Raw genomic sequence first — 72,089 nt, forward strand, 5'->3', positions numbered from 1 at the left:
AGTATACTAAAAGGCACACTATTTTAATAACTAGTAATAATTATAATTAGTATAATAATATGATAATTTCAGATGCTTAGTTTTAGTCTCACTGCTCTCTCAGAAGATTTTTTGGCCTGTACATCCACTGAATTACTCAGCTTTAGAAAGCTGCAAAAATTAACGCATTATCTTACTTGGTGAGCTCAGGCCAGGCTTAACAGAAAGCCTCTAGGGAGAGACCTTAGGTTCCCACCCTTTTGTACACAGTATCAAAGAAATGCTGAGTCTGTGAGCTTCAGGAAGTTTATTATCACTCTGTTTCACATATGTACAACACAGACCACACAACACACTTATAACCTTCCACACTGATACCCCAAATAACGTGTGTTACAAAGATTTTGTAACATTAATTGGCAAAGATCCCTAAGAGGAAAAAAAGCAAAGATTTATGGCTACTTAAGAATAAAGTAGAATAAAAAATAACTGTTTCCCTGGTGGCTCAGACAGTAAAGAATCCGCCTTCAATCCCCGGTGGGGGACATCCCCTGGAGAAGGAAATTGCACCCCACTCCAATATCCTTGCCTGGAAAATCCCATGGACAGAGGAGCCTGGAGCGCTAGAGTCCTTGGGGGTCACAGCTGGACATGACTAAGCAACTAAAAACAATGTAAAAATAAGGTTTAATAAAACACTGACCACCTGTAAAGAAAGAAACAATGAGAAATTAAAGAATTTTATGATTTAAAAAGTCAATCAATGTAAGAAGAGGTGGTAGCTAAAGAAAGTAAATTTTGAGTTAAAAATTTTTTCTGATCAATGGATTTATTTAGAAATTCTGGCATTCAAATGTATAGGTAAAACTTGAACAAGAGATCAAAATTTCTACATTGCATCTAAATTTCACTTTTGTTGAAACATTTGGGACACAGTATTTCTATGTCAGGCAACAGGTACAGTGAGGCTGTTAAGTATCTTTTCAGGCACAGTTTTTATTCATGGATGGATTTACAAGGAACAGAAGATGTGGATTAAATCACGGTAGCAAGAGTAGAGTAAGCCTGCCTATTTTCCTAAACTAAACACATGTGAAAGAAAAAATTTGGGTTTTTTTTTTTTGGTTCAAAAGTTACAGTTGCCAAAGAGAAAAAGGAATGTATCTGAACTTATAAATGGAGATATATTTAAGTTCTTGGGCTCAATATATTAATAATATACTTTTATATATTCTTAACAGACATCTCCAGATGCTCCCGGTTTTCCCTCAGATGAATTTTTTAAAAAGGCCTCTAACCTCTCATACTTCCGATTAGTCACTTTTTTTAAACTTTAAAATTCTGCTTGCAGGTATTTTGACCCAACATTTTGAACAAACCAGTCTTGCTGATCAAGATTAAAACTGGTCCCTAGGCAAAGTTAAAACAGTGAATGCTAAAGCTTCAAATATTTGTAGTTGATTCTTTCCATTCAAGAACAGAAATTGACCAACATAATCCATGTGATCCATCACATTATCTCAGTTATCTAGTGTGTTCAGTGACTTTGAATGTCATGACATTTAGAATAAAGATAAATTTGAATATAGAAAATCATTAAAATTCAGAGAGGAAAAATGACATAAATTAATGACAGGGAAGAACAATAGAAATTAGTGACGCTAGAATTTTAAATACTCTTCTCCTAAGAAACAAAGTTTTATTTATTTCAAGTAACAGTGTTACCAAGCAAGTATCTGTAATGAACACAGTATATGAAAAGAGGCTGTTAAAAGTGGTTTGAAGACTGAATAATTTTAAAATGTGATAAATTTTCATTCTTCAAATGCCATGACCAATATTAATTTGCTTAATTAGTGACTATTCAGTATTAACCTGACTAAATTATTGTAAAAAGTCAGTATACAGGATTCAAATTAATGTGTTTTGACTAATACTAAAATTAATAAAAGACTGCCCTGTTTTCTCCCAAAGGCTTATTTTCTAGACCCCACACTGTGACTACCAACAGTACATCTAAAATTCTATTAAAAATTGTTGTTCAACTTACTCTTCAGTTGGAAAGATATTTAAATCACATTAGATAAAAGCCTGTTTGACCTAATATATCATAAGCAGTATATGAACAATTTTTAAAAAGAACCAATTCAGCATAAAAGATATCAAAAATCTATTTGAATAAAATGTGTTTAAATGTTTCACTGTAAAGGAAAAAAAAGGACTAAAATAACCAGTCAGGCTTCATATCAATTAGACAACTTTTACTAATGAGAAAACTACATTTAAAATGTGCTTTAAAACAAAATGGAATTAGAAAAAAAAAAAGACATATGCATTTGATAGAACTTTGCACTGTGCTGAAAATCAAATCTCCTGCAGTAATACAATATGCCAATTCTTAAGATGTAAGTTAATAGAATTCTCAATTTACATTTTCAAGACGATATTAAGGTCAAGAATTTCACATGTATGGTAGCATTTATAGGAGGGCATTTATAAATATGATGTCCATCCCTATGAAGCTTACAAATTTGACAATGCTCAATAATAGCTTTTAGAATCACATCCAAAAGTGTTGCACCCAAAGAATTACAAATCAGTATCCTGTAAGTTCTCCTAAAATCTTTATGTTGACTTTTCTACTCCTGTCATTTGTTAATACTACCCTTAAAAAAAAAGAGAACAGGAAAAGAAATGCTGCAATAAACCCTTGATCATGTACAGAAATTATTGCTACTATAGTTCACTACAAAGCATGTCTATACAATATATGAATTTTGATCATGAAAAATCAGAATAAAAATCTTTAGTGACATAAGCCTTACAATCGTATACAACATTCACATGGCAATATTAGACAGTCAAGCACCCAATACCCATGGTTGACAAATGTCCCACTGACCAGCATTCATATAAATACATCCTTCGTACAGAGGGAGAAAAAATAGTGTCAGCTTTCCAAGGCTTGTCAAAAAAGGATTCTCATGTTCTGTGGATCTAAAAAAAAAACAACAAGAACAAAAAAAACCCCAAAAAACAAAACCAATGCAGGTGAGGGTGTTACCAGAAAGTTAAGCATGCCAAAAAGGTGTTTCGTGCGAATTAAAACCTAAAGCCAAGATACCACATAATCACATTACCAACTAGTTGGGTATACTAAATGAGCCTTATCTTAAAGTTAAATGAAATGCTACTGCACAATAGAGCATCAATAAGTTAAAATTAGAGTGCACAAACTCAAATCAGTGGCAATTTCTGTATGAAGCAAAATATTCACTATCAGCTGTAACGGTTGCCCAAACTGATTAAATCACTCAATTGGACAGTTTGCATATTTTTAAAAATATCTCTAAATTCCTTTTTACTGTAATGAGGCATAAGTTTTCTTAGTAAGATCAAACAGGTACATAAGTAAATAAGCAATGGAAAATTAATAGTTGATGAATGTCTTCAAAAATCTTCCCACATTGCACTTTTTAAAATGTTTGGGGAAAAAATTTAAAGAATTTGCCATTATTTCAGCAAAAACAAACAAACAAAAACAAAACAAGCCCAAAATAATTAAACAACCAAGCAACACTAAAACCACATTACACAGATGGATCATCATGCTTTCATCTGGTTTAACTATCACATCTAGTTTAACTGGGATGCTTTTCAGCTTTAAAAACTGTGATACGTGAAGATGTAACTTTAATGGGTAATTCTGAATTTGGATTTAACTTTGTTGAATATTATAACAGAGTATACTTATTACAATACAGTGTAGCACATCTTTCTATTAGAAAAAAATTTAAGATCCTTTACCCGTCTCCTTAAGTTAAAGGTGTGACATCATAAAGGGTGTCAAATGGCTGGATGGTTTTACAGTGCACACTTAAAGATCATGAAGTATGTCCTTAACAAATCTGATGGTTTCTTTACAGAGTTCCTTTCTTCACCTTTTCTTCGGTGGATTAGCTGTTCGAGGTGGAGTGACAGGACGTCCTGAATTCAGTCCACCATATTGGTACTTAGCTTTCTTTTCAGATGGTTTCAATATCTTAAAGTGAATAATTTAATAACAATGTTACCTTTTTCAAGTACAATAAGTTTAAGGAAATTATTGTTACATAGTAGGCTTCTCGATAAATTACATCAATCGTAAAATTGTAGGAAAAAAATAGCAAAGTTTTACAATCATTTCTCACATTTAAAAAGTATCAAAATATAAATAAAAAGTACAAATGTCTGAATATCTGAGTATTACTGTTATTGGTCATTTCACTGACAATTTAGTGACAAAAGCTCAAGTACACAAAACCCATCAAGTATTCAATCCTTAGATCTAAGTATAAAAATTTTCAAACTAGTGTATCTCTGTGATGAGGAAAAAACGCTAAGTCAAAAGACCCAGGTTCTCATCATAATTCTCCTATTTATATAGAGGGTAATTAGTCACACATTCTTCAGTCTTCATTTATTATGTGTATACAGATCTTTCATTTTTAAAAAGCTATATTTATTATGTGTCATAAAGTTCACCATTTAAAATGCAGAAAGACAACAATTTTTAACATATTTACAACTATGAAACCACTGGTATAATCTAACACTAGAACATGTTTGTCACTCCAAGAAGAAACCTTGTTCCCCAAAGCACTCACTCACTCTTTATTTTCATTATTGACTGCCCTAACCCCCTTCAACTCTAAGCAATCACTACTTTACTTTCCTCTATTGAACTGTCTTTTCTGGCTATTTTAAATAAATGAAACCAGACAATTTGTGCTATTGTGACTGGCTTCTTTCACTGAGATAATGATTTTAATGTAGCATGTATAAGTACTTTATTACTTTTAATTGCCAAACAATATGCCATTTTACAGATACTCCACATTTTGTTTATTCATTCTTTAGCTGATGAACATTTGGGTTGTTTCTACCTTTGGTTATTATAAATAATGTTCCTATTAATATGTATATATACATGTATTTGAGTACTGTTTTCAATTCTTTCAGGTATATACCTAGGAGTGGAAATGCTGGGTCATATAGAAACTTTATGTTTAACTTTTTCAGGAACTGACAAACTATTTTCCAAAGTGGCTGCATCATTTTCCATTCCCACTATCAATATATAAGGTTCCAACTTCTCCACATCCCCAGCAATACTTTGGTTATATGGGGAAAACACACACACACACACACACACACACACACACACACACACACACACACACACAAAGAAACAAACTATTAATACAATTCCATTATGGCAAATGTTGAAGGATATGGCTTGGTTACTACATTTAAATTCTAAATGAGAAATCAAACATTTGGCATTCAATTGTACTAGCTGATAGTAATGGAAACCCCTCTTATATTTTTAAGGAGAAATATAGTGTGTTAAGGACAAAAAATGAAGTTATTTTAGTCCATGAAATAAGAATGATTAAGTAGCATGCTAAAGCTGGTCTCTTTTTAAAATGTAAATGTTTCTATAGTCACAAATGGATAGTTTAAGATTCGGAAGGTTTTTCTAGGTAAATATTCTACATCATTTTCATCAGAGTTCATAAACTCTTTCTACTCAACAACTGTCCCATCCATTCATCTTGCAAAAGAAAACAAAATCTGAATTCACATTCTTTTAGTAGCGAAGCCACTACCCAAGGATTCATACTGGAACTTACCAATTTAAACACATGCCATCAAGAATGACTGACATGACTTAGGTTTCCTAAGACTCTGAGATATATACCTGAAAGACTGAAGTATTTGTGAAGGAAAATAGAAATCTATAGGGAGTCCAAGAGTGATAATTACTTCTGAATAAAACTGTTTTCCTATACTTGCTCAAGGAAAGAACACAAATCTGAAAGAAAATTCTTCTGAATTTTAAATTCGATTTCTATATGTTAACTTATAGTTACCAAAGGGGAAAAAGAGTAGGGGAGGGATAAATTAGGAGTTTGGGATACAAACTACTATATATAAATTAAACAAATAACAAGGTCCTACTGTACAGCACAAGGAACTATATTCAATATACTGTAACAAATCACAATGGAAAAGAATATAAAAAAGAATATGTATGTAACATTTTGCTGTACACCAGAAACTAATTCAATATTCTAAATCAACTATACTTCAATTAAAAAGATTTCCAGTTGTTAAAAATTTATATTTAAAAAGAGAAAAAGAAGAAACAAACCAAATCACACATATAGCATACCTGAAACGAACACATCAAAGTTTCATCCACACTCATCATTCCACCAGCATTATCAAACTCGCCACAGTAATTTGGGGCTGAAAACAGGGTTACCAATTGTCGCTTAGCAAAGAATTCATATCCATCTTCCACAACCTGGCAGAGAAAAAGTCAAAAGGAAAAAACATTTATGTATCTTTTAAAATTTTCAGCCATCAGTACTAATTAAGATGAATGTGACAAAGACCTGAAAAATACAAACCCTTATTTGGTTTGGGAAGCCTGATTTTTATTCTTAAACTTACCCTGAGAACATTAAAATTGGCTTTCTTTTTCTATAAAGGCAAGACTTTAGCTTAGATGAAATAAAATTTATGATTACTGAAGTTTAAAAATACCATTTCAAGTGTTCTACTACCATTCTCCATATGCTAATAGGAACAGTGTCTAAAGGGAGTTGAGATACCAAATACTTCTTAGATGATGGCATTATGGTCCAAATATAAAATCCTTAATTCAATGAACAATAATCAGATAATAAAAGATTATGTTATGAACATTTTTCTTCATCTACTTTCTAATTTCCTATCAGTACTACAAACATTGAAAACTTTACTAAGCTGAGTTTAATTTACACAGATCGTGCTACTACAAATTAGCTGCCTATAGATTTTTATGTGTGTAACTCTTTCCCTTAATGATTTAAGATGATTTCTAGAATCTGTTGTCAATTCCTCAGTGAATTAAACAATTTATGTTTCTCAGATCTACAACTTTGAGAGGTAGGCAATGACATGTAAATATTTTCTATTTATTTACAGAACAGGTAAAAATATATTTTGAAGTCTTTTATGTATTCTATGATTAAGCAAAATTATCCTATAATACTTGGAGAAAGCACTTCCACACTACCATCTACATTTTTATATAATTCCTACCTAGGTATCAGGCACACGTTCCTGTTGTTATTACTTCATGGTGAAATTTAGGTATTAACCTTTTCTGTTAAGCCCTTGGCCATCGTATCGACTCCAGCTCAGCATACTGCCTGGCATTCAATACGTCCTTTTAGTTCTTAGTTTGCTTGTTCATATGTTTATTTATTCACATATTAACCAAAAGAACAGGTTTTTTTTTTTTTTTTAAAGGAAACTTTGTGTTGTTTCCCATCATAAGTCTCTTAATTTCAGAGGTAACAGGCTTGAAAATAAGCAGAACAGGAGTTGCAGGTGTCTAGAAAACGACCATGGCATCCATCACTGCATGGGAAATAGGAGGGGAAAAAGTAGAAGCAGTGACAGATTTTATTTTCTCCAAAATCACTGCAGCCATGAAGTTAAGACACTTGCTCCTTGGAAGGGAAGTGATGACAAACCTAGATAGAATATTAAAAAGCAGAGAAGGCTGAGCGCTGCAGAATTGATGCTTTGGAATTGTGGTACTAGAGAAGACTCTTGAGTCCCCTGACTGGAAGATCAAACCAGTCAATCTTAAAGGAATCAGCCCTGAATATTCCTTGGAAGCTCCTTTACTGGAGCTTCAGCATCCAATACTTTGGCCACTTGATTCAAGGAGCTGACTCACTGGAAAAGACTTATGCTGGGAAGATTGAAGGCAAAAGAGAGAAGCAAAGGATTGAGATGGTTAGACAGCATCACCGACTAAATGGACATGAATCTGAGCAAACTCTGGGAGACAGCGGAGGACAGAGGAGTCTGGTGTGCTGCAGTCTGCAGGGTCAGAGTTGGACACAATTCAGCGACTGAACAACACAACAAGAAATCTCATATAAACACAATGCTCACTGATTAAAAGACAACTTTGCCAAAAGCAAAGAATTTGGGGATATGACTTCATTCAATTGAACTAGAAAATTTTAACAGAATAAAGGGTATGTGATATACAACATGTATAGAAAATGAGAAGCCTGTCATCTGTGTTATCACATAGGATCACACAAAGAGACGTGTGAAGCAGTCAAGGTTTATGGGGCACAAAGCTGCAGAAAAAAACTATTTAAGTATATACAGCATATAAATAACTCAATGAAGTTTACCTTAATAAACAAGGAATCTTTAAATATTTACAAATTTAAAATATGTAAGCAGCTAAAAAAGATTTTTAAAAATGCTTTTCAGTGTATTTCAAATCAGTTATGTTCTAGAGAGCATGAGGACTGGATATTTACTTACCACCCTGATTCAATAATTACCAAGACTTTTCTACATTTACTTCATCTATCTCCTGCTCCTTTTTCTGATGTATTTTAAAACAAAACATCTTATCACTACATACTTGAGCATGCATTTCCGAAAAATATGGACATCGTTCTTATATAACAATACAATTCATCGCAGCTAAAACAATTAACAATGACTCCTTGGTATCTAACACACAGTCTATAATCAAATCTTACCAATGATTTAAAAAATGTCTTTTTAGAGTGTGGTTTGTTCTTATCAAAATCCACACAATGTATTTGTTATCTATAATATGTAACTATCATATTAAAATGGGATCAAATATTTCTAGAAGATTACAGACAAGCACTGAACAATTTGTTAGTATTGCCATACACTACAAAAATATATTCCTTTGAAATCTTTCCCCTTAGAGGGTAAGAAAAAGTTAACTAATCATTAGGTTATTAATTGTGAAATCAAGGTATAGGATTTAAGTAACTCTTCTGTTTTCCTTGTAATAATTAGCTTTCTTAGATCTCAATTTTCAAAAAACAAAAACAAACAAACAAAAAGACATAGACCTGGATGAAGTTAATAAATACCAAAACATCCAAAAAGCTTTGTATCTCATACCTGATGAGCTCGACAAATCAAGTCTAAATCATGACGATTCAGAAATTTACTGACTACATCAGCTCCAAAAGTGAAGGAAACACCGCGATCATTTTCTCCCCATCCTTGCACATCCTTATCTGGGTCAGACCACAGCAAATCACAGAGCAAACCTTTAAACGATAAAAACACAGCAACGAAAAGACAGAATTTATAAAGTAAAGTATAGCTACATCACAGTTCTTCTCCTGTCCTTCTACCTTTTAATAAATACTGTCAATCATTGCACCTAGTATCCCAGCCTATAAAACTCAGCCATTTTTTGTTAAAGTAACCACACATACAATGTTGCCTGGCTTAAGGTAGTACTCCCCAGCCCTTGAAACAGGTAAGAAATATATGAACGGAATGCTCTAAACATGATATTGGAAAAGGCTCTTCATCTTTTGTCTATAGTCTCTCTGTATGGATACCAATTGACTCAGCAGCATTTCCTGAATAATTTCATCCTTTCCTTACAGAGCTACCGATCCTGCTTCTGGTGCTATAATCTATTCCATTAATCTACTTTATCACTGAGACATCAATACACTAGAGCTTTTAAATAAATCTTTCCATTTAGTAGGCCTATCCCCACTCAATAATTTTCTTCAGGACTGTCTTGGTTACTTTTAATCCTTTGTTCTTCTACATATAAACCTCTGAATCAGTTTGTCTAATTCTGTGAATCCGACTGAGATTTCATCGTAACTACATTTGATTTGAGGGAAGAAATCAATTTGATTTGAGGGAAGAAAACATTTTCTACAAAAGCCTGAAAGATTTAAATAGGGTATGGAGGAACAAAATCAAATCAAATCCTGGACTTTATAGTAATGTTTCAGGCTTAAAGAAAAAAATAGAGCTAAAAATATTTAAATATTAGTGACAGAAGATGAGATGCTTGGAAGGCATCACTGACTCAATGGACATTGAGCATGAGCAAACTCCTGGAATATGAAGTCAAGTGGGCCTTAGGAAGCATCACTACGAACAAAGCTAGTGGAGGTGATGGAATTCCAGTTGAGCTCTTTCAAATCCTAAAAGATGATGCCGTCAAAGTGCTGCACTCAACATGCCAGCAAATTTGGAAAACTCAGCAGTGGCCAGAGGGCTGAAAAGGTCAGTTTTCATTCCAATCCCAAAGAAAGGCAATGCCAAAGAATGTTCAAACTACTGCACAGTTGCACTCATCTCACACACTAGCACAGCAATGTTCAAAATTCTCCAAGCCAGGATTCAACAGTACGTGAATCTTGAACTTGCAGATGTTCAAGTTGAATTTAGAAAAGGCGGAGGAACAAGAGATCAAGTTGCCAACATCTGCTGGATCATCGAAAAAGCAAGAGTTCCAGAAAAACATCTACTTCTGCTTTATTGACTATGCCCAAGTCTGTATGGACCACAACAAACTCTGGAAAATTCTTAAAGACAGGGGAATACCAGACCACCTGACCTGCCTCTTGAGAAATCTGTATGCCGATCAGGAAGCAACAGTTAGAACTGGACATGGAACAACAGACAGGTTCCAAATAGGGGAAGGAGTATGTCAAGGCTGTATATTGTCACTATGCTTATTTAACTTATATGCAGAGTACATCATGAGAAACACTGGGCTAGAGGAAGTTCAAGCTGGAATCAAGATTGCCAGGAGAAATATCAGTAACCTCAGATATGCAGACAGCATCACCCTTATCGCAGAAAGTGAAGAACTAAAGAACCTCTTGATCAAAGTGAAAGAGAAGAATGAAAAACTTGGCTTAAAACTCAACATTCAGAAAACTAAGATCATGGCATCCGGTCCCATCACCTTACAGGAAACAGATGGGGAAACAGTGGCTGACTTTATTTTTTTGGGCTCCAAAATCACTGCAGATGGTGACTGCAGCCATGAAATTAAAAGATGCTTGCTCCTTGGAAGAAAAGCTATGACCAACCTAGACGCATATTAAAAAGCAGAGACATTACTTTGCCAACAAAGGTCTGTCTGGTGAAAGCTACGGTTTTTCCAGTAGTTATGAATGGATTTGAGAGTTGGACTTATAAGAAAGCTTAGTGTCAAAGAATTGATGCCTCTGAACTGTGGTGTTGGAGAAGACTCTTGAGAGTCCTGTAGACTGTAAGGAGATCTAACCAGTCCATCCTAAAGGAGATCAGTCCTGAATATTCATTGGAAGGACTGATGCTAAAGCTGAAACTCCAATAGTTTGGCCACCTGATGCAAAGAACTGACTCACTGGAAAAGACCCTGATGCTGGGAAAAATTGAAGGCAGGAGGAGAAGGGGATGACAGAGGATGAAATGGTTCGATGGCACCACTGACTCAATGGACATGAGTCTGAGTAAACTCCAGGAGTTGGTGATGGACAGGGAAGCCTGGCATGCTGCAGTCCATGGAGTCACAGAATCAGACACAAATGAGCAACTGAACTGAAACTCCAGGAGATAGTGAAGGACAGGGAAGCCTGGCATGCTGCAGTTCATCAGGTCAAAAGAGTTGGACGTGATTTAGCGACAACATCTTCATCATTCTAATGGTAGTATAAATCTTAGGAGGGACTGAGACCATCTTGGGAATATCAAGAAGACCAATAAATCTACTCTGAGAAATCAAACATTTAATACCCAAGCAGAGAAGGAATGAACAGTAAGTATTGGAAAGGTATTGTCAAAACAAGAGATTAAAATAGTAGATCTCCTGAAAGGGTAAGAATTAACCTAGAAGTAGGAAATGGTTAAGCTTCAAGTACAATGAATAAATGCTAAGGGAAGACTTTTAGAATGAGTTGGCGTCAAAGATTTTTTTCAATAATCCATATACTAATACAGCTTATAACAAAAGGAGACCTTCATCTTGAATCACAATATAGCTTATCTTGGTAGGGGAAGTATCTGAAACATACTGTACAAATGGTGGCAATATACTTAATTTCTACCATCATTTCCTAAGCTCCTGTCATAAGAAACCCACCAGTATAGTAAATCCACTAGGATGGTCTCAATTTACAAGCTCTTTCAGGTTTCTAAAGAATCAGAAGCTGATTCTTTAAATATACACGCAGCTCTGTAATGCTCATAGTTCCCAGTCTGTTTGCATAAAAACAGCAGTGACGAGGTTAAGATACTATTCTATAATTTTTATATGACAAAATAACTAGAATGTAGTTGGCTTTCAGGACTATCTGGAAAATGCAACAGCCTGGATGCATACAAAATCAAATAACCATTAGCAACAACAATGTGGAGTTTTTCAACCTTAACGGAATCAAGACAAGAATCTAAGAGTCAAGGTTTAATGTTTATAGTCCAAGCCCTAATGAATAAGTATTATAATCATTAGGCTATTGTTTCAACAATATTAATTTAGAAAATAAATGTCTAAATATGACAGACAATATGAAAGCTCAAAATGGCCATTTCATGGCATCTCAAAAACTTCCCATTAAAATGGAAAGAGAAATCTAACATGCGATCTTTGAAACTGATTTATGCCTGAACTATACCATCAACAGGAACTCTCAAGATGTAATCACTTGAAATTTGTATTGTACCTTATTTTAAATAAATACTCTATTATTACTTAAGTACTAGCTTCTATCAGTCAAATATATTCTAAATTACAATCAAAATCTGGAAAAATGCATTTTTAAAAAATAATCAACACAAAAACAGTGTTACTCTGTTAGGAGACAATGTACTGCAATATGTCAGTGGCTTACTGATAAAAGAGGATCCGTACAACTGTTTATATGGTTGATGTTTAGTCATGAGTAGCATTCTGAGTGATATCATTATGCTCTCAGTATGCTTTAGTACACGGAGCAAAAAATAGCAAGATATTAGGCAAAAAATAAGTTTGACAGAACCATATTACAGTTATAATAAAATCTAAAACTTCTGTACTATGGGGAATTAGTGGAGAGTGAAATATTTTGTATTATTCCAAGTAATCTGTAGTTAGCTTACTGACTACTAAAACAAAGCTCTATTTATTACACAATACAGTCCTACTTTCATTAAATATAATAAAATTCAAATATGCCAACATTTTACATTAAAAATTGATTAACGGACTTCCCAGGTGCTCCCAATGTAGGGGGCACAGGTTTGATCCCTGGTTGGTGAACTAAGATTTTACATTCGGCATGGTGTGACCACACACACAAAAAAAAGATTAAACTTCTTTATATACTTAACCTGTATCAGGGACATCAGTGGGTCTCATAATTCTCCGTATCTGCTCCATAGATTGCAGGTCTGGGGACAGTCCTATAAATGAAAACAACAGTCACAGTACTGATATCTAAAAAATTTTCACTCCAAATAAAAAGCATTTAATCAAAGTAGATTCACTATGTGAAATTAAAGATACTTTCAAGCATTCCTTTCAATGTTATCTTTAAAACACTGGGTTATTAAATAGAATCCCACCTTGATATAAAAGGACATTATGATTAGGTCTTCGCTATTTTTCCCTACCAGAGAAATAAAACTCCTTTTCATTTCAAAAGATTTTTCAAGGAAAAAATCCTACCACTTTTCTTTCTTTCCAACCACTCCTTGCCCTTCACAGGAAGGCACTCAATTCTAGTCCTTCCTACTAAGAAGTTTGGCCACTTTTTACCACTTAATCATAAACATTTCCTAAATGTCTAGTGTTTACAATGTTTCAACTAACATAGTAAATTATGTTCTATCTAAAAATAAACAACTTATTACCTCAGGCTAAGACACATGCATCTATCTTTTAGCACTTTTCTACCTTAATTCTTTCTACACACTGATGAAAAACTATTTTTATTAAATTATCTCCCTGTGCAAAAATCCAATGTGGTTATTAAACCACTCAACAAACTCCTTTGCCCAGTGCTCACATCTCCAAGATCTGATCCCATCCTTCTCCAATATGTATCTGACATTCTAGTTGGGCCAGCCCTCACATAGACCTTCAACTAGAAGACTCTCACGTCCTTTTCATCTCCAAAACCCAAGCTTCCATAAATGTTTGCTCAACAATTCTCTCCTTTCCTGATTTTTCATTATAATTATTGTCAGCAAGTACCCTGACATAAATTCCTTTCACTGCTCAATTATCTGGTTTGAAAATATGTTTTATCAACAGGTTTTAAAATCAAGATAGCCAGATCATATACTAACTATATATTTTCACAGTATCCAGCCAACTGCTAGACACATGTTAGTTTTTCAAATAAACTGTCATATGTTCATCATTCTATTATTACTTTTAGGACTAAAGCAGACATAAAGCAGTACTAAAGCAGTACATAAAACCTAGAACTCTTGGCACGTGAGAATATTAAACTCAATTATATGTGGATTCTGATGAAAGGCATTTAATAGAGACAGGAAAATAGTCATGATCCTCACATTTTCACTGATATTTTTCTGTCAAAACTGAGGCAAAGGAAAGACATTTTTTTCAAACAAAACTCTGGTCATCCTCCTCATATATGAAATTCTTTAAAGACAAAATACTAAATCTGCATTTTCATTATGTATAAATAACCACAAATTTCTAGTTATTAAAAGATGTTTTTGGCTATGTTTAAAACAGTTTTAATCACTTGAGTTTTCAAACAAGCACTGCTTTGTTTTCCCACAGCACCTCAATAAACATAGGCCCTTTCTAAATAAGGAACGAAGAAGAAAAGTCCGTAAGGCAGATTTACTAGACTACCTCCATGACAACAGAAGATCTTCTCATCCACAATGGCAGCTATAGGCAGACAGTTGAAACAATCAGTGAAGGTCTTCCACAACTTAATATTAAATCTTCGTTTGCCTAAAAAACGGACAAGCAACAGAACAAATATAAAACTGTTCTCATTAGTTATTCTCACAGCCACAGACTTATACATGATTTCAATTTTCTTTGTTTCACCTAGCACTTGTTTTTTTCTATAATGAATGTCACTTGTATACTTTTAGGGTAATACATATAATAAACATTCAGCACTTTCAGTAAAATTATGAAGACTAAAAAGATTTTGCCAGGTGTTTTATAAAACAAATCAAACATTTTTGCCTTTTAAGATCACTATAATATAGCAACTCTAAACAATCTAACAGGTTATTAATTTTTTCTGTTCAACATGTTAAATACCTAGCCAAATAAGTAAGCAGAAGTGAAAAGTGTGCCTCTGGAGACTGTCCGTTTTGACTCTAATGCATTGGTAACACGGTATACACTTGCTGCCAAGAAAGGAGAATTTCCAAGTGCTTAACTTTTGAGTAAATTTCTACTTGGCACCATAGCAAGGATAAATAGAGACACAAAGGCTATAATTTTCCTGTAGTCTAACATAAAGAACTACAATGAAGACAATCTTAAATGCATGTTCACCTTTTTTGAGTTACTGAGTTTTCTGAATTTGGTAGTAAGTTGCAACAACTAACCAAAGGGAGGAATAAACGACACAAAGCCCTCATTGCCTATGCCATAACCTTTCTCTCAATGAACAAGTGTAACTGAAAGTGTTTACAAGCTGCTCTCACATACATTTCATTTGATTTCTTTTCTATCCTTCAAAGTATTCAAGTCCATATTTTATCCTTTAATAATACACCTCTATTTCTGATATAGCTTTAGAGAAGTAGTTATAGCGTGGTGTACTACAATCCACTTCCTGTCTACTCGTCTGATTTAAAAAACTGAAACCATACACTACACCTTAGAAATAAAAATGCAATATAAAATCATTCCGACTAGAATGTAAACTCCATAAGAACTAACGCCATCTCTCTTGAGCACTGTTGCATTCCTAGTATTTAGAATAGTAGCTGGCATATAATACATCATCAAAAGTTTGTCAAATAAATGATTACATGAATCAAAGATAGGAGTTCTAATAGCTCTACCATAATTAAGGATGGAAAAAAGCAAAAATAGATTCTAATGGAGAATTCAGCACTGAAAAAAAATTCCATTTGAAAATCATTGTTAATTGGTTCTAACTTTTAATTAATCAAACATAGGTTCATTTACTCTGTTGTTAAGTTAGTTGCTCAGTCGCGTCAACTCTTTGCGACCCCATGGACTGTAGCCTGCCAGACTCCTCTATCCATGGAATTCTCCAAGCAAGAATACTTAAGTGGGTTGCCATTCCCTTCTTCAGGGGATCTTCCCAACCTAGGGAAGCCCACTCACTCCCATAACCTAACCAAAAAAAAGACCGAAGTCAAATGTAAGGGGTCATCTGTAACACTCAGAAATACCACAACAGCAAATCAGTGATTTCTTATTGATGAAAAAGAGTAAAATAAAATAAGGACATCCCAGAGTAAGCAACATCCTTATAGGTACAGATTAAAATTCTAATAAACTCCAAATTTAAATAATTTCATAGAACTTCTCAATACTTTTTGTGACACAGGTTCAATAAGAATTTTTACCATATCACAAGAAAACTAAAACCTTAACGGAGACTAGAAACAGGCTACTTACTATCTGTAGTGACCTCTGTTCCACTTGGATATTTTTACTACATAAACTAATTATAAGAGAGCCTTTCAGCTGAGTAAGCTGCAGTCAACCTGAAACAACATGACCGAGGAGATCCTACGGAACCTATTTAACTAATAACATGTTTCCCAGTTTCAGGTTCCTCTTCCATGAAAGCCTCTCGGGCTTCTGCTTGATCATATTTTTTTAAAACTCCTGAAAGAACTCTTCTGAAACAGAAAACTATTAGAGAATTTTCCAATTAAAAAGAAATGTTTTTATTTTTACTTACATTCATCATAGAATCCATAAATGCGATTGATGCTAGCACACTCATGGTTTCCTCTTAAGAGAAAGAAGTTTTCTGGATATTTGATTTTATAAGCCAACAGCAAGCAGATTGTTTCCAAAGACTGCTTTCCTCTGTCCACATAATCTCCTAAGAAAAGATAGTTGGCTTCTGGGGGGAAACCCCCATATTCAAATAATCGCAGTAAATCTGTATACTGTCCATGAATATCTCCTAAAAACAGAAAAAGCCAGTTTCAGAAAGTTTACGTTTACTGTGGTAAAGCAGCTTCTATGAAATGATTCTCAATGTTTATACCCTTATGTAATCCTCTCTCCTGAATGCGGGCTGTTAACTAGAGACTTACTTCTAACGAAGAAGATACTGCAAAAGTGAGATGGCCTGTCACTTCTGAGACTGGGTTACAAAAGATTTTAGCTTCCCATCTTGCTTGCACTTTCTCTTGCCTTCTCTCATGCTCGATGATGAAGCTACCTTATGGAGAAGCACACCTAATAAATAACTAAAGGAGGCCATGGGCCACCAGCTCATTAGGAACTGAGGTCTTCAGTCCACTGGCCCATAAGGAACTGAATCCTTTCACAATTGAGCCTTGAGATGATTACAGGTCCAGATGGCATCTTGACGGTAGTCTTGTGAGAGACTCAAAACCAGAGGATCCAGCTAAGCTCTGCCTGAATTTTTACCCCACAGACACTGTGACATGATAAAGTAATGTTGTTAAGTCACAAAGTTTGGGGGTAATTTGTTATATACGAATACAGTTACATTCATTATCTGGTAATTTAACTTAGGTCCACTTTTTTTATGCCTAGTAGTGAGTGAACAGCAAAAACTTAAGAAATATTTAGTATAAATAACTTCTATTACTTGCAAATTAGTTCTGTATGAAAGCATGTAAAGACTATCTTGTTGAGACTATTGAGTCACTTAAATTTTAAGATGACTTTTAAATTGCTTTATTTAAATTCATAGAAGGGACTGATCATTTCTACACAATTTCAACTATCTCTTCAAAAGCTGCTGGTTAAGTTCATTAAAGCTATGTGATAAATACTAACAACTACTAAAAGAAAAACTGCATTATGAAACCAAAAGTCAGTACAATATATTATACATACTACATCCTACAGTTTCATAAACTATAGAAAAATGTTTTTCTGTGCCAACAGTTTTTCTGACTGCAACAATATGTCAACTTAAGGTTTAAGTTTTTGCCTTTGGCCAAAAGCCACTATAAGACCTGAAAAGATCAAATACAAACTGTATAGTTATATAATCTTCAAAATAAACAAAAACAATCAAAACTAAGTTAGAAGACCATGATACTGCCATATCTGCCCCCAAAATTCTATACCTGTGTACTCGAATCCATATCCTTGATAACAATAGGTTAACAATTTTTGACATTTTCCCCCCAATTTCATCAGAGTCCCAGATTTGTTTTTAAGTTGCATCTCACTGATTACTAGTGAGTCTGAGGATGTTATGTTTACTGGTCATTTGAATCTCTTCTACAATCTGCTCCCACTCATTTTTTTTTATTGTATTGTCTTTTTCTTATTTTTAAGAACTCTTTGTACAGTGTGACCAGCAATCTTTTAATCTGCTGTATATATAATCAACATTTTCTTCTCATCACTAACTTGTCATTTTCTCAAAGTCTCAACTTCTACAATTGTATGTAATAAAACCTAGCAAACCTTTTTTTCACCAAACTTTTTAGATGTTTTCTCTAACTCATCTTCAGTGTAGTGGATTCAAAAGAGATTGTTTCCAACTTTACCAATTTACATACCACAAATTTTCAGTGGTGCTTCCAATTCCAAAAGAATAGGCTGGCTGAGAAAGATCTCCCGAGACTTGATACATAAGCCCCGAACTTCTGCTTCAGTCATCTGTACAATTTTTCCTGGACGACATCCTCGTACTGGTAAACAGTAAATAAAATGGTCAGTTTTCTAAAATTTATCCATAAAATATTAATTCTAAAAATAGGAGTCATGCCTATATTCTGAATATCAGAAGATTCTCATAAGCAGCAAACTACCAGATACCCTGTTGTGTTCCATGGCTAATAGTAGGTTATCCCATGATCTTTGGCTTCTATCTTCACTGTTGCTGGTTTCCAATGCTCCTTAAGGCTGCTGCCATAGAAATGTGGTCTTCTTTGTTCTCCAGTGGTCAACTTGAGGCCTTGCAGCTCAAGTGACTAAAACTCATTAATTAATACGGTTCCCAGTAACTTCTGGGATGGAGTGGGGAAGAACGGTCCATGGAGAATTTCCTTATTTGCCCTATTGGAAATGAAGTGAAAGTCGCTCAGTCATCCATGGAATTCTCCAGGCTGGAATACTGGAGTGGGTAGCCTTTCCTTTCTCCAGGGGATCTCCCCAACCCAGGGATCAAACCCAGGTCTCCCACATTGCAGGAGGATTCTTTACCAGCTGAGCCACACGGGAAGCCCTTGCCATGTTGAACTGAACTTGTAATCATTCCCTCTCATTATTACTTTCCCTACTGGCTCTTTCTCTTTAAATACAGTGCGAGCTGCCAATCTTATTTTGAAAAAGCATTTATTAAAGAAAACAGACTACATTTTTATATACCCCCATGACTTCACATTTACATTTTAGTCCATACATTTCTGGCTAAAAATTGCTGATTCCTTTGTCAGGTTGAAAGAGGCTAAAAAAAAAAAAAGCCTCTAAACCTGCAAAAGCCTATTCATATATATATAATCTATTAATATAGTAATATAACATAGAGACAATGTTGAAATGTGTTTTAAGCAAATATGACAGTTAGACCATTTCTGAAATTCAAACAATAATCAAAACTGCTTTTACTATGGGAACTTAGCTTTACTTCTACAGTAAGTACTATTCTCAATCAATTAACTACTTTCTGTAAACATTTGAATTTTTTAAAGATGAAGAAAGACACAACTTTTTATCTTCTGCTAAGTATCTAAAATACTAGCTTAGATTCAACGTCCTGCAATAGGAACAATTATTAATCTTGGTACAAAAACGTAAATGTGGGAAATGATGATTACAAAAAAGGTTTTACCATCAGTGCATCAAATACCTATCTATTTTAGTTTTAGGAGGTAAAAAGTATTCTCCTTGAAGGATTAAAGGTTTCTGGGGGTTTTCAGATGACAAACACACACCTGAAAGTATTTACAGGTAACAGCAATGGACAAGACAAAGTATTTTGGGCTCTATAGAAGTTTCCACAATTTCTGCTGTGATTCTGTAGTAATAAAACACTTCTTGGTTATCAAAATTTAGTTTTAATTTGATGACAATGATTATTAAGCAAATTAGGACTAGTGTGGGTCACTATGATGTGTTAAAGTGTCTAAATTCCAGTGGTGAATATTTTATCTCATATTTGCTTTATTTCCTCTGTAAGCTCCATCTTTAATTCTGGCCTCCCATGTAAGTAATTTAAGTTACTATTAGGTACACTTCAACTAACATTTTTACAGGGCTAAAAATACTTCAACTTTCAAGTCATGCTAATCCACAACTAAAAATTTACCAAAACCTCTTGTGTTTCACTGCATGCTTTTTTTTTTCTCCCAATTAATATCTCTAAAAGTTAGGAGATACCTTGCAATCAGTACTTTCTTAAAATTGTAATTGGTAATAGCTCCCCTACCCTCCACAGGCAAATAAAACAGCAACTTTCATAATCAGTCACTTCTAAAAGTTGATGAAGTTTAGAGAAGCTAAAGGTTCTTCCAAAAGCTAAGCTTCTGACACGTGACCAAGTTTTAGGAATACATCAGCAAAATGACTGGGAGAATAGGGTAGATGGCTCAGGGCAACCCCACTGTCTTTCAATGCAAAAGTCATGCTCCCACCAGTGCAGACTCCAAGACTACCAAGAACACTTCAAAATTCTCAGTTATCTGATAAAAAGGAATAAATCAAGGCAATCTGTTACACGGGGGAACTAGATCATTATCACAATATTCATGAGGAATTACATAATTTGGGTTTATGAACCTAGACCCAAGTGTCTTTAAATTATGAAGATACTATATATCTGCATAATTAATTTAGTGCAAAGCAACTTCACATCGATCATCTCATTTAATCCTTTGGTTTCCCGGGAATTAAAAAGGGAAGTTACTACTTACATTCTACAACAACAGAAAGAGATTAAAATAATTTGCACAAGATTACTAGAGGAGTAAAAAGCAGCAGAAAGGGACTGAGAACAAGGTCTTTAAACTCAACAGTCAATGCTCTTTCTAGTCCACCACATAAAATTTTTTAGTCAAAAATTTTCCAGAAAAAAAAATTTTTTTCAGCAGGAGAAAAGTGCAAGCCAGGTGAAAATTTTGTTACAGCAAATATCTACTGTACTATTACTGTTTAAAAATCGATTGAGCTATTATATAAAGTACACTTTATATGTATACCCCTAGGTAAGCACCACCCAGATCAAGACACAGAATACTTCCAGCAGCCCAAGGCTCCCTTAAGCCCTAACCATTCAATGATAATGCCCCAGATTACTATTCTTATTTCTTTCAGCATAGATTAGTCTAACCTGTTTTTGAATTTTAGATAAATGGAGATTTATAATATAAATTTATAAATAGTATACACTCTTTTGTTCACTGTCATCTGTGAGATTCATGCATGTTGTATTTAGCAGCCATTTGAAGTATTTTCTCATACAAATACACCAAAATATATTTATCTACTCTGGGTCATTTCCTGTTTGACGCTATTATGAATGCTGTGAATATTCATGCATATTTCTCTTGGTATACCTATAACAGGAGGATTGCTGGGTCACAGGAAGACTTAGCTTTATTAAGAAGCAGATCCACCAGTTTCCTAGAGTGGTTAAACCAATTTACAGTCCCACCAGCAATGCTGCTCTACCTCTTTGTCAACAATTTTAGTCAATTTGTTGGGTGTAGTGATATTTGGTGAGATTTTGGTTTGCATTATGCTCAATAGGCCACTGAGACATCCTTTTTTGTGTGAAGTTCATTTTAAGTCTTGTTCATTCTTTAAAACTGGACTTAATTGATTTGTAGGAATTCTTTACATACTCCAGATGAATTCTTTGTTGGATATATTCTAAGTATCTTCTCCCAGTTTCAGTTCAGTCGCTCAGTCGCATCGGACTCTTTGTGACCCCATGGACTGTAGCACGCCAGGCTTCCCTGTCCACCACCAACTCCTGGAGCTTGCTCAAACTCATGTCCATCAAGTCAGTGATACCATTCAATCACCTCATCTTCTGTTGTCCCTTTCTTTTCCTGCCTTCAATCTTTCCCAGCATCAGGGTCTTTTCCAATGAGTCAGTTCTTTGCATCAGGTGGCCAAACTATTGGCGTTTCAGCTTCAGCATCAGTCCTTCCAATGAATATTCAGGACAGATTTCCTCTAGGATGGACTGGTTGGATCTCCTTGCAGTCCAAGGGACTCTCAAGAGTCTTCTCCAATATCACAGTTCAAAAGCATCAATTCTTCTGCACTCAGCTTTCTTTGTGGTCCAACTCTCACATCCATACACGACTACTGAAAAAACCATAGCTTTAACTAGGTGAACCTTCGTCAGCAATGTCTCTGCTTTTTAATATGCTGTCCAGGTTGGTCATAGCTTTTCTTCCAAGGACAAAGTGTCTTTTAATTTCATGGCTGCAGTCACTATCTGCAGTGATTTTGGAGCCCAAGAAAATTTTATTCTCAATGTTACTTTTAATAAACTGATATGTTAATGTATTTAAATCCATCTTAAATTTTTTTTTTGGGTGTGTGTCTTACATCAGGTTCAAGAAATGTTTGCCTTCTCTGAAGTATTTCCTTATGTTTCCTTTTAAACCTTTTAGATACTTTAGTGTTTAGCCTATATCATTCAATAATCTACCTTAAATTAATTTTGTGTATGCTGTGGAATAAAGGTCAAAATTCTTTTTCTCCCAATTTAAATTTTTTTTCCTTCCAATTCTATTGAGATATAATTGGCATACACCTCTGTATAAGTTTAGAATACCACAAAATGATTATCACTATTAAAGTTTAGTGAATAGCCATCATCTCACATAGAAACAAAATGAAACAGAAAAAAAGCTTTTTTTTCTCTTGTGATAAGAACTCCCAGGTTCCACTCTTTCTCTTTTATGGCTATGCATGTAGCTTGTGGGATCTTAGGTCCCCCCCATCAGGGACTGAACCTGGGCCCTCTGCAGTGAAAGTGCAGAGTCCTAAGCCCTGGGCCGCCAGGCAACTCCCTGGGATCTACTCTCTGAACAGCTTTCATATATAAAATACAGCAGTGTTGATTGTAACTATCATGTTGTATATTACATACCCAGTATGTATCTCATAACTGGAAGTTTGTACCTTCTGACTACCTTCAATCAATTCCCCTCCTCTGGTAACCACAAATCTGATCTTTGTTTCCTACAAGTTTGTTTTTGAAGTATACTTGACCTGCAACAGTGTTAGTTCCTGGTGCAACACAGTGAGTGATTTGATATTTCTATACATTTAAAAATGATCACTATAAGTTTAGTTTCCATCTGTCACCATAGAAGGGTATTGACTGTATTCCCCAAACTGTACATTTCACACTCTTGACTCATTTATTTTTCAACCGAGAGGTCTGTACCTCTTAACCTTCCTCATCTATTTCTCTTAGCCCCCACTCCCTGGCACCATCTGTTTGTTCTATCTATGACTGTGTTTCTGTTTCGTTTGTTCACCTGTTCTGTTATTTTAGCTTCCGCATGCAAGTGAAATCATCTAGTATTTGTCTTTGTTTGTCTGACTTATTTCACTTAGCAAAATACTGTCTAGGTCCATTTCTGTTGTCACTAATGACAAGATTTCATTCTTTTTTATGGCTAATAGTCCACAACACAAACACACACACCATATCTTCTTTATCCATTCACTGGATAAAGGGCACTTAGACTGTTTCCACATTTTGGCTATTGTAAATAATGCTGCAAAGAACACAGAGGTGCATGTGTCTTTCCAAGTGAGTGTTTCTATTTTCTTTAGATATATACCCAGAAGTGGAACTGATGGATCCTACAGTAGTTCTGTTTCTAATATTTTGAGGAACCTCCATTCTGTTTTCTGTAGTGGCCGCATCAATTTACTCCCCACCCCCAACAGTGCACCAGCGTTTCCTTTCATCCATATCCTTGCCAACGTTTGTTATTTGTTTTCTTTTTGATAACAGCCATTCTGACAGGTGTGAGGTGACATGTTAAACTTTTCCATTGTCTTCCGTTGCCTTCTTTCTGTATCCCCCCTTTATTTTTTCTCTCTTGGCACTGCAGAATTTCCATGCAACTATTTTCCCCTAGTTTACTACTCCTCCATTCTGCTGTTTCTAATTTGCTGGTATGTAAACACAGCTACCAAATTCTTAATTTTAGTTAACATATTTTTTTGGTTATAGTTTCCAGGTCTTTGATAAAATTTTTCCTTTCCTCTTTACTTTGAGCATATTAAATCAGTTACCTTAAAGTCTGTGTGACATTTCTAACGTATGAATTATATAAGGTGGATTTATACCTTTTTTTCTTTCTTTCTTTTTTTTTTGGTCAATTGAACATGTTAGCATTCCTGTACTATTTCACTGAATGAAATACTTGATTATGGATGAGTAATTGTACTAGTTTTTTTTTTATGACATCTTCTCCATAGAGGGTTGCTTCCTTTAGCAGCAGAAAGCATGTCAATAATGCACCCACATTTTCGTGAGGGCTGGTCTATTTCATTTTGCCCTCAATCTTGGCCATAATGGAGGTCTCAATGGAAAACTCAGGGTACAATATAGTCTCTCTTACTTTGTTAAGTTTGAACTTCAACTTTTGCCACTCGGGTACTGGACGACAGTGGAATCTGCTCAGATTCTTCTGGGTTTCTTAGAATCTTCTCTTGCATGTGTGTATCTTAGAAGTCAATGACTTTAGGGGGACTCGACTACAGATTCTGAGGTTAGAGTCTATGTGATTCTCTTCTCTTTAGGACTTAAGTTTCAACTGCTTTAGTTGCCCCAGACTTCCACCTCTCCTTTTTAGTCCTTTAAGATTGCCACTTTTTATTTGGAGTCTATTCCCCTATGCCTCTAGGAGTGACTGGTGAACTTCTTTTCTCTTAAAGATCAAAATCCTCTGCTCAAGTGAAAACAGTAAGTACACAAAATATGATTATTGGGTATATACTAGAAATTCATATGATTTTATAAAGAATTTTGAGAAATACTTTGCCAAGGACTAGACATTAAGTGCCATAACCCCATATATTATGTCAATGAATCAGTCATGCAACTTAGGTGTGAGCACCAAGGTATCCTGACTCCTGATAAAGCAATCTTTCTGCAAAATGTTTACAACTGAAAGGGGGGAAAACACTAAGGTCCAAGGTCAAATTTGGCCTTTTATATATTTTTAATACCAATTGGTGGGGGAGGTGGGAAAAAATAATACTTTGTTACACATAAAAATTACATGAAATTCAAATGTTAGCATTCATAAATGAAGTTTTACTGGAACAGAACCACTCTAATTCATTTATGTATTATCAATACCTACAGGTACTTTCACGCTACAATGGCAGAGTTGAGTAGCTGTGGCAGTAACTACATGGGGTACCCTCATGGCTTTGCATTGTTTCCCAAGGTTCTAGAAATTGCAGAGATACAGCTATAACTCAACAATGTCTTGAGTGCCATTTTATTTTACTTTTATTACTAGTGCATACTCATCATGTCAAAGAAAGAAAAGTGGAATGTGAATGTCTAAGGCATAATGGAGTGTAGGTTATTTTGTTACTGAATGAGACTACCAGGCATTATATTTATGACTTTCCAGCTAAAATAAAATATGTGTTAACATTAGGAAACTGAGCACTCATCACAATACTCCCAACTCACAGGAAAGTAACAAAACTAAAAAAAATTTAAACGGAATCTCATCAGCAGAATTTCTTCACAAGAATAGAAATGAGGCTGCAATGAAAGTAAGTTTCCAACTGATTAATGTATTAGCAAACAAGGAAAGCCATTTACTAATGGTGACTTAATTAAATCATGTTTGTTTGGAAAAGCCAAAGAAATATGTCCCCAAACTATATTTATTGAAGTCTTTCTATAAAAACAGCTCTTGAAGAGTTGACAACATTGGAAGCAACATCAATAATCAGTTAAAAAAAAAACAATTTTGAGTGGTTTTGTTGGCTCTTGATGAGTTCACAGATAGTTCACAGATACTGCCAATACTTATTTGTTGCTTATTTGAGGAGCCAATACTGAATTTGAAATGATGGAAAATTTAACCTCTATGAACAGTATGAGTGGAACAACCACAGGCAAGAATATTTTTAAAGAGGGACTTCCCTGGAGGTTCAGTGGTTAATACTCCATGCTTCCACGGCAGGGAGTGGGGTGGGGGTGGGGAGCAACATAGTTTAAACCCTGGTGGGGAAACTAAGATGCACAGTCCACACTGTGTGGCCTAAAACAAAATTTTTTTTCCCAAAGAAGCCAACAAACAAACCCAAAACAATGATGGAGGTAAAACTATGCATGGAGCAGAAAATGACTTAGTTGGATAATTTTTAAAAACTTGTAAAAATTGAAGCTATTTAAATTATGGTGCAGTTACTGAGTGGAAAGATTTTAATCACACTGTTGAATCAGCAATACCAACGGTATACTTCATTAGCTCTCATAAACCTAACCACTGTCAGTTCCACAAATGTTTGTGAGAAACAAAAGCTGAATATTCTGACTTGCCCTACCACAGAACAGTTCAGTAGTTCAGTATTGAAGTTTTACTGATTTTTTTTTTTTTTTTTAAGGCTCAGGGCTGATGCTGAAATTTTTCTGAATGGAAGAGTAACCCCCAATCACTGCTATCAAACAGAGAGTAGGTTTTATAAATTAGATTTTATTACAAACCTAATAATGTTTCTCAATAAAGCCTAAAATTAAAATGCAAAAAACCCCCAAAAAACAAAAAACCTTGTATGTGAAACATATACTATGCTAAGTCACTTTAACAACTAATGTTGCCTGGGTCACAAGCAAATGTCAGGTTGCTTTATACAGTTTCAGGGCTGTCAAAAGTTAAAGCAAGTGAGATTTTTACTCCCTCCCAGTTTTGCACTGAATACTATTTTCTCAGCTCAAACCACAGTTCTAACAGCATTCATCAGATCTTAGTGCTAATGCAAAATATATCAAAATTCATTTACTTGTGCAGGTGAGGAGCTTTCACCTAACCTTTCCCCGGAATTGATTAATCTGTAATGCTAAAACACAAATATTAAGAGAGAACTAATAAAATCCTATGAATACCTTCCAAGTGATGACTAAAATCACTTAACTAAAACCATATGCTTGTGGATTGACAGTTTTGGCACTACCTACCTGTCTGTGTTAAGACAGCTTCCAAGACAAAATACATAAAATCTCATTATAGATCAACAATAGATGAACACTTCCAATTGACTTTGATGATACAGAACACCAACTTTGAATCTCAATTAAGCAAAATGTTGTCTTCTCCCCTTCTTCTCATGACTGCAAAAAATTATACTCAATCACTATACTTCAAATTCTTTTAAGTCTTTTCAATGCAGGTTTGTCTCTTAAATTACAAATGGTGTGTGATATGTATGTCTGTGTTGTGTGTAGGCTAAATTTTATTTTTCAATGACAACATGCTATTTTTTCTAGCAAGTTTTTACTAATAACTCTTCTGTGAAACAGAATGCCAAGAGAATAATTCCACTACTATACTTGTCCCATGAAATCTTAGTAATCTTCATTAACCTTTAATATTTTAATTTCTACCCTACTAAAATGATTCATTCAATGTTACATACTAAACAGCAAAGTTAACTTAAAAACATAAAATTTTTACAATTGGCTAGAATATGGAATTTTGGTTTTAAATTAAAGAACTAGGCAGCTGCCATAATTTTAATTTATCTTAAGTTTGCCTGATAGTAATAATTAATGTGATTTGAGTCTACAGATGGCCTTCAGGAGTTCTGTAACCCCTCTGTCTGTAATACTGTGTATATAAACATGCATATTTTTCGGAGAAGGCCCAGGGCTTTCCTGATTTCTCAGAGGGGTCTGTGAATAGCTATATCATTTCAGGTACACTAGTAAACAAACAGATAATGAAAAAAGAATAAAGAAGAAAACTTAACAGGTACAGGGGCAGGCTAGACATTTCAGGAATAGAAGGAAGTGCCGTAGGCCTGTGGGTTCTCAGAGTGTGATCCTCTTTTTCACTGCATTGACATACGCATGGTGAAAACAATGATGATTAAAACGCAGGCACCTGAGCAGAAACCAAGTCAGTGGCACTAAACTGCCATGCACTTACAGTGAAACAGAAAGATCCAGTTTCAATTTAAAATGCCCTTAAGCAGTAAAAATGATGAAAATTATTAAATCTCCACCACTGAGTATACATCTTTCTAATATTCTGCATGAAGAAATGTAAAATATCCATGAAGCATTCCTGTTGCATATTCAAGTACAATGGCTGTCTTCAAGAAAAGCTCTAGAGTGACTGCTGAAGTACCAAAGTGATCTAGCTACCCTTTTTTCCCACAGAACATCTCTTTTGCTGAAAGCACAACTAACAAACTGTGGTTACTCACTCAAGACATTTAACAGATATGCTTGAAAATGAACAAAGTGAGCCTGTCATTTCAAATGAAACAATTGACAGCATTTGTTGCCAGTGAAAAATTAAAATTTTGGAAACTTTGTATCCAGCACCATGAATTTGACAGCTTCTTCATACTTAAGGACTTGTCTGATACCTTATTCTAAATTAACAAATGTGATTCTTTAATGTTGTATAAAATGTATAAAACTTGGAACATCTGCATAAATCACCTTAAAATAAACAATGCATGTTACAAAATCATTTGTAAGATCCATTTAAAACCCAAGATAGATCAATGAATTTTGATGTAAGAGAACATTTCAGATTCTACAACTAACCTTTAAGAAATTACCACTTGTCAATTTCTATTATACTATTAAAGAATATCCACCATTATCTATAAATGCTTTAAAAATACTCCTTTCTTTTCCACTTTATCTGTAAAAGTAAAGATTTTTTTCATATACTTCAACCAAAACAATGTTATCAAAACAAACTGAAGCAAAGCAGGTATGAGAATTCTGCTGTCTTCTACAAAGCTAGACATTAAATAAATGTGCTGATCCCTAATATTTTTGTTGCAGAAAGCAAACTCTACATATGTAAAGTGAACAGGTTATCACAATTTTAAGTTCTTAGTTCCAATCTCTAACAGTACTGATAAACAACTCACACGAAAATTCTTGTCCTCAGTTCTTTTTATGAGTATAGTCTCAAGATTCAAAGTTTGAAATCCACTGCTCTCTAGCCCCTAATCAAAAGAAAGCAAATACCAAACCTCCTTAAATCACCTTTCACCACTTTATTCTGCCTAGATATATCCCTCCCTCTCAGCAGCAACATTAATATGTCAAACAAGATTATAAATGCCAAATAACAGTAATAATAGGAAAGAAATGTTTTACACATACAAGCAGTACTATATGTGGCTGTATGCAACAAACATCTGTTAGATCCTCACTAGAAATAAGCCTTCTCAAAAATTACTGTGGAGGGGGTCCAGGGCTCACTAGCATTAAGAAGCCCTTTCTTACTTCATCTTGGCTCAGGTTTACACTAAACAAGAACACTAACATTTTCGGAGCTTTTATTATGTTCAAAGTGTTTTACCAGTTTAATTTTTACAGACACATTATGAAGCAGGTACCTATTATCATCCTCAAAATACAGAAGAAACTGGGGATAAGCTGAAATTGTAACACATGCTGTATCTTTAACAAGTATCAGTATGTATCAATACTTAGATATACCCTGAGTAATCAAATGTACATCTGATTTTATTATTTAGGATTCACATAACAATTGCAGCTAAGGTCTGATGTTCATAAAATACACTCCTTTCTGTCATTATATAACTTAGATCTTTCACTTCCACTCAGAAGCCTAGTCATTTTCTTTCACTACTTTGGCTCAATTATTTGATAAATATTCAAATATCACAGAAAAACCTAAAAGTACCTATCAAGTTTCCTTCTCAGTTTTCCATTTAAAATAAAAGAGCCATAACTGCTAAGTACAACATTAGAGAAAGCTATATTAATAGCAGTCCTTAAATTCCTTTCATGGGGAAAAGTAACTCGATTTCTTTACACGTTGAAAATAGGTAGCAGGATTAAGGGAAAAGTTAAAACGCTGTTAGGCAAGCACTCAAATCAAGAAAATGTTTCTATCAATAGTTTGGTTAACTGACTAGATGGGAACTCAGGCATGGTCTGAAGAACAGTCCAAGGCTTAAACTCTTTTATGATAAAATAAACCTAGTCTTTACACAGAAGCGGGTGAATTTGGGAACGGAGGGCCCTGAGGTCAGTGATTATTAGGAAGGTTATGTATGTCCTCATAAATCACTTTGCTACATACAGGTGGACAGGCAGATTAAAGGACAATTGTCCCTGTCCTTTATCTACGTTCCCTATGTATGCAAGTACCCACCTAGACCAGGTACTGAATTCCTCTATCAAGCTAGTGCCTACTGGCTATTTACACATACTTAACTTCAGAATGAATTTCTGCATTTTTAGCCCCCTACCTCTAATTGTGGAATAAGGACTTAATTTCTATTAAAACATTTTCATTTTATCTAACAGAGGAAAATCTGAGGTGCAGTGTATTACAGAGGATGAGGTGTAAAAAAAAAAAAAATTGCATTTCACCTACTAATAACCAAGACTTCAAAGGTAACCATATTCAATCTTGGGGGAAGGTGGAGAGTTTACAAAAAGAGAGTTGTAACCTCCATCTCTTTCTGCTTCTTGTCTTCACTGATCCTCTATCTTCCCAGAAACAGTAAGCCTTGAAATGATTACGTCTAGCCACCAGAGCAGTGATTGCTGCCCAAGGGTATAAATTTGTACGGACTCAAAATTAAATCCTAGAAGATTCAACTGTGAATCCATATCCTCCACTACTACACCATGCTAAGCCTACTGACATTTGCAAACCATTTCTTCTTGCATCCCTAGAGCCCAAGACTTCTAGGATAACCTTTGTTTCAGAAACTGAGATTTTCATTATTTCTAAATATTTTGACATTTTTAACAGCTGCATTATTTTACCTGTTAAGAGTTGCTTGAGAACATAGGATATTAGAACAGATATTCTATTAAAACAATAAATGTGGATAATAAGACAACAGAGGAAAAAAAACACTTGATAAAATTTACTATCTTCCTCACTAATCCTAAATCTTAATATAATCCTGTCTCTAGACTCAAATGTAAATAGATTTCTAAATCCCAATAAATCCTAATCTTGGATTTGGACATTTATCAGAAAAGCCCTGTATTCAAAAAAATAATAACACCCTGGACTACTACTACAAACCGTCAAAATTTCCCTCACCTGGAACTAACTAACAGGAAAACCACTTAATCGCTCAGTCTCTGAACAATGAACCATCTTTACGCCTTCTCCAGCTTTTCATCTAAAAAGAAGCAAGAGGAGAGAAAGCAACCTTCAGCCTATCTCCCCTATTCCTCAACCTGCTTTTTTCAAGAGATCTGGCCTTGGGTTTACACACAAACACTTGCCCTGTAGAAGCTGAGGTTGCCAAGATCAACTAGTACTTCCTTCAAACTGCCTAACCTTTAGACTGCTGGGCCATAATTGAATAACCGAATCAGAAAAGAAGCTTTAAACAGTTTGGCAGTTCCTCAAAAGGTTAAACAGAGTTACCCATTGACAAAGGAATTCCACTCCCAGTTATATTACCCAAGGGAAATGAAAACATATGCCCACACAAACACTTGTACATAAACATCCGTAACAATATTTTCCACAACAGCCCAAAGCAGGAAACAACTCAAATGTCCATCAAGTGACAAACGGACAAATTAAAATGTGGTACAGTCATACAATGAAATATTGTTTAGCCATAAAAGGAATGAAATACTGACACATGCTTCAATATACATGAACTTGCAAAACATTAAAAAGAAGTCAATCACAAGAGACCTCATAATGCATTATTTCATTCACATGAAATGTCGAGAACAGGCAAAATCCACAGAAAGTAGATTAGGGGTAACCTAGTGCTGGAGAGGAGTGAAGGGAAAAGGGACTTGTCAGCTAATGGGAACAGGGGTGTGTTTGAGAATGGTGGGGAGAACTTTCTAATGGTGATGGTGGTGACTGATGGGTTACACAACTCTGTGAATATACTACAAACCACTGAATTATACAATTCAAAAGGAGAAATTGCATGGTATGTGAGTTGTATCTCAATAAAAATATTATTCAAAAAGGAGAAAGGAGAGACTTGGGAATTCCCTGGCGATCCAGTGACTGGAGGCACAGTGCTTTCAATGCAGGGGACCAGGATTCAATTCCTGGCTGGGGAACTAATATTCCACAAGCTGCATGGTGCAGCCAAAAAAACAACAATAAAGCTTAAAAAAAGGGGGGGTGGAGGGGCTTTAATATGGTTTCATTAATCTTCATTTTTCAAATCCAGTCCTTTGCTTAACTTTCAAAAGGACACAAAAGAGGTAAACTTCCTATTTGCTTAGTCTTCCAGCTTAACTAAAAATGATCACAGCAATTCCACAAATTTAGACATCTGATAAGTTGTGATTAAGTGAAAAATGGATTTAAAAACAAGAATACACACATCCCAAGATTTTCATAAACAGTGGGCCAAAAATATAAACACAATCATATTCTGTCATGTTAAGTTTTTAATAAGTCTACTAATATGATACTAATATTCTACAATTATAATATTAAGTTTAGCTTTGTAGCAAAGTAAAAAAAAACTGCAAGAAAATTTTTAAAAATTAACTCATAAAGCTATATAAACAATATTCTAAAGATGTAAAGTATCTGAAAGAAAAATGCATCGAAATTTCAACAAGTTATCCCTGGATCATGGGATTATGGGGAGGACTTTAGTTTTAATTCTTCACTGTTTCATATAAGAAATTATTTTCTTTAAGAATAAGAATGCTTATTTTTATAATCAGAAAAGCATATCCAAGACACTCAAAGTTTTAAATGTACATGATACACATACATAATAATCAAATATATGATATAATATATATAATGGGCACATGTTAGTTATCATCAGCTGATATAGCCCAGTTTTTAAAAACTTGAATCATGTCTTTATTTGGGAACAGAGCTAGCACAGTCTTAACCACTGGGAAGCAGATTCCCAAACAAGTAGATTCTACTCATCCTATTTCAACTTCTCCAAACTAAACTCAACATTGACAGTCTGAATAAAGCTCCCCAGGTGATTTCTCTATACTCCCACTGCCATCCTAAGTCCTTTTGGAACTGCTCATCAAAGTAAAAAAGCTTTCAGTGGATTTCTCAGGATACTCACAGAAACTAGCTTCAATTTAAACAACCAGTCAAAAGCACGATGATAAACCCACAACAATGTAGTAGCAGGGTCACTACAGAGAGTGGTAGGAATCTCTGGCTTTGTAGTAAGTAAAACTTAATCAAGAAAATATATTGGAGGAATATGCACTATCCAAACAATAAATTAGTATACTGTTTTGCATTAAATAATAACAAAAATAATTAAATGTAAATGGTGCTTCGGAAATTTACATGATTTGCCCACCTAAGAAAACACAAAGCAACTCATAAAATTTATACTAAAAGTGTTATAGCTGACTGGTAATTTGATGTAATAAAAAGAAAAAAAAAATCGAGACTATGTTATGGAACTACAATCAACATTTTAAAATGAGATCAAGTATTGCTGATCAAGTCCTGTACTTTCATTTAATACTAAAGACAAACCAAAAATTTAACTATAGCTATTCTGCTAAGCAACCTCACTTGAATCTGAGTTAAATTTAATTAGCATTTAATGTCACTGAAAACCACGTGATTTTTATTTGGAGACTAAAAAAAAATTATTTCAAGACTAAAATAATTACTTACTAGAAAATCCAAGTCTGTTTTGGATGTCTTAGGACAGGTCTAGATTTTGCAAAGGAGAAAGGAGCCTGGAGAATTTAAGAATCCCATGGAGGCACTGTCAAAACTAAATATACTTCCCAGGATTAAGAAGCAAGTAATGGTACCCTATACTGACAGAGAGCAGGCTGCAAATGCTTGAAAATCACTTGTTTAAATTGGGAATTTCCTGAATGAAGAGACAGTGTCTTGTCTTTGCATTCCTGGTGACTGGCACAAAGCAGGTCAATAAATTCTTGCTAATTTAAAAGGAGAAAATGTCTGGAAAACGATCATCAAAAACCAGAACCGAACATTGATATAATTCAAATTCACAGAAACAAACAGAATCACTAAGCCTGTTTTCCCCACCGTATCTTTTTCCTAGTAACCTCGAACAATCCATGAGTGAAGTTTCTTAGTTATGTATAATCATAAAACCATGACTTAAGACAACCCACATCAAACATTCAAAAATACATGTCTATCTTGTCTTATGCCTATAAAGTATATAAAGAAGTATATAAAAAATAAAACTGAAGAAGTTGGATACAAGCATCAGATTTTTAAATATTTAAATTTACAAGCCAAGTTCATGGTGAGCATAAACTTCTCCCAAAGTTAACAAGATATTAATATTTTTAAACAGCTACATTTCCCTCTCAGAACAAACAACAAATAATTAAAAAAAAAATTTTCCCCCAAAGCAAATGTCTCACACCCAGCAAGATGTTCACATCTGTTAAAATCCAGTCTTAAAACAGTGAACACTGACTGCAGGCACCAGGGGGCCTCCCAGGAATAACTTGATAGTAAAGGAAAAAGCAAATAAGAGTTCCTGGTAAAACTTTGCTTCCTAGTCGGTATTAAAAGACACTCAGTCTCAAACTGCTGGAAGACTTTCACATCTGGAGCAAATATACTGTATACTGTAGTTTGTTACACAACCGGTACACACAGAAACTGATGAGATACTCACACTTCAGCCAAAAAAAGGAACTAGCGCCCTCCCTTCCGCCCCCCAATCATACAATCTTCTGTGATGCTTTTCCATCACAGTAAGTACATACTGTTTCACTGTGAAAAACAATTATCTTCAAGAAATTTGAAAGCAAGTAACAACGTCTATGTAATCCTGCCACGGTTTCTGAGAGAGAGGACTCTAAATCTTTTTTTTAATGGGTTAATTTTTTTCCTACACATTCACAAAGCAGTTAGTGATGACGCAAATGTTGGGGGTAAAGGCATTCGCGGGCAGAAGACCGCGAAGGACTTTAATATCCTGGCCTCTCCATCTCTTCCTTATCCCTCAATCCCCAACCCTAACATAAAACTATCCAGAACAAAAAAAAGAAGGGCCCAGAAACTTCAAAAGCTGCGAAGACTTGTAAAGACCCTTTAAACACAACAGAGGCTTTACAATCGACCTTTTCTAAGTTTGTGCAGAAATTAAATCCTGCTCCAACCTGTTAAAATTCTCAAACCCGAAAACCAATCCCTACAGCAAACGTGTGTCCACATATTTCTGGCGTGCTTCTTCGGCTCGGTCAGACTTGTTTTACCATTTTTTAAAGCTAAATTAGACATGGGAGGTACTCAGCTCTCGCTTATCCCTGAACAGTTCGCCCTATAGGATCATGTAAAATTTGCTGAACAGATCAAACAGTTTTCCCAGGGAGATTTAAAAAAAAAATTTTTTTTTCACTCCCAGAAGAATCCGGAGGCAGCCAAGGGCAACGCACAAAGAGAACAGAGGAGAAACACACATTCCGCGGGCATACAATGCATCGGAGCACGCATCCCGGCCCCCTCCTCCTGGGAAGGGTCAACCCGCGCCCCGGCCGCGCGCCGCCGTGCGGGTCCCCGAAGGTCCGCGGGGCACTGCCCGCCCGCGGGGACAGCCCCTCTCGCCTGGCCTCTCTCCCGGAGGCCGCTCCCCCGGCCCACCAGCTTCTTCGCCCCCATCCTCGGCGGCCGCCTCGGGGCGGGAAAAGCAGGAAGGCGGGCGGCGAGAGGGGCGGTTTCCCCCGGGCTCCAGAGCCCGAGGGACCAGGAGGGAGTAAAGGAGAGCGTCCCCTCCCCGCGGCCCGCCGGGCCCCGACTCACCCTCCAGCAGTCGGGTAATGAGACTGTCCACGTTCAGCTCCCCGTCCGCCATCTTGTCGGCACCAGACGCTCCTTCCCGGCAGCGGGAACAAGGGCTTCTCGGCGGCGGAGTCTGCGGCGACCGCTCGGCGTGCCCTCACCTACAAGTCACGCGGCGTTTCGACCCCAGCTCCAACTCCCCCTTCCCCCTGGCCCTCCCCCCACCCCCTCCCCACCTAGCAGTGGAGCTCTCACACACTCGGAGGCACCCACGATAAATAAATAAATAAACAAGCGCAGCCCCCCACGAACCGGGCCGCGTCAGACCCAGCCGCCGCCGCCGCCGCCACCTCCTCCTCCTCCTCGGCACCGCCCAACTCCGCAAAGCTCACCAGCGCCGCCGACGGCCCCACCCGCAGCGCCACTCACTCCACACCGCCCGGCCCCGCCACCGCGCCACGCAGCCCCCGGCGCAGGCGCACGGCGTACTCCCCGTGCGGCCCCGCCTCACCCGCCCCCTGCCCCTGCGCAACCGCACTGGACTCGGTTCTCCCGCCGCCACCGCCGCCGCGCCGCACCGCCCCCTTCGCGCAGGTGCGTCGCCCTTCCTCGCCAGTTCCACTGCGCTGAATCTCAGCGGCTGCGCAGGCGCCCCGGAGGCTTCCAGGGTTTACTGCGTTGGGGAAGCTCCATTACGCAGAGCGCGCGTAGGCAGTGCTGACACTCCCTCCTCCCCGCTGGCCGGGCCCCGGCGCTACGCAGACGCGCTTGTGGCTGTTCCCGCCTCGCTTTTCTTTCCTTGGTTTCAGTCCCTGATTTGGCAAGCAATTCCTCGTTTTCAGTAAGCGGGAAACGTGGACTGCTGTTACCCGTGTTTGAAGCTGGGTTTGTCCGTTTGGAAAACGAGAAGGGATTATTCTACTGGAAAAGTTTGACTTTGCAAATAAAGGGTTTTGTAATCCAACAGTTCCACAAGGTTGGTTGCCAAGTGTCCGTGGATGAAATAAATTGAAGTGGGCCTTAGGAAGGTCAGCAATAAAAATATTTTACATGGGTCCCGCTGTCTGCTTTCTTTAGATCTCTTTCACATACCTGACGTCTTAAATTCTGTGGATTCTGTTTTCCACAGTGCATTTAACAACAAGAAAAATACCTTCATTATATTGCTTAATCATTCTACCGTGTGATTGTCTTTGCACTTATCTCCTTATCTTTGTGCCTTCAGCTTCTGCCACATCTGGTATGTAGAAGAGAGGGACAAAGAAACATTGAGGCTCAGAAAGGTTGGCTGCCCACCTCTTCTTTCCTTCACGTAATTCTGCCTCTAGAAAAGCACAGGGAAGAGTAGCCACGCAAAAGATCTAGATAAGCCAGAGTTTTTGACCTGTTCTCAGAAGTGGTCAGAGGCAAAGTCTTTAATCATTCCTCAGATGTTTGTCCAGAAACTTAAGATGCTGTTTCAAGCTCAAGGCAGTGCTCCCCCCACTCTCATATCACTAAACATTTTTGAGATCCCTGTATGTGCTCTGGCACAGTTTTAAATGTTATAGAACATATGTTATTTAATCCTTACACCAGCCCAATGAGGTAGGTACAATTATTATCTTTACTTTGTAGATAGGATTTATTGAAACGCAGAATGGTTAAGTACTTAGCCACAATTCAGTGGCAGATCTGGGATTCAAACCCAGGCATCTAGCAGCAGCGTCTGCACTGTCAACAGTTGTGATATACTCCCCCTCAGTATGTGAGCTTAAAATATGCATGTGCTGTATCATAAACGTTGAGAACAGAAATCATAGGCTTGGGGGGGGGGCGGGGGAGGGGAGTGAAGCATTGTCCAAGGAAGTATATTATGATGGTTCAGATGATTTATAGAAATAGGATATCCTAATCCCATTTTGTCTAGCTTTCTCTCCATTTCAAGATTTAGCATGTACCTTGGTGGTGAACACAGACCAGGTGACAGTCTATTATGGTGATTCTGTCTGAAGCAGTTTTCATTGAATCTTATTGTGCCAGTTCATCCTGGGCCTTTAGGGGTGAAGGAATGGATCCTCATCAAACTCTTTTACTAACAAACATTAATTTATACCTGTTTTATTCCAGAAGAAGGAATTTAAAGTAGCTTATATAAATACATGCAATAGGATCAATTAAAATAAGTACAGAGAATAATAGCACAAGAGAAAACTGAGGGAGAGATAATGGTAAAACCAGCTGTATTGTATACAAAACGCATGATGTAAGGTCCTTTTGGTTTGCTAGGGATAGGTCACAAGTATGGTTCTAAGCTTTCTAGTGTCCAAGGAAAATTGCAGCCAGTCAGTAGCAAGTGGAGTAAGTGTTCTGGCTGAACTGAATCTGGAACTTGAGTAGACCAGCTTATGGACTAGGATGCCACTTTCCCAGATCTCTCCATGAGCCTCTAAGAGTAACAATACTTTAGAACACTTAAATAAGTGTCTTTTTATCCTCCACTTTTCATGGGACCCATTGTTGTTAAGTCGCCCAGTCGTGTTTGACTCTTTGTGACCCCATGGACTGCAGCTCCCCAGGTTTCCCTGTCCTTCATCTCCCAGAGCTTGCTCAAACTCATGTTTACTGGATCAGTGATGCCATCCAACCATCTCATCCTCTGTCATCCCCTTCTCCTCCTGCCTTCAATCTTTTTCAGCATCAGGGACTTTCCCAATGAGTCGACTCTTTGCATCAGATGGCCAAAGTATTGGAGCTTCAGCTTCAGCATCAGTCCTTCCAATGAATGTTCAGGCCTGATTTCCTTTAGGATTGACTGGTTGGATCTCCTTGCAGTCCAAGGATCTCTCGAGTCTTCCCCAACACCACAGTTCAAAAGCATCCGTTCTTCAGCACTCAGCTTTCTTTATGGTCCAACTCTCACTTCCATACATGACTCCTGGAAAAACGGTAGCTTTAACTGTACGGACCTTTGTTGGCAAAGTAATGTCTCTGCTTTTTAACATGCTGTCTAGGTTGGTCATAGCTTTTCTTCCAAGGAGCAAACATCTTTTAATTTCATGGCTGCAGTCACTATCTGCAGTGATTTTGGTGCTCAAGAAAATAAAATCTGTCACTGTTTCCATTGTTTTCCCCATCTATTTGCCATGAAGTGATAGGACAGGATGTCATGATCTTAGTTTTTTGAATGAACCCCCATGAAAGAGAACTTTGAACACTGTCCTCAATTAGGGTCCAATATATGCAGATACATTTAACAGACAAGGAACACCCGAAGGAAACTGAATTATACAGAGAGAAAGCGAGCACCTTAGAGAAAATCACTACAAATGGAGTAGGCAGAGAGAGTCCAGTCTCAGCAGAGTTCTGAGAGTCAGAAGGGCTTGGAGAGTGGTTCTGGGTGCTGCCAACAGATGGAAGATGGCCCTTCACCTCTACCCTCACCAGAGTTTCTAGTGTCTTAGAATCCTGGGTAAGAAGGAACTATTATGAAAATGAAAGAGCTATATTACTAGTGGCCCAACCAACTTTCCTATGGGATCTACCTCCAAAAATATTACATGAGAATTAAAATCAGATTTCTTCAGATTTTGAAGTTTGACTAGTGTATATACTATATATTACTAAACACTTCTGCAGCTTTTGGGACAGCTCACTGTAAACTGAATTATTTTTTTAAGAAAATCATATGAATATCTATGTCATATAAGGTAAATAAAGACTACATTATGCCTCATGTTAGTTTAGGTCAAAGGAAATTTGGAAAAGAAAGAAAAAATATAAAAATCACCTATAATTTCATCAGCCATAGATAACCACTTTTCTGTTCTCTTTCTGAATGCACATGAGTGCTCAGTTGCTTCAGTCATGTCTGACTCTTTGCAACCCTATGGACTGTAGCCCACCAGGCTCCTCTGTCCATAGGGATTCTCCAGGCAAGAATACTGGAGTGGGTTGCCATGCTCTCCTCCAGGGGATCTTCCCAACCCAGGGATCGAACCCTCATCTCTTATGTCTCCTCCATTGGCAGATGGGTTCTTTTGTGTTTGTGTGTGTATGTGTGTGTGTGTATGTGTGTGTGTGTGTGTTTTATCACTAACACCACCTAGGAAGCCTTTCTAAATATATATATATATATATATATATACTTATTTATATAATATATAGTTATTTTATAAATATATTTACTATATACACATATATAGTGGGTTTCCCCTGCTATCTGAAAGTAGAGCATTCCTATGCAATTACCCTAGGATATATCTTGCTAGCAGACACATAAAATAAATCAGATAAAGCACAGATGCTCACAGACACAATTCAAATTTATGGCAGCCTGATTCTGAGATGATGCTGAGTATAGTTCCTAGGGAAAGAGCTTGGTGGTGCTTGGTGTGAGCACTGCCTCTGTCACTGCCCACTGCAGAACTAAACACTATTTTTGCTTCTCACATTTTTGTAAAAATTAAAGTTCTCTTTAGGTTTCTTTCAGTTAGCAGAAAAAGATACCCATGTAGGTCTTTCATAAAGTCAAAGTTTCATAAAGTGAACTTTCTTAAAGCAGGGATGCTTTAGATGAATGCCTATTTTATAAAACTGGTCATGCTTCACTTCCATTTCATCCTACTTTGTTAAGTGATTTATCATGCCACATTTATGTAAATCTAAGTTTTCAAAGTTAATTTAGACCTTAAAATGTAGGCAAGACATTGAGGACAGAGGAAGAGGTAAGAGGTGGAGATCTGGAGACCAGAAAAGAGAGTGCTGCAGGCAGCAGCAGCAATAGAGGCAGTTGGAGCCACTGTGAAGATCAAGGTTAGGTAGGTCCCAAAGAGAAAGAAACCTCACTTAGCACATACTGACACTGACAAATTTCTTGGCCTGAGTCTGAGCAGTGACCTGTGGGCAGAATGGGATCACCAGTTAGGGAAGTCAGCAGCTTAGAAGCAGGGACAGAAAAACGCTGCCAGTGGTACAGGAGACATTGGTTGGAGCACTAACGATATTCTGTGGGCTCTGAAGAGCACCTGAACCTGGAGACCAGCAGATTTTAGAGCAGGTGACTAGCAGATAGTGGTCCTGACTGCATGCAGGAAACTGCCTACCTTTCTTTCTGGACATGTGGCCAGACTTAGAAAAAGGATGAGGCTTAGGTCCTCCTCCTGGTGAGACCAGGATTGTTAATCTATTAATAACAGACTAAAGGGCAAACCATTAGCTAGACTCCCAACCCAGTAGAGCTTTAGACTGTGGTGTATCAGAGCCAGTTGTTAAACTTTCAGGGAATTTTGCAAGCCAGTTGTTAAACAATCATTATTTTTAAAGTAAATTATATAGACTTACAATAAATATAGCACAGACAAAGGTAATGATTAATTAAGATTCATCACATTCTATTTATGTTGCTACATCTTACTATTATGTATAGTCTAAAGGTTGTTAACATGTATCTGTACGGTGGGAATACTACGTAATGAAACGCTATTATGCATCACTTTCCAACTCTACTTTCAGTGACATTATATTGGCCAAGGTGGGAGGAATATTTACACCAAGGAAATCAGTGCATGCTATAAATCCAGAGCTTTTTTCCACTAGAAAACTAGTTGTTCAACATTTACCACCATGCCAATGGGCTTAGGAGTAACAACATGCATGTTAATATCCTTGGGTAATTCCAGAAATGTCTGTGAAGGGAAATTGGACTTCCTGATTGTAAAGGACTTGGGGAATCATGATTTAGGATCTTAATAAAATCATGATCTTATTTGTACTTACTGACAAGAATTGCCTGGGCTAGACCAGTGCTCAGAGAAACCCAGCTATCACTGTACTAAGACCAGAGAGATGTCCCTGTGGATTGTCCTCAAAGAAGGCACTTTGGAACACAGTGAGCAGTAGCCTCGTGATTCCTTTTAGTAAACACAGCACAGACTTTCATAGGGATGTTTTATATGACTCTTGATATTGGTCAATAGCCAATAGGGTGTGAAGCTGAGTAGGTTTAGGTAGCGAAGTATCAAGGTTGTGATAGTGACATATAGACTTTTGTTGCCTTGACTAATCAAGATAGTTTATAAACGAATGAATCGACATGCATCAAGCTGTCCTTCCATGAATATGACTCCTCTCAATTAAGTCTTGAGTAAGTCTTAAATGGCATTAAGTTCTAAATTTTATTAGACATACCTTGAGGGCAGCCATTCTGTAATCAAATATCATAGGCTTTTGTAGTCAGCTTACTTCAAGGATATTGAGAAACCAGGCCAGGACACACGCAGCGGTAGGAGGCTACCTCTATCAGTAGAGAGCAAGCTTCGGTGTACACCCAGGCAGGACCAAGAATTTTGCTTAGGATTTACTTTTGGTTTCGTTTCAATACACATATGAGAGAATAATCAAGCACCAAAATGATCATTTAAGTCATAAGGCATGTTTTCAGTCATTTTAGCCCCCCAAATTATAAAGCCAGGTATCACCAAATGCCTCCTCCCCCACCCTTGGTCTCAAACCTTCCCCTTCCCGACTTCTAACTCTCTCTCTCTGTGTGGAGTGCTGTCTCTTAAAGTAACTCTCTGGTATATCCTTTGTGATCACAAAGTAAATGCCTATGAATTGAAGGAGTTAACTGGCTGCATAGAACAGTTAACTATAAGACAAAGTCGGTTGGGCAACAATCACAAAGGATGGCTATTTAATATTTGAAGAGTTGATCTATGGCTCTTTTTTCTTCTTGCAGTTAGATTACAGGACCAGCTGTCTATTTAGGTCATGCCATAGTTTGTTACAATAAAGCCACAATATCTACATATGTAAGATAGTTTCTCTTTCAGGCTCTCCCATCTTGCTCATTCAAGGAAATTCAAGAAATAACTCATTGTGTGTGCTGGTAAGGAAAAGTATACCAAATGGAAAGATTGTTTCAAATAAAACAGTTTAAATGTTTTGTTTCTAATGATGGTAGCTCACCTCATTTAGTGTATCCAAATGATGTTAGTCTGTTTCAGTTGGCTTTCATAAATAAAACAAAGGGTTATTAAGTTTTTTAATGTAGTTATAAAATGAGTGGCTCTCCCTTAAAACCACATTAAAATTAATGGCATGCATCTCCTAAAACTAAAACCAGATGGGCCTGTGAGCTGTGAAAAGTAGTTATTGGAGAGATATTCAGCCCTAAATAGACCCTTTTATATAGGAAACACTAGTTAAATAGAATATTTTTGAGGGTTGTTTGTTTTGAGATTTTTTTTAAAGTTATTTTTGAGTTATCTTGATTTAAACCAAATCTAGTCTACTATTAATACATTCTTAATTCAAATGCCCTCATGTTGTTATTTGAGGACATCTTACAGCAAATAGACCTCCAAAGCAAAGTGAATAATGAATTCATTCAGTATTTATGAACTATTTGGTACATTCGATACTGCACTGAAGAAGGCACGATCTTCTCAACTTTCAAGTGGTTTAATGGCTGTTTGGGAAAATGACCACAAAATGATTTGGATAGTGGGAAAGGCATTGGTTTGAAGGTGGGAGACCAAAGTAGCTGAATAACCTTAAACAAATCTCTCCATCTTTCTGAATCTTGGATTCATTACCCACAAAATTAGCCCCATTAGATATCCAAAACTTCTTCCAGCTCTAACAAATCTTTGATTCTAGGACACAAAACTGAAATCCAAAATGTAACATAATATGGTACAGGCTGTCCCCAATTTAGGAACTGGATCAACTCCAAAAGGTCAATTGTTTGGAACACAGAATATATTTTCCCACAGAGACTGTGGTACAAGTGGTGGTTAAATCCCAGATCCATCTGCAAAATCAATTTAATCCTTCATGTAACTGTAGAAGAGTATCCATGGTAATATGGACTCCAACCACCAATTACGTATAACAAAGTTTATGGGAAAAGCCATTGAGGATTCTAACTTGGCATGGCAGAAAACATCTATCAGTGTTTTCCACTATCTGAAGCAATAGGCATGAAGCAATTCTAGTTTTAATTTACAGGCAGACCTGAGCCCCAAATGTGAAACAAAGGCTGGAGTGGCAGATGGAGAGTGAGGGAGGCTCTGATACCTCTGATCTCATAAAGTGGTGGGGGGATGCTGAGGATAGTTCATGGCTTCTGGAGATCTGTTACTAAGGAGAAGTTGGCTCCAAACCAAAGGATAGAGAATGTAAGGGCAGGAGATAAAAAATAAGGGCATGAACATGTATGTGCTGGGAACTTTTTTAAAAAGATACAATTGTTTTGATCTCACTCACTTTGTGGTTGAGGAAGTTGAGATCTAGAAAGGCTGCATTGTATTTAGCAAAACTAGGACTTGAATGGAGACTTGGGATTCTTCATCTACACTCCTTCCAGCCGCACACCTTCTTCCCCACTCCCTCCCCTTCCCTCTGATTTTTACTTGAAAGCTACCATGCTGTGCAAGAACATGCTCTTTTCACCCCCCTCTTTCCTGCACAGGAATCCCTAGAAGCCTGCATCCCACCCCCATCCTAATCCTCTTTTTCATCCCCTGGTCTTCCAGGACAGCCTGCTCAACCATCAGCACAGCACTTTTCTGTTTTGCCCAAGTGTGGTGCAACAGTGCCTCCAACTCAAAGAATGACCCTCTAGTTGCTCAAAAGAAGCCTCTCATATTGCAGTGCAGGTTTGAACAAGCCATCCAGAGAGCAAGCCGGAGTAATCCCAAACTCTAGTGACACTGGGGTACTTCTAGTAGTGATGTTTCTGTTAGGACAGAACCCAAACTGGCTGGGAGAACCAGTGTCCCCATGCCCAGGTGACAGGCATTGCTCCTTTGTCAGAAAAAAAGGCTTCCAGGGGCGTGGGTGGGGGTGGTTCCTACCCTGTGCTGGGAATTTTTACTGACATTATCACACTTAATCCCCTTAAAAATCCTGTGAGGTCAGTATGTTTCCCTGTATGGGAATGAAAGCTCAAAGACTTTGGCTTACCTTGAGTCACCATTTCGGTCTGATGTCTAAGACCTGGCTGGAACAACCACACAGTCCAACTTAGAGGTCAGGGCTGGTTCAGACCAGTTCTGGGACAGGGTTGTGAGACGAGGAGGTGAGGAGGGGGTGGGCCCTGGCACTGGCTGTAATCTGCTTTGATGGCAGGGATAGTTCACTCAGAGCAGGATGTGAGTGGGCAGAAGGTGAGTGGTTTTTCAGTAGTGCAGAGACTTCCAGAAAGAGAGGGAAGAGAGGTCCATTCACATCAATGGCTGGAGAAGGGTAGGAAATGACCGCCTCATCCTCCTGAGAGGGTTTCCAAGCCAGACCAAGAGTCCCACATATGCAACCCTGATTTGTCCATATGTTACGCCAGGCCCCCAGGCTCAGTCTTGGGAATGTGGTTCAGATCCTGAGCCGTTTAGAACGGGAGAGGGCAGGTAAGACCATAATACAAGTGGTGCAGCTGAGGGGCTGGAGCTGGGTTGTGAAGCGCTGTGGAGTGTCTCTTTTACATCAGTGCCTTTCACACAAGGTGCTGTAGGTTTGTTGTCAATCATCTCAGGAGCTTCTTGAAAATACCAGTGTTTAATTTCCTCTCCTCCCCTTGAAAGTGAAAGTGTTAGTCGCTCAGTCGTGTCTAACTCTTTGCTACCTTATGGACTGTAGCCCTCCAGGCTCCTCTGTCCATGGAGATTCTCAGGCAAGAATACTGCAGTGGGTAGCCATTCCCTCCTCCAGGGGATCTTCCCAACTCAGGGATCGAACCCGGGTCTCCTGCCTTGTAGGCGGATTCTTTACCCCCTGAGTCACCAGGGAAGCCCATTCACTCCCATACTCAAACCAAAAGCAAAAGACCAAAGTCAAATGCTTTAGGGTAATTCATAACACTTGGAAATACCACCACACAACAGCAAATCAATGATTTCTTATTGATGAAAAAGGATACAACAAAACAAAGACATCCCAGAGTACTCAACATCCTTATAGGGACAGACTAAAATTCTAATAAACTTCAAATTCAAATTCCTCCCCTTAGGAAGTCCTATCTGTTAATAATTCTCAACACTGGGAGGAGAGGAGTAGATTTTGAAACAATGCCCTAGGAAGTTCTGATAGGGGCCCATGCATCCATCCTCCATTTTTCACTGGCATAGATTGAAAAAAATATAAGACAAAGCATATCAAAGAGTCTGGCTCAGATAGGAGAGCCACGGGAGGGTTCTTCAGGGGAAGGGATCATTTCTGGTGGAGTTTGCAGAAGTATAAAGAGACTGGAATGCCTGGGGCAGAGAGTGTCCACAGGAAGTGACAGGAAATAGGGTGGAGTGATTAAGGTGAGCAGTCTAGAAGGAACTAGAATGCTGGGAAGATAAGTTTAAACCTAGAGCTATTTGAAACAGGAAACTGTTCATATATTCTCCTTCAATGACTATTGAGCACCTGCTCAGTGCCAGGCATGATGTTACCTGCTGGGGATCCAGCAGAGAACAAAATAAAATTTTTCCTCATCAAGCTTATATTCTGGTAGGGCAAGTGTAGGGTGATCAATCCATCCTGATTTGCCTGGGACTGTCTGGGTTTAACACTGAAGGTGCCTTGGCCCAGGAACCCCCTGGGCAAAGCACAATGGTTGGTTTCCTAGCATGTGGAGTATGCATGCACATACATGTGTAGTACTAGGGGCTATAAAAGGATTCCTTGGTGGCTCAGGCAGTAAAGAGTCTGCCTGCAGTGTGAGAGACCCGGGTTCAATCCCTAGGTCGGGAAGATCCCCTGGAGAAGGAAATAGCAACCCACTCCAGTATTCTTGCCTGGAAAATCCCATGGATGGAGGAGCTTGGCAGTCTACGGTCCATGGGGTCGCAAAGAGTCAGACACGACTGAGCAACTTCACTCTCAGTTTTCAGGGGCCATAAAGAAACATAAAGCAGGGTAAGAGGTTGGGGATAAAGAAAACTGGTTTTTTAGAGATGGTAGTCAGGGGGGATCTCTGAGAATGTGATAAATGAGCAGCAATTTGAATAAAATGAGAGCAGGTCCGTGTAAATATCTTAGGGTGGGTTGGTGAGAGTTGATTACTTCTAACAAAGAGAAGTACTGTGTAAAGGCTCTGAGGTGGCAACATGCATGGCATAGATGAAGAAAGAACAGCCTTGACAGGTTGAGAGGAGGAGTCAGAAGGAGAGAAAGTCCCAAGAGAGTGATCCTTGTCAGGGACCCTGGATTATATTGAGTGTGATGGGAGGTCCTGGAGGGCTGAGAACAGAGACACAACCTAATCCCTCAGAATGTGGGGAAAATAAGAGTGGAAACAGGAAGTCCATCTAGGAAGCAGTGTTATTAGAAAGTCTTGAAGAGTTCCTTCTCAAAATGTTTGATCAGAGAGAGAGTAGTGTACAATGCCTTTCAAGTAGATGAGCCTGGGCAGGATTGGGCTGAGCGGGGAATGGGAGTGGAGAAGAGGAGACATCTAGAGTTGCCTTGGTGATGAGATTAACAGAAGTTGGTGGTGCTGGATGGTACAGGGGAATGAAGGAGAGTGATGAATCAAAGATGATTCCAAGCTAGTCTCTCGCACACTTGTTTTCCTAGTTTGAATTTCTCCCTCAATTGTCCTGATCCAAACTTCAGGGATCATGAAGTTTTCTCCTGGAATGAGGAGGCTTCCATGATAGCAAGAGCAGGCACTTGGGATCTCACAGTCTGGCACTCACATGGTGTCTCCACTGTGGACAAGCCATACCACTCAGGCAGCTAACCTACACCCTGGAACTCTCAGTGCCCCTGACAGTGAAATGGGAATGCTGACACCTTCCTGGCAGAGCTGGGAACCCTGAATGAGGTAACACTCAGACAGAACCTAGTTCAGAACAATGCTGAGCCCTCAGTCTGGGCTCATCGTCTCCCTCTGTTTGTACCCTTGGAGTTCAGGCCATGTCCCTACACATTTTCAGAAGGGATCAGTACCATACATGTCATTTTGTGCTCTTTGCCCCCTTTCCCTACTCACCAGCCTGTATATTCCATTAACACACTTCTATGCTTCGGTGGAGTCCACAACACTGGACAGTTGGTTCTCTTCCTTCCTTTGTTTCTGTTCAGATGTGCCTTTCCTTCCACTGGGACAGTTACAGAAACCTTCCAGCCAGTCTCCCCATCCTTCAACCTACGCTGTCACATCCTTTAGGCCACAACATCTCCAGGATAAAAATCTAAACACCTGAGCTGGTCTTGCACTGTCCATGTTGCCTCTGCTTACTTTTCCATAAACTTTCCTCCCTGACCTACCCCCATCTTTGGCCCCACTCTCCATCCTCCACTCCTGCCGAGTCCGCTGTTTTATTCCTTGTGCTTCCATGGCACTTTGAACCTACTGATACTTACCTCCCATTATTTCTGTATAAAAATACCAAGGTATTTGATGCAGAAATTCAGAGCTCAGTTTCTGGAGCCACCCAACTTCCATCCTCATCCCAATCCTGTTACTTAACAGCTGGGCCTAATGTTTAGAGATTAATTAAATAAAGGATGATACTTCCCTAAACTAGAATGCCATGACTTGAGCAAGTTACTTCATCATTGTGCTTCAGGACAATAATAATATCCACTTCACAGGGTTGTTGTGAATATTGAGAGTTAATATATCTAAAGTGCTTAAATAGTACCTCCTACATAGGAAGCCTGTAGGAAACATTGCCTGTAATTATTACATCTGTCTCCCTGAGTTTGAGTTCCTTAAAGGATGAGACCAGGGATTTAATCTTAAAGATTTTCTTCAATCTTCTATCTCCTCCAAATAATTACTTAAGCATTTGTTGAACAGAGATATAAGTAAATCTTTTTTTTAAAAGACTTTGTTTCCTCTTTTGCCCAAGCTTTTATTAATAAAATGCTATTGTTGATATTTTTTAAAACTTAAAATTTTAATTTCCATTATCTGTAAAAATGATAAACAATTTTACAGCTCTTTTATACATATTCACAGGTTGCTCTTCATTAAATATCGTCCTGTGACAAAGCCCAACTCTAGGAAAATCATTAAACAATGATATTTTTGAGTAGCAAAATATTATGTACCCAATAAATACCTTAATTTTCCATAGTATAGCTGTTACTGGGATTTTTATAACTTCCATTTATTTTTGCTAGTATAATAGGTAGATAGTGATACACTAATGGACTGTGAAGAAAGCTGAACACCGAAAAATTGATGCTTTTGAACTGTGGTGTTGGAGAAGACTTTTGAGAGTCCCTTGGATTGCAAGGAGATCCAACCAGTCCATCCTAAATGAGATCAGTCCTGGGTGTTCATTGGAAGGGCTGATGCTGAAGCTGGAACTGCAGTACTTGGCCACCTCATGCCAAGAGTTGACTCATTTGAAAAGACCCTGATGCTGGGAGGGATTGGGGGCCGGAGGAGAAGGGGACGACAGAAGATGAGATGGCTGGATGGCATTACTGACTCGATGGACATGAGTTTGAGTAAACTCCAGGAGTTGGTGATGGACAGGGAGGCCTGGTGTGCCACGATTCATGGGGTCTCAAAGAGTCGGACATGACTGAGTGACTGAACTGAACTGAACTGAATGCCATTTTAATTTGCATTTTTAACAAGCCTCTCCATTTTTCCATATAGTGACTTACTACATTTATAATTGTGTGTGAAAACTTTGGGTTTATTTTTCTTAATTACTTATGGAATACAGGTGTATATTGACCATACATATTTGGATCTATATTTTATATCAATTTCTATCAATATATTTTGGATGGGAAGATCCTATTTAGTCTATATATTGAGTATATGTATTTTCTTCATCCTGTGCTTTCCTTTAAATATGTATTTTATATTCTAATATGTTTTGTTTATTTAAGCTCATCTATTTAGTCTCTACCAAAGGTATCCATTGAGTAAAATAGTAGGCTGTTTTAGCTTAGAAGAATTTTAATATCCTGGTCCTTACTTTTTTTATGAATGAGGGCTCTGAGGGTCCAAGAATCTGACTTAATACCACAAAATTGTCATTTTTTAGTAGCTAAGACCAAATTTTCTCCTGTAGTTTGAATGAATAAAATGTTTTTTAGTTTAAAAGAAATTCCAGCTATTCCTGTATAGAATGGGTTTTGCTTGAGCTATAAGATATGTAAATATAATGTTTAAACTACTCAGAGCATGAGAAGAAACATGGAAGTCACCTTCCAGTGACTATTTATTACACTCTGTGTGTGCTTACATCTTGATGGATGTCTGAGAGCTGTAAGAAGGAAAGCAAAAGAGAACAAAACACACAGACGCACCCATAGAGGGAAAACCCTATGCATAATCTTTTTCTAAGTAAAAAAAAAAAAGTAGGATAGAATTAAAGAAGACCCAAATAAATGGATCTATGTATTATGTTCATGAATGGGAAAATGAGAATAAGATACTGGTCTTCAAATTAATTACAGATTCAAGGCACTCAATCAGAACCTCAATTACTTTTTGTTTTTTTGGAGTGGGAGGAGGTGGTTAAAATTGACAAGCTGTCTCTAAAATGTGTATAGAAATGCAAAGGATCTAAAACAGACAGGACAACCTTGAAGAGAAAGAACTAAGCTGGGGATTATACTACCAAGAGCTTCACTGGTGGCTCAGATGGTAAAGAATCTGCCTGCAATGCATGAGACCTGGGTTTGATCCCTGGGTCAAGAAGATGCCCTATGGTGGGAGGGGGGAACAGGATGGGGAATACATGTAAATCCATGGCTAATTCATTTCAATGTATGACAAAAACCACTGCAATGTTGTAAAGTAATTAGCCTCCAACTAATAAAAATAAATGGAAAAAAAAAAAAGAAGATGCCCTAGAGAAGGGAATGGCAAACCACGTCAGTATTCTTGCCTGGAGACTCCCATGGACAGAGGAGCCTGGTGGGCTACAGTCTGGGGGACTCACAAAGGGTCAGACACAGCTGAGCGAATAAACACACACACACACTACCAAATTAAAATATTTAATATAAAATTACAGGAATTAAGGTAATGTGGCGTTAGCACAAGAATAGACAAGAGAATAGAGTCCAGAAACAGACTTACACATATGTGGTGGTGGAAAATGGCCTTTTCAGTAAACAATTCTGTAGGAACTGGATAGTCTTATAAAAAAAAAAAATGAGCTTTGACCTCTATTTCATACTATACACAAAAAATTAACTTTAGCTGAACCATAGACTTAAATGGTAAAACAATAAAGCTTCTGAAGAAAACATGGGAGAACATCTTCATGGCTGCAGGGCAGTCAAATATTTCTTAAACAGGATATGGAAAAGGTAATCATAAAAGGAAAGACTGATAAATTTGACTTCCTTAAAATTAATAAGTTTTGTGAAAGGGCAAATTATGACCAACCTAGACAGCATATTAAAAAGCAGAGACATTACTTTGCCAACAAAGGTCCATCTAGTCAAGGCTATGGTTTTTCCAGTAGTCATGTATGGATGTGAGAGTTGGACTAGAAAGAAAGCTGGGCACAGAAGAATTGATGCTTTTGAACTGTGGTGTTGGAGAAGACTCTTGAGAGTCCCTTGGACTGCAAGGAGATCCAACCAGTCCATCCTGAAGGAGATCAGTCCTGAGTGTTCATTGGAAGGACTGATGTTGAAGCTGAAACTCCAATAATTTGGCCACCTGATGCAAAGAGCTGACTCATTGGAAAAGACCCTGATGCTGGGAAAGATTGAGGGCAGGAGGAGAAGGGGACGACAGAGGATGAGATAGTTGGATGGCATCAGCGACTCCTTGGACATGGGTTTGGGTAGACTCGGGCAGTTGGTGATGGACAGGGAGGCCTGGCGTGCTGTGGTTCATGGGGTCGCAGAGAGTCAGACATGACTGAGTGACTGAACTGAACTGAACTGACAGGGCAAGTCACAGACCGAGAGAAGATAGATCGATAGAGACACAGATAGATAGATATACAACAAATAGCTTGAATCCTATTACCAATAAGGAAAAAGGCAATCAACTCAATTTTTAAAACGGGCTGATAATTTGAATATTTTGCAGATGAGATTGTTCAAATGTCCAATAAGTGTCTGAAAAAGTACTCAGTGTCATTAGTCACTGGCAAAACGCAAATAAAAACCATGACGAGGGCTTCCCTGGTGGCTCAGTGGTAAAGAATCTGCCAGCCAAGGCAGGAGACATGGGTTTGATCCTTGGTCTGGGAAGATATCACATACTTCGAAGGAACTAAGCCCCTATGCCACAACTATTGAGCCTGGGATCTAGAGCCGGGTAGCCACAACTGCTGAGCCCACACGCCGAAGCTGCTGAAGACTGTGCACCTTAGAGCCCATGCTTCATGACAAGAGAAGCCACCGCAGTGAGAAGTCCACACACTGCAACTAGAGAGTAGGCCACGATCGCCGCCCCCACCACTCCCCGACCCTTGCTCACTGCAACTAGAGAAAAGTCCATGCATGCAGCAACGAAGACTTAATACAGCCAAAAATAAATAAACAAGTAAGTAAAAATTATATGTGTGTGTGTGTGTGTTAGTCATTCAGTCATGTCCAACTCTTTGGAACCCATGGACCATAGCCTGCCAGGCTCCTCTGTCCACGGAATTCTCCAGGCAAGAATACTGGAGTGGGTTGCTATTACCCTTCTCCTATATATAGAGAGAGATATAAAAGAAAACCATGATGACAGGGACTTCCCTGGTGGTCCAGTAGTTAAGACTCTGTGCTTCCAATGCAGAGGGTACAGGTTTGATCGCTGGTCAGGGAACTAAGATTGCATAAGCTTTGCTGTGTGGCCAAAAAAAAAAAAGTATATACTATATGATTCCATTTATATGAAAATCAAAAATAGATAAATCAAAAGTGATAAAAGTCAGAATAGGAATTATAGGTGTGTGAGGCATAGGGATATTGACTGCAGAGGAACAAGTGAGAACTTTCTGGGATGCTGGAGTATCTGTAATGTTGATCTGGCTTTGGGTTAAGGAGGTCCACACTTACATAATGTATCAATATGTACATTTAAGATTAGTATGCTTTACTATGTATAGATATAGCACCTCGATGAAGAGTATTGCCCTGAAATTAGCGAAATTTTAATTTTCTTCTTTTTGCTACGTGTTTTCAATGTTCTCACCTTTTCCTCAGCAATATTTTCCAAAAAGTCTAAAATGAAGTCATGATAAATTGTAACAAGAGAAAAATAGAAGTTATTATTTTTAAAAGCTAGAGCGGTATCTCAGCTACCTATCCCAATTTAGTGCCCTGAGCCCTGGACCCAGCTAAAAATAGTTCAGAGCCTTGCCAGCTGGTGACCTGGGAACTGGGCTATGTTTAGCAGAAACCCGCACGTCAGTGAAATGGGGGAGAGCCAAGTGGAGCACTGTGCGTCTGGTAGGCATGGTTCGCTCTCAGCAAGCTGTTTGAGCCACGCTTGTCATCAGTAACTCGGGATGTTCCTCCACTGCAGACCAGTGGGTAGTGTAGGCTCACAGTTTACTGGTGAGTAGAAGTGAGAGGGAGGGACAAGAATCTGTACTGATGAGAATGGGAGAGACCCAGCCCTGGGAAGCAGATTGGACATACAGGAAGTCAGAGGAATTAAGCCCTGTCTAAACCCAGGGTACACTGTCCCTTTTTCTTCACAAGGTTAGACTCAGCTTTTGTTTTAGCAAAAATGCATTCATTTTTCAACAACTCTACTTTATCTTTTTAAAGCGAAGCATAGTCGATTTACAGTATTGTGCTGGTTTCAAGTGTACAGTAAAGGGAGTCCATTTTGTATATGTACATTGTTTTTTTCTTCCAGGTTATTTTTCCATTATAGTTTTGCTGTTGTTGTTGTTTAGTTGCTGAGTCGAGTCCAGCTCCTTTGTGACCCCATGGACTGTAGCCTACCAGGCTTCCCTGTCCATGGGATTTCCCAGGCAAGAATACTGGAGTGGGTTGCCATTTCCTCCTCCAGAATATCTTCCTGACCCAGGGGTTGAATCTGTGTCTCCAGTGTCTACCTGAATTGGCACGCCGGTTCTTTACCACCGAGCCACCAGGGAAGCCACTTGTAATATTGTTCCCTGTGTTACACAGTAAACCCTTGTTGCTTACCTATTTTATGTGTAGTAGTCTTCTTAATTCCATACTCTGAGTTTATTTCCCCTACTCCTTCCCCTTTGGTAACCATAAGGTAAAAGACTTCTATGTCTGTGAGTCTGTTTCTATTTTGTATAGATTTATTTGTATTATTTTTTAGCTTCCACATAAAACTGATATCATATAAATATTTGTCTTTCTCTGTCTGACTTCAATTAGAATGATATTCTCTAGGTCCAACCATGTTGCTGCAAATGGCAATAGTTCATTATTTTTATGGCTGAGTAATATTCCAGTGTGTGTGTGTGTGTGTGTGTGTGTGGACACATACACATACTGCATCTTCTTAAACCAGTCATCTGTTGATGGGCATTTGGGTTATTTCTTTGTTTTGGCTATTATAAATAATGTTGCTATGAACATTAGGGTGCGTATATCCTTTTAGATTAGAGATTTCATCTTTCCCAGGAGTAGAATTGCTCAGTCATATGGTAGTTCTATTCTTAGATTCTGTTTTTAGATTTTTAAGACCTCCATACTGTAAGAGATTTCACTCGACAATTTCTAGATGAGAGAACTCTATTTCTACATTGTGTTCATTTTGTAAAGAAAGGTGTAAAGATGAGGGTAATTCATGTAAGTGACAACGTTTAAAGAAATGACTTTAAATAACTTGATATGTTGCTGTTGCCAGTGGATAGATAACTTTTAGCCCCAAGTAAGATGCAACCTAACTTTCAAAGCAGGGGCAAGGATGTACCAAATTCTGAGATCAAAATAAACTGAGGTCAAAATTCAAATACTGTGGATGCCATGAGAAACTTTCCGGAAAACAAATCCATCCTGACGCATGATTTAGAAATGGCTTAGGATACCATCTTTTCCATCCTTTAAGAAGCAGAAATCCTGAACTGTCATCACTGAAAAACTATCTAGGAGATGTTTCTAAGACTCTGTCAAGGGTATGGTCTCCCTTCCTATAATAACCAATAAACTTGGCTTTGCTTAATTAAAAAAAAAATAAAATCTGTGAGCAAACAAGAATGTGGCAAACCAAATAATGACAGTGAAGGTGATGACAATAATCATGGTAATAATAATGACAGGAAGCGGGTACCGAGCACTTACTAGGTGCCAGACACTGTTCTAAGGGGTTTACATGTTTTGACTCATTTGATCCCTGCAATAGCACTGGAAGATAGGACCTATTATTATCCCTGTTCTACAGACAAATAAACTAAGTCTTGGAGAAGTTAAGTAACTAACTTGCCTAAGGCTGTATAGCCTAGCAGCTAACAGTGGTTTTCAAAACTTTGGTGTGCTTCCAGTTCCACAGAAAAATAATTGAAATCAGTATTCCCAGCCCAAGACTATAGATTCTGATTCAGAAGTGTGGGACAGGGGCTGCAAAATGCATTTTTAATAACTACCCAAGGAGTATTTTCTGTAGGTGGCCTTCAGACCACCCTTTGGGAATCAATGCCCCAGTTCTAGAAAACCGGAGAGACTGGGAGTAAAAACTTGCCAGTGTTTGTCCAACACTAGCCTTCCCTGTCCAGCTGAACAGTAGATCATTTGCCCAGCTAGGACTGTATGTCCTTGTAAAGAAAAAACACTGCTTAATGAATATTGCCTTTCCAAATATCCAACTCAATTTGTTCAGCTTCCATATTTAACTTTTAGCCATCCGACTTTAATTTGATTTCTTAAATAGATTTTTCTACCAGGAAGAGTGTGTGCTGACCAAATATATGAATTTCAGTTGGTAGTTATAACTCTCGTAGGTAATGAATAAATGGCATTGTACTTTATTAATTAGTCTATTATAACTCTGATTAATGTGAATCAGTTCCCCAGAGCCAGCTCTCTCCCAAATGAACTGAGAACAATGAGTTCACAAACCTGCAAACTTCAGGGCCAACATACGTTTTGAGGCCTGACTTATCCTTTCCTTGGTCCCACGGAGCTGGAAGACACATTTTGAGACCCAGAATCCTGATACCTCCATTCCTCCGCAAAGGGATAATTTCATCAAATTTAGTGAAACAATTCATAAAAAGTCATTTACTTGGGCCTTACTTTTTCTGCACTTGGGTTTTAACCACCTATGACCTCTGAGATCTTGAGGGGCATGGTGATGAATTTTTAACATCCTTGCCCTTTTGCTCTTCTCAAACGTCATTTCATTTGTTTGGAACATGGGTATCACCTGATAAATCTTACAAAGACTTACACAGATGAAGCTGGCCAGAGATAATGCTATGGAGACTGAACAAACCCATATTAAATGCCCACCTTTTGCTTATTACATATTTTTAAGATGGAGTGAAAACATAAGGCAGGGTAAGGCAGTTACAGTTTCCACAGTCCCTCTAAATGAGGAAATTATCCTGGTATTTGCCCCTGACACATTCCCCATCCCGTGCTCTAGATGGAAGTTTTACTCTTACTCCTACTTTCCTCCCCACCAGCCACCCTCCAGCCTTCTTTCTCTTCCCTCACTCACCAAGCCTGTTTCTCCTTTCAGCCCTATCCCAGGTCTCCTCTTTGGTAATGTTCTTTACCCTTATTTTCTTATAATTGGCTCTTACTTTTTGTTCAGGTTTCAGCTTAAACTGATGACTTCCATCTATTACATTATTCAGTTTTGTTTTCTGTAGCAATTACCAGGTGCTGCTATTTTTCATGTTTATTATTTTTTCTTTTTTATAGTCTGTCTCCCTCAACTAGAATGCAAGACCCATTAGGTCAAGAATAATCTATCATGTCATATTTTCACTGTTAGAGCTACAGTTCTGCAAACTATGCCTCACACAGGAGAGATGTTTGGTGAGGAAAAAAGGGAGACAGTGGGGGTAGATGCTTCTGATCTGAGACTGATTCTGATTGTAGAAGGCATCCAGCTAGCTTTTCTTTGCTCAAGAATCAAATATTTTTATCCACCTTCTTTGGAAACAAATCAGAGATCTTAAAGATGTGCTGAGCTTATTGCATAAGACTAACAGTGGTTAAAAACCAGATGAGTTATACTGAGAGGCTTTACAAGGTATTTGTCATCATTACCTCATATTGTAATAAGTTATTACAATATGAAATCAGCAAAAACTGCTTAAATGCTTGAATTCAGGTGATTAAGTTTTAAAGTATAATAAAAACAATTACACTGAGAGCTTTCTTTCCAGAGAGCTCAAAAATGCCTTTGTTGGCAGTAAATGGAGTAATGGCTTCCAAAGAAACCTGGAAGTAGGAAATGAGCTTGCCTTCTGGGAGTTAAATGAGTAAGACACACACACAGAGATTGTGGTAAGTCAGTTGAAGTAAGCTGATAGATAATCAGTATGTAACTGAAAGCTTTGGAAACACCTATAAATTCAGCCAAGGAGACCTAGGGGGTAATCTCAGGTTAGCAAGCACCAGAAAGTAACTGTTAATTTAACAAGTGTAAAGTTAATTGATGGTTTGGAGAAAACCTGGATGAACAGAGGTGGTGGGCAGAGGTGCTGTCAGCCTATAGCATAGAAAACCAAAGCCTAGGAAACCAAAGTTGCTAGCAGCTTCCCAAATACTCTTTGGGAGAGAATGGGTCTTGGCCCAAGAGTATGAGCTCTTTCGTCTCTGTGGCAAATGTATCCTTTGATAAATCATCTCCCTACTTCTCCCTATTCAATTGTGATGCTGTAAATACAGAATTTAAATCACTTTGCTCCCTGACTACAGGGAGCAAATGCCCCAATCTGCTGATGTGAGGGGTCATTGGCTAGCTGATTACATTTATCACTAAAATGGAATAAGTTTGAATTCTGGCTACATAGCAGTCTCTATGAGCTTGGGTTAGTTGGAGTCTATCCTGAGACAAAGTTCTAGAGCAGGGTGATTGTTGGCCCTGTACTGCATAGCAGAGAATAGACCAGAATTTATCCTGCTGTGACAGACTGGCTCTGTGGAAATAAGGGCTGACCTAAGCTCTGTACCTTCTCCCAAGTTCAATAGTAATACAATTCATATGACTTCCTGAGTGGATGTTGAGCAAGGGAAAGATGAGCAGTCAGGAGTGACGGTGCTGGACACGTCCCCTGCAGAGGAGCCATGGCTGCTTTAGACCATGGGTTGACACATTTTTTTTTCTGTAAACGGCCTGATAATACATTAGATTTTGCTAGCCATAAAGATATTCAGCCACTTGATGTGAAGAGCTGACTCATTGGATCCTGATGCCGAGAAAGATTGAGGACAGGAGGAGAAGAGGGTGTCAGAGGATAAAATGCTTGGATGGCATCACAAACTCAATAGAGTTTGAGCAAACTCCAGGAGACAGTGAAGGACAGGGAAGCCTGGTGTGCTGCAGTACTTGGGGTCTCGAAGAGTTGGGTGTGATTTAGCGACTGAACAGCAACAAAGCCATAAAGATAGGTAGGTCCAAGACAGGAACAAGGATTGGAGGGGCCAGACAAGAGCTATTGCCTCTTAGAACACTAGGGAGAGCAAGGATTTTTAGAACTAAAGTGGAGGGGGAGGCAGGGCAAGATGAGACTTTTAGAGAAAGCTAAGGAGAAAATGCCTTTGGCCAAGAATGAGATGAACTCAGGTAACTGGTAGAGAGTACCAAATTCAAAGGCTCTCTGAGACTTCTCATGAGGGTCTCCAAGCTACACCCTCACCTGTGGGTCTGTAACTGCCTGGCTCTGCTGGGCCCTGTCAGCATTCTACTGTCCCTTGGGTAAAGGGATATGCCCTTGGAGTTTGGATAACACACCTCAATTGCATCCCAGGAAATGAATGGGCATCATTTTGAAACTGCATCCTCCAGCTACAATTGAATGTCTGCTTCTTTGAGGGGGAAATGAGGCTTACGGAATGAACCCAATTCAACCAACTCTGCCATTTGTTTTGGGGATTAAGTATAGTAGACAGTTGAAATACATATTTTTTTCCTATGATAGATTTTTCAATATGTATTTCATTCTTTGAGATTTCACTTAAAATTTTTATTTATTTAAATTCAAAATACAGAGATGAACAGATTTGTATATTGACCAGAAGGCAAACCAGGATCACAGAGCATCTGGGGAGCTGGTGACAGAAATGTAAAGGGAACTTGGCCTCCAGATTCTAATTTGCTATTATCACTTTCTCCAGCAGTCATTCTTCTCAGATGTGGCAGTGGACAGGGATGGGCAGAGGGGTGCTGGGTGGTTTGAAAAAACTCTTATCCCTCCTTATTCCCATTTGAAATTCACTGATCTACAATTCATCTCATTCATGACCCAAGACTCATCTCTTGGGTCTTCTTGAAACCTCCTCAGAAAAGCAAAAAAAAAAAACAAAACATGAGTCTTACAACTCAATAAGCTTCTACTTATTTAGAAGTGGCCAGCAGAAGATCTACAAAGAACAGAAAGATTCCTGAATCAGCAAATCCTATGCACTTGCGTGATGCAAACCAAGAGACTGAGACTGGGACCAGCCTCAGACACTGGCAAGAAGCTGCCCAATAAATCACAGGATAGAACCAATTTAAGGCTTCTCTTTTCCAAAATAGAGGAGAGGAGTTAAGTCTCAGACTTGTATTCATTTCAAAAGGATCAAAGACAAGTAAAGTCTTTTAAAATTTGAGCCTGTGGAAAGTAACTTGAGTAAGATGACAAAGTCATTCTCCACCAAATCAGGCTGAAGGGGTACTGCACTTTCAAAACAGCCCTCCTTGGATAAAAAGTAACTGTGGGGTTTTAGATAAGTTAATAACATAAGGAAAACATTAAGAGAAGCCTGGAAGAAGTTGTAAGACCAATTTTGGCATCAGCATTGGGGAAGGTCTGTTAAATGCCTCAGCTGAAATAATAAGAAACCTAGAATCTTATACATATACATCAGTCATATACATCAACTAGAATCATATACATTTTATAGTTTGAATGAACCCTAGAGGAGTTATCCAGATGAAGTAAATGATTCCCTCCTCTGGACTCAAAATCTGTAGGTTGGGCTAGAACACATTCATGCCTCTACCAGAGAAAACGTATCACACAGTAGTCCCATTATCTGAATCCTCTAGATTGGGCTTCTTGACCCCAAAGACTGTAGTCTTTATCTTTGAATTCCTAACACTGAGCAGTGTCTGACAATAAGGGTCCAGTGATGCTTGTTAAACCAACCAGAATAAGCTAGAATGTAAGTCCTAGGGCAACAGAGGAAAAAAAAAAATATTGAGGGAAAAACTCTGATCTCCCAAACATGGCAGAGCAAAATTACCCTCAAAACCATAAAATGAGCTGACCTCAGTGTGCCTTTTTTTAGGTGAACACCCCAAGTCACAGGTAAGCATTTGCTAGACTGCCCAGAGTTATCACTTCCATCATTGCTATTAACAATATGGCTTGATTATTTTGTCTTATTGGAGTATTAGAATGAGTTCACTCACAATTAAGTTCCTTGCTTTAATTACAGTAGCAATAAAAACTAGGCGGACAAGTGGCTTTGATTCAAGCATTTCAGAAATGTTTTCCTTTTGAAGTCTGAAGTATTAAGGGTAGATAAAAACAGCATCTGGTTTGAAGTTAAAAGTACAGGTTATCTCATGGGAAAAGATTACATGTAATTCTGTGTATCTTATGACTACAATGGTTCATCAGATTTAGTAACTGTTGGGAAACAATCATATCTTCTCTGTATCTTAATTATTTGGTTCTTTTCTCTGAAAAGACTAAAAATACTGTGAACCCTTAATTTCAGTGGCACAAAGAATTGTGCGTTGCATATTTATAAGCCAGCCACAGGACAAAAGAAAGCAATAAAGAATTAAATATTACATTCTCTTAAGAAATATTTTTTCCAGTATTACATAAATATCTTTGTGCTTATCCATTTTCCTCTTGAAACCAAGTAACCCTTTGACATTTCAAAATGAAATAACTATATACACCATTTTTATATAGAGGCTAGGATGACTTTGTTCTTTAGAACTAAGTGTAATTAACCACACATGGCATATTATTCATTTGTCCTATGACCTTTGTAATTTAATTTCATGTTCTGAAAATATTTGCTTCTTAATTTAGCCAAGAAAATGAGGGAATGTCATGGTTGCTTTGCTGGCTGTACATTACAGGGAATTGTACCTAGAGGAATTTTCAAATGTGAGTGTTTAAAAAATGTATGTTGTTTGTCTGCTTTGTCATGTAAAGTGAAAGTGAAAGTTGCTCAGTTGTGTCTGACTCTATACAGTCCATGGAATTCTCCAGGCCAGAATACTGGAGTTGGTAGCCTTTCCCTTCCCCAGGGGATCTTCCCAACCCAGGGATCAAACCCAGGTCTCTCACATTGCAGGCAGATTCTTTACCAGCTGAGCCACAAGGGAAACCCAAGAATATTGGAGTGGGTAGCCTATCCCTTCTCCAGGGGATCTTCCAGACCCAGGAATCGAATTGTGATCTCCTGTATTGCAGGCAGATTCTTTACCAACTGAGCTATGAGGGAACAGTTTAATAAAGGAGTTTGGATGAGCTAGTGACATTTTGTAAGAGTGACAAAAGACATAAGTAATCCATATATCATTCATTTATTTCAGAACATTTTCTTGATTTCAGCAAAATTACTATGTTCTTGTTTTAAAAATAAAAAATAGAGCCATATTTTATTTGTTTGTTTATTTATTTATTTAGGCCATGCTGCATGGCTTGCAATATCTTAGTCTCCTTACCAGGGATTAAACCCAGGCCTAGGGCAGTGAAAACTCAGAGTCCTAATCATTAGACCACCAGGGAATTCCCGATTATATTCTTAAAGATTTTCATGCAATTTGTGTTCAACTGACAGTAATAATGTTTAAAATTTGAGTATATGTTATCAAAATGTAAGTTAAAATGAATGTACATTTTAAATTATAATTACTTAGAATATTTTCAAAAAGTTACTGGTTTAAACATTTGTATTATCTGATAAAATTAAAGTCAAAATGTGAAAATAATACATGAATACACCATTTTAAATAAAATTATTTAACTATAGTTGAACTTTTAAATTTAACTGAATATTTTATTAAATCTTATTAAATATATTTATAAATTTAAATGATTGCAATCTTTGTGTTTAATATCCATCTAGTTATCAGTATAAAGAATCGGTATTATGTTTCATGCATCTACGTCTACATATTTACATTTTAAAAGTAATATGAATGGTTTGCCTCTGTGAAATATCTTCAGTCACCTGTACAATTGTTACAAGTGCCATATAATTCTCAAGTACCTCCAGGACTATGAGATGGAACACAAAGAGAAGAAAGAAAAGGGATTCTCAGCACCCCTGGATAACGATACTTCATTATACAAGGATCTATTGCATTCATACTCTGAAAAGAAGGGTTTGCCAACTTAATTCATTTATCTTTTCTTATTTAAGAGCTTCTGACACTCAGATCTTCCCAAAGTAGTTTTTATTTCTAATACGGGCAGCCTAACAACCCACAAACCTTTTATTTAGAAGACAGAGAGCAAAAGAGGTACAGAACCGGTCCCATGAGTTCAGGATGGTGTTATCTCAAGAAGAAATGTTTAGCATCATGGGTTGCGCTGAGCCAGCATGAAGTGATGGATCTCGGGGAGTTGGGGGCAGAGGCCTTTCAAGTTAGTGTGTGTGTGTGTGTGTCTGTGTGTGTGCGCGCGCACTAAACACTGGGTGCCGCTCAGACTGTTCTGTTGTTTGGGTCTCAGGGGAAAATTCAGAATAAATCATCTTAAAAACACCTCTGGTGTCAGAATTCAGAAGTACATATTTACATGATAGAGATCCTGCTTTAATTAGCAAATTACAAATAATATTTATGCTAAAAATCTACTTCCCATTGTGCTGTGAGAATAATTCTTTTTTCTTTTTCTTTTATACCCTCTTCCTCTTCTTTTTTTCCTTCTCTCTTGATCCCTCTCTTTCTATTTCTCCCACTGCTCCTATGTATTGACAGTGAAATCTAAACTGGTCTGGAATATATTCATCAATTTGCATTCTGAACTTGGTGCCAGCATTCTGTTTTTGTTTTTTTTTTTAGCAGTCTTATTAAGATATTAATATAATCCACTACTATACATTTTTTTCATTGTGTACTTGTCAATTTTTTAAAAATTTATCAATTTCTTTCTTTAATGGCATGTGATTTTTAAACTAAAGTACAAAGCTTGCTCCTTGGAAGAAAAGCTATGATCAACCTAGACAGCGTATTAAAATGCAGAGACATTACTTTGCTGACAAAGAAATGCAGAGACATTACTTTGCTGACAAAGATCTGTATAGTCAAAGCTATGGTTTTTCCAGTAGTCATGTACAGATGTGACAGTTGGACCATAAAGAAGGCTGAGCATGAAGAACTGATACTTTTGAACTGTGGTGCTGGAGAAGACTCTTGAGAGTCCCTTGGACAGCAAAGAGATCATACCAGTCAATCCTAAAGGAAATCAACCCTGAATATTCATTGGAAGGATTGATGCTGAAACTCCTATACTTTGGCACCTGATGCAAATAGCCAGTTCTTTGGAAAAGACCCTGATGCTGGCAAAGATTGAAGGCAGGAGTTCAAGGATGAGAGAGGAAGAGATGGTTGGATGGCATGACTGACTCAATGGACAGGAGTTTGAGCAAATTCCGGGAGATGGTGAAGGACAGGGAAGCCTAGTGTGCTGCAGTCCATGTGGTGGCAAAGAGTTGGTCATGACTTAGCTACTAAAAAACAACAACAACAATAGTTAATTTACAATGTTGTGTTAGCTGTGAGGGTTTTTTTTGTTTGTTTCTTTATTTGCATAGATGTTCAACCATCATCACAATCAACTTTAGAGTATTTTCATTATTCCAAAAGGAAACTGTGTAGCCATCAGCAGTCACTTCCTATTTCCTCCCCAACTCCTCTCCCTCCATTCTTTCCCCTTCCTTCCCCTCTCTAGACCTGGACAACCACTAATCTACTTATGTCTTCTGTCTCTATAGATGAGCCTATTCTGGACATTTCACATAGCTGGCATCCTATAATATGTAGTCTTTCATGACTGGCTCCTCTCACAGTGTTTTCAAGGTTCACCCATGTTGTAACGTGTACCAAGACTTCATTCCCTTTTGCTGCTGAATAATATTCCATTATAAGTATATACCACACTTCATTCAGCCTTTCATCAGTTGACGGGCATTTCAATTGTTTCCAACGTATATTTGAGTTGTTTTCAGTTATTATGAGTAATACTGCTATGAACATTCACGTATACGTTTTTGTGTGGACTTATGTTTTCGTTTCTCTTAAGTATATAACTAGGAATGAAATTGCTGAGTCATATGACAACTCTATGTTCAACATTTTGAGGAATTGCCAGACTGTTTTCCAAAGAGGCTATACCATCTTACATTCCCACTGAGGTAGGAGACAGATGGGCCTCTCGGTCGACAGCTGATATTTGTTAAGTGGAGTAAAACTGAAGCTTTAGTTTTCCCCAGACGCTCCAAGGACAAAGTTAATGGCAGGAGCTGAGCCCTGCTGGCGTAAAGAGATGAGATGCCCCCTCCCAAGGTCAAGGAACACTTCCCTGTCTGTACATGTGCAGGAAGGCGCCTTGGGGGTCAAAAAGGTAGGGAGTGCCAGCCCATAGTAACACGGACATACCCCCACAGGCCTCTGCAGTGGAATCCATCTTAGCAAAAAGTTGCACACGCATGTTGGGGAGGATTCTAGGACCACTCAGGTGTGAAAAAAGAAGTGAGATAATTGGCCGGAGGTAAACAAATACCCAGAAGAACTGCCTTATATCAATAATTTAACTGCCTCTTTACTGTGTTCCTCCTCATTAGAGAGGACACCCATACCCTTTCTCTCAGTGTGTGTTTTTCTGCCTTGCTTCTGTCTTAAATAAACTGTTTCTCTGTATGCTCTCCCATTTCTTGTGCTCTGTCTCTAATAATAAACTTTGTACCTGCTTTTATTCATTGGAAAAGACCCTGATGCTGGGAAAGATTGAGGACAGAAGGAGAAGAGGGCAACAGAGGATGAGATGATTGGATGGCATCACTGATTCAACGGACATGAACTTGGGGCAAACTCCTGGAGATAGTGAGGAACAGGAAGGCCTGGTGTGATGCAGTGCATGGTGTTGCAGAGAGTCGGACACGACTTAGCAACTGATCAATAGTTTTAACAGTTTTTCCCTCCTTGAAACATTCTTGCTTTCAAACAGGGGCAAGGACCAGGGCCACTTTGCTTCTAGCTTCTAGCCCCTGGTAGTCTAGCTACTAGGATTCTTGGTTTTCCATACAGGCTATGCAGGTTCAAGTCCTGGGCAGGGAACCAAGATCTCTGTTCAGGACCACCCACTGCTGTTTCTCTGAGATCACCACCAGCAATACAGGAAGATTCTGCTTTCTACTCAATCCTCCTCAATATTCATTAGGGTCTATCTTTTTTGTTATAACCATCTTAGTGAGTGGTAAGTGGTGTCTCATTGGGATTTTGCTTCATATTTCCCTAATGGCTAATGAAGTTGATATTTCTTTTTAATGGAATATGAAGAGAAAGGAAACAAAAACCTTGGTGAAAACCCTCACTCAGTCCTGCACTCATGGTGTTTAGATAGAAACCAAATCACAGAATGAAAGTGTTGGAAGGGACCTTAGACCCAGGGCAGGCTCCTGCTCGCAACCACTGTCAGAAAGTTCTGATCTTTAGCATCTTTAGTGAGATCTTTTTTTTTTTTTTAATATGAAACTTTTTTTTCTGAAATTTTTAGTTCCTGGTCCTAGCTTTGCTCTCTGAAGCCAGGTAATCTCTCTCTTTACTCCAGGCTCCTTCTCCTTCCCTGACTCAACCTATCTACATATTTTTAAAGACAAGCTTCGGCAGTCCACTAAGTTGTTGCCTTTTCCTTTTCTCTTTTGGGTTAATGAACGCAGCCGGAGGCTGGTGTGCAGTTGTGGCCACCCTTTCGGGCTCTACAACTCAGCAGAGATCCTGATGGGAAGCCTCTAGATCAGAAAGGTGCAGACCAAAATCTGGGCAGAGGGGACATATGAAGCTTGAAGAAACATTCTGAAATCACCTTGCTTTGTTTTTAGTTACGATTTTTACTTTGAAATTTCAAATAGCTTTGAGAGGTAATATATGACATTTGGGCTTCCAATGTGTCTGAGCAGATAAAGAACCCTCCTGCCAATGCAGGAGAGGTAAGACACGCACGTTCCATCCTGGGGTCTGGACGACCCCCTGGAGGAGGACATGGCAACCAACTCCTGTGTTCTTCTCTGGAAAATCCCATGGACAGAGAAGTCTGGTGGCTATAGTCCACGGGGTCCCAAAGAGTTGGACATGACTTAGCAACTGGACACACCCACGCTTGTGACTTCCACGTTTTACTGAAGGGGAACAAAGGTTAAAAGGTGCTGAGGATAAGTCTGTAAGAATGAACTAGTCCTCCTGCCTTCTGTATAATAAAAGGTATTGAGATGGTTAAAAAGTTCATTTGAGTTTTTCCATAAGAAGTTATACAAACACTTGAACAAAAACTTTGGCCAATCCAATATTTTGAGCTTATTTCCCTCACCCTGGCACACAATGAAAAGGCACCTGTGATGGCTGCGTGAGCGTATGACTATACGTGTGAGGCAGGTAAGTATATAGGTAAGTACACCTATCTGTGTGTTAGCCAGGCCTTTGGTTCCCCAGGTGTTTAGCTCTCTCTCTTGAGACGGCTTTTAATCCGACTCCGGAACTCTGTGAGCAGAATGTCCTAAGCTAATTTCCCTTGTTTCATATTTCTAACCCCCATTCTTCCTCATCCAAACTGATACATTTTCTCTGGAAGACACTGTGCCCCCTTCTCCCTTTCTTAGAGAGCCCTCATCTTTCTCCTGTTCTCTGCCACCACCTTGGGAGACTGGACTGTCACACAGGCCTCCCCTCTCTGCTCCTCAGGCTTTAGTCTTTCTACTCTGCCAGCATCAGCAGCTATCACACTGCTTTTCTGGAAGCACAGGATCCCCCACCCCGACCTCTAACTCCATAGCTCGGAATGGAATTAGAAGCCACACTTTAGAACCTGAACTTCTCACTTAGAGCAGGCGGCATGTCTTCCTCTCTTGGCAAGGCTCTAGTTCAGTGATCTAGCAGCTACAAGTGCCCTTCACGGGCGGGTGACAAGATCTCAGGAATAGCTCATGGAATTCCTTCCTTTTCCTGAAATGCATGGAACTGATGCACCTCTCAAAGCTGTTTTTTTTGGGGGGGGTCTGGTCCCTCTGGCTGGAAACCTCTTCCAAATGTGACCCCTGGGTTCACTCCTTTCCATGATTCAGATGTCAGCTCAGAGGGCACTTCCTCTGCGCTACCTTCCCCAGCGGCCCCCTAAGGGAACTTGGTGACAGAAAGGATTTTTTCTGCTTTGTTCATTGCGGTATTTCCAGCACCCAGAACAGTGCTGGCAGACAGCAGGGGCTTGATAAACACTTGCTGAATTTATAAAATAAAGCAGCCTCTATATAAAGTACTAGGTTGCAAACATTCTGCCATTCTGTGTTGGGCAAGAAAGAAACTGAGGAATGTACAAAGAAAGGAGGAATCAATAAGAGAAGAGAGGGACAGAGCTCCTTGAAGGGCAGAGGACAAACCTGGATAGCTGGAGAGAAAATACAGCACGGAGTTCAAGACCTGCCCTTCACTTTCTCTGATATGGGGAAGGCTTTCTGCTATGCTTAAAGGAAAAACAAGATTTACCTTGCAGAAAAGGACATTTTAGAAGAAGCCAGGAAAAGAAACAATCCTTTCTCACGTCCCTCTTGCCTCCTCCTCTGACTTTCCAGTTTTCATCACCAAAGTTAAAAATGGGTATATATATATTTGGCAATGTTAATCACTCAGTCATGTCTGATTCTTTTGTGACACCATGGACTGTGGCCCTCCCTGCTTCTCTGTCCATGGAATTCTCCAGGCAATGGGTAGCCATTAATGGGTAGCCATTCTCTTCTCAAGGGCATCTTCCCGACCCAGGGACTTAACCCATGTCTCCCACATTGCAACCAGATTCTTTACCGTCTGAGCCAGATAAGCGCCAATTCCTACCACATATTAGATAATTCCTTTGTTTAAAGTATCAGCAAAAAATGGGGTCCACATTCAAAGGCCACAAATTATCTAAATCATCTGAAATTTTAAAAAGCAATTCCTCGTCAAGTGTGCCTTATGTACTGAAACTTTTGGGCTGATCTTTGAGGTGTTTTGCTCGCGATTGACTGACAATATACAAAGAAACTGACAATAAATAAAAGACGATCCTGGCTCAGAACCCCATTGTGCAACTATCCCGGATCTTTTTTGTCAGACTGGATCTTCCGCTTTCTTTGCCAGCTGAGATCAGATGGATGCATTAGGTCATGACATTAATATGAAATTGTTTCCACACTTGTTTTTCTTTCTCCTTTCTTACCCTCTTTTTTATTACATGTAACAAGTCAGATTGTAATTTTGAAAGCGAGGAACCAAGGTGGCCTACTGGCAATCTAAGGCTGAGCAATGCTGCTGGTTTTGTTTGGACCTTTCCTTGACAGCCAGAGGGTATCAGCCCCATGATTGTTTAGGATGTGTCATCATCCAGGGTGAAAATGACATCACCAGAGCAAATTACTCTGGGATTTTGCAAATCTGCAGCGCAGGACTTGCCAGAGAAAATGAAACCATAGCTCAGTCCTCTCGTCCCTGTGTAAGTAAATACTCTTTTTCTAGTGGCTTTGGTTTTATGCTGAAGAGGAACTTGGTCTAGTTCTTCCTGGTACGTGAAAGTGTAAAAGAAACAAAGATTTCATCAGTGTAATTATGCAGCGCTTTAGACCGCCATACAGTGCTACATTTTCTTACCTCTCTGGATTTTGGTGCCTTACATTTCCTCTGTCTGGCATGTTCTTCTCCCTGCCCTCTCCCTTTGACTTTCTGGTGAACTCCTTATCCTTTAAGAACATTTCAAATGACTCCTCCTAGGTCAACTTTAAGTACATATGCATTTAGAGTTGTTACACCTACCTGATGAATTAACACTTTTATCAAAATGTAGTGACTCACTTTTTCCCTAGTAATGCTTTTTTGTTTTAAACTCATTTGTCTGATATAATAACCACATTACCTTTTTTTTTTTTTTTTTGGTGAGTACTTGACAGCTCTATATTCTTTCATGCTTTTTTCTGTCCTTTCGCATCCTTACAGTTTAATAAGTCTCTTCTAAATTATAGTTGGACTTATAATATTTTTCAATCTAATACTCTCTCTAGTTTTAATAGGTCAGTTTAGTCCATTCATACTTATTGTGGTTACTGACATATTTGGATTTATTTCTATCGTCTCATTTTGTGCTTCCTATGTGTACTGCTTTTTCTCTCCCACTTTTTCTAATGTTAAACTTTGTGATTCTTCCTTTTGCATAAACATGTTTCCTGGGCTACTTATATATGATTGAACCAGCAGGTTTCTGTCTCGTTTTTTGAGTTTCTTCGAGTTTCTTCTAAGTAGGCAAATGAGAAGATTCTAGAGGATATTTATAATTACTCATCAGAGAAGAAAAATAGCTAAGAAGAGACGTGGTAAAGAACTTTATTTTTTAAAAATTTGCAGTGGGGACTAAAGCAGTTTAGTAGCCAATTAGCTAGTTTCCAAACTGATGAGTCAACATAGTGTGCAATGCTGGCTAGAGAAATGTGGAATCTATGTAAGGTAAATGTTTCCAATCTGAGGATAGTATCTAAGGGGCAAGTCCTTGTGAATTTGGCATACCTATATTACCATGTGCTGTGTGACTGCATGAGGAGGCAAGCCTCCTATGATCTGTCTCTGTTCAATCCACTGTAAAACCCTCATTCATTCAGTGTATCATAATCATATTTGGCCTCTCTTGACTAGAAATCAGTCATAAACAATGAAGAGCTCCTGTTCTGAGTCCTTACTCCAAGGGCTAGGGGATCCTGAAAGGCTGATAAAGAACTGAGATTGCATTTTCTTATACAAGCATGATTCTTTGTAACTGATATGTACCATTGAACTCAGTACTATTAACGATGGGTAAAATAAGGCCTTTAGAACCTGAGATCCTAATCTCTTTAAATGACATGTTTCCTTCACACACACACATATATACATATATATATATATATATATATTTTTTTTTTTTTTTTTTAAACTACAGCATACAACTGGTGGTATCTTAGTTCCCTAACCAGAGTCTGAACCTGGCCCCCTTGCCGTGGAAGTGCAGAGTCCTAATCTGTGGACTGCCAGGGAAGTCTCCTACTAAAGTTCATATTTTTAGTGTAGGAAAAGGAAAAAAAAAAAAAACCAAAGCTCTGCATACCACCCAAAGCATAGGAACTGGTGAGTGCTTACCTTTTTCTAAACTGGATGTCAGCTGGGATAGCCAATCAGCAGATGCTTGCAAAGATCAACACTGGCTCCTTACTGACCGCCAATGGATGGGGACAGTGAATCAGGTTTGGTTCAGCAGCCACCCTGTGCCCTAGCTGTAGATCTGGATGCCTCATTATTCCCTGGACAGTCTTCCTCAGAGGAGAGAAAGCCATCTTCTTTCTCAGGGCTTTCTGGAATTTTCCGAGTATTGCCTGCAAGGGGTCTCTGTGCCTACATTACCGCACCCTAAATTGGCCTGGCTTTAAGCAGTTCTCCAAACTCTCTGCAGGATCCCTGTCTATCCTTCTGTCACTCTTGTCTCTGGCATTTGACCACCCTGGGCAAGGGTCTCCCATCAGTCAGTTATCAGGAATGTACCATGAGTCTGCTATTTACTGCTCAGAATTTCTCTTGGCTCTTTGATTGTTCAGGGGAAAAAAAAAAAGGCAGAATCTCTTCTCTTAAGTCATATACAAACCAGTTTAGGAAGCAATATATCTGAGATGATAAAACACAGGATTCAAGTCAGACAACCCTGATCTGCATCCCAGGTCTACCGTTTCTTAGGTGTGTATCTTGGGCCTCAGTTTTTTCATCTGTAAAATGGTGATGATAAAAGTAGCTATTTCATATGGTTGTCATGAAGTGTGTGGCAAAAAGAAATCACCCGGCAATGCCTGCACATAGTAAGTACTCAATAAGTGTTAGCTATTATTGTTATTAATCATTATTCAGAAAGTCCAAGATGGAGTATAGGCTAGTCTGGGCTGTGTAGGATCCTCGTAATGCTTTGGCCTCCTTAGTCTTCTCAGACTTGGGGGAGGAAGTAGTGTGTTGTGAGTCACGGAAATGGATGGGTATAAACTGGTGGGAGAAGGGCTTGGGGGGCAGGTTGAAGAGCTGCAGTTGACACCCTGGCCCAGGCAATCTGCCTCTCTCGGCTCAGTACACCACTGGGCTCTTTGCTGGGCTTGGAAACCAAAGAATTGGAACTTCCTTTGCCTTTGAAGAATTTGCTAGCTCAGTGGAGATTCAAGACATAACACAAGATGCAGCTTTAATGTAATGAAGCAGAATCTGAATTAACAAGAACAAAATGACATGGTAAAAATTCCTCACTGTAAAGAAATGCTTACTAATAGGTCTAAATTCTAGACTCTAGGTAAAATGTTCTGACTGTGTTAATACCACGCACAGCTCTATGGCATCACAGCAGAAAGGCTCTTTTCTTACCCCAGCCTCAGGACCCTGCCTCTCTCTCCCCTCTGTTGATTTTTCTTTCCAGACAAACTGTGATCTGGACCAATGAAACATAATTCTGAGTTCTACCCACAGCCTTCCATGATTTTGGATGAAAGGGCAGGGTGATTTCCTAGGGGAGTCCCATGTTTGTTTTCATGTTTTAAAGCAGGGCCTGGTGGAGTGATGAATGGTGAAAGCTCTCTTTTTAAAAGAGCGAGGTTGACTCTAGGTGACTCTGACCGAGCTTTTGCAGAGGATGGTGTTTACTTTGCAGGCTAATGACAGGGTGGACTTTCTGGGAGTGTTGCAATGAAAGAAATTCAGAGGCCTTCATGGACCTCCTCCTAGCAGAGGCTGCCCGGGCCGGCATCTCAAGGCAGTTCTATTGAACTTGGGATTTGGATGCGAGACACAGCTTTTATCAGAAGATTTT

General features: G+C 38.3%; 1 protein-coding gene across 2 annotated transcripts; it reads right to left on the minus strand.

Moving 5' to 3' along the window:
* Window positions 1-269: 269 nt before the first annotated feature.
* PPP1CB (protein phosphatase 1 catalytic subunit beta) lies at window positions 270-36,460 on the minus strand. 2 transcript variants are annotated; one of them, XM_070449916.1, is made up of 9 exons: window positions 36,360-36,460; window positions 35,989-36,128; window positions 18,580-18,711; window positions 16,764-16,994; window positions 14,708-14,812; window positions 13,207-13,278; window positions 8,992-9,143; window positions 6,197-6,331; window positions 270-4,021 (listed from the first exon to the last, which is right to left on the minus strand). In XM_070449916.1, exons 2-9 carry the CDS (start codon window positions 36,038-36,040, stop codon window positions 3,917-3,919), a joined length of 984 nt encoding a protein of 327 aa, XP_070306017.1. In that variant the 5' UTR covers window positions 36,041-36,128; window positions 36,360-36,460; the 3' UTR covers window positions 270-3,916. The 2 variants fall into 2 exon arrangements, with proteins under 2 accessions (XP_070306017.1, XP_070306020.1); XM_070449919.1 differs by having other exon boundaries at window positions 36,280-36,370.
* Between the last annotated feature and the right edge of the window lie 35,629 nt (window positions 36,461-72,089).

Source organism: Odocoileus virginianus, chromosome 2 (genome assembly GCF_023699985.2).
Source record: "Odocoileus virginianus isolate 20LAN1187 ecotype Illinois chromosome 2, Ovbor_1.2, whole genome shotgun sequence".
Classification (NCBI taxonomy): domain Eukaryota; kingdom Metazoa; phylum Chordata; class Mammalia; order Artiodactyla; family Cervidae; genus Odocoileus; species Odocoileus virginianus.

Excerpts from the sequence above, each read along its gene's own strand:
- PPP1CB (XM_070449916.1), bottom strand. The coding sequence starts at position 36,040 with ATGGCGGACGGGGAGCTGAACGTGGACAGTCTCATTACCCGACTGCTG. Across the intron at positions 16,995-18,579 it reads AGCACCACTGAAAATTTGTG|GAGATATTCATGGACAGTAT; the intron begins GTATGTAAATTG and ends TTCTGTTTTTAG. Across the intron at positions 9,144-13,206 it reads CACTGATGTCCCTGATACAG|GTTTGCTCTGTGATTTGCTG; the intron begins GTTAAGTATATA and ends TATCGTTTAAAG.